The 57,581-nt window shown below is 45.0% G+C and overlaps 1 protein-coding gene across 4 annotated transcripts; it reads left to right on the top strand.

The window, feature by feature from the left end:
- Positions 1–4,653: 4,653 nt before the first annotated feature.
- Positions 4,654–52,863, top strand: luzp1 (leucine zipper protein 1). 4 transcript variants are annotated; one of them, XM_010879642.5, is made up of 7 exons: positions 4,654–4,970; positions 20,828–20,938; positions 22,101–22,192; positions 22,348–22,473; positions 36,277–39,493; positions 46,370–46,642; positions 46,950–52,863. In XM_010879642.5, the coding sequence occupies exons 5-6, from the start codon at positions 36,518–36,520 to the stop codon at positions 46,607–46,609; spliced, it is 3,216 nt and encodes a 1,071-aa protein (XP_010877944.2). In that variant the 5' UTR covers positions 4,654–4,970; positions 20,828–20,938; positions 22,101–22,192; positions 22,348–22,473; positions 36,277–36,517; the 3' UTR covers positions 46,610–46,642; positions 46,950–52,863. The 4 variants fall into 4 exon arrangements, with proteins under 4 accessions (XP_010877944.2, XP_010877943.2, XP_019909757.2 ...); XM_010879641.5 differs by lacking the exon at positions 22,348–22,473; XM_010879640.5 differs by lacking the exons at positions 22,101–22,192; positions 22,348–22,473 and having other exon boundaries at positions 4,655–4,970.
- Positions 52,864–57,581: the final 4,718 nt, after the last annotated feature.

Here is a 57,581-nt window from a genome sequence, read left to right as displayed (position 1 = left end):
TCTGGGGCTCCATGCAAGAGCCCCAGCTCCATTTCATTCATTAAAATGCAAATCAATTTATAACATTTTTGACAGTGAACAACAACAATCACAGTTACAAGTAAGCAAGGGAAAGGATGCAGGTATTACTGTAGTTTCATTATCCTGATACATTATTAAGTTGTACATATATTTTGCCGCTAATATAGCAAAACTGGGTTTTTCTCCAAGAATAATTTGCATTTTCTGAGTTTCTGCTGTCCTTTCAAAGTCCTTTGAATTTTGTTTAAAACTTTTGGGGAAGATATTAATTGTATATCTGCATAGTTTTTGCAGTGTAGGAGAAAATGTTGCTCTGTCTCTACCACTGTCTCTGGGCAGATGGAGCACAACCTGTTCTCTCTGGGTAGCCAGATCTGTCTGTGATTACCTGTTTCTGTGGTCAGGTTGTGCTCACTGAGTCTGTACGTAGTTAGTGTTTTTCTAAGGTTTCTATCAGTCACAGTACAGTGGTCAGATAGTATGCTGTTGTATACTGTATATTTAGGGCGAAATAGCATTGAAGTTTGCTTAGATTTTTTTGTGGAGTTTTTCCAATAGGTGATACAATTTTCCTTTTGTTTTGTAATAATTTGATTGGGCCAGATTGAGTGCTGTCCTGATGTTTTATTGGGTCGGTATTGGTTTGTGAACTTTTTAGAATCAGCTGGCTGAGGGGGCTCTTCTCTAAGTTTTCCTGGCCTTGGAGGGCTTTGTTGTGGTAGGTGTGGGGGTGGCTTGTTTTTAAATGATTATAAGATTTGGTGGCTCTTTGGATATTAATCAGAAGGGGGAATAGACTCTGTACACCAGCGTAGTGAGGAACTTCCACTTTTGTCTAGAAGTCGGTATTGCAGTTTCCGGTTTACTTACTAATACTCATCCGCATTAGTAAACACCTAAACTCACAACAAGATGAGTGATGCTGTTGTACTGGGAAAATAAATAAATAAATATACTGTACGTGACTCATTTAAGTTTCAAGGTACAAGTGGGGCATCATTTTAATCAAGAGAATGTCCTCTTTTTAATAAAAAATGGCTTGCGCCATTCAATGACTTCAAACGCTAGACTAGAAATAGTCAGAAAAGGCGATTTTTTTTATATACTTCCACGTAATGCAGGTTCAAGCGCAATTAATACCATATAGGACCAGATGTTTACTTCCTATGCCAGTTGTTATTTTTCAGTTTCGTTGTGAAATTAGGTAACAGTAGTAAAATAAAAGAGGACACCTGTTTTGGTGCTTTTTTCAGGCTATGGAATTTTAAGCTTCATTCAGGTTAGGCTGAACGAAGGTTCGTTTCAATTCACTTGCTATGGGGACGCGCTAGCGTTCCAGCTCAGCCTGCGTTCTTTTGCCGTTTTTGAGGCTAGGGTGAATTTTTATGCGTTCTATTGTCCTGCCTAATACTACACTGAAAAGCAACACTTCGCTAACTAGCTTAGCCGATAGCCGGCCGGCACACCACAGTAAACTACTTACCCTCATTGTTGTGCAGATAACTTGATACGTAGAGTTTGAATCCCTTGTTCTGCTTGCTTGTGGGAGCAGGGGACCAGGCATCAACAATTTGATGGACATCACTAATGCTTATTTTAGGCAGGTCTTGGAGACATCTACCAAAAACTGAAATTTTGGCCGACGTGGGTGATCGCCTTAAGTAAACCGGAAAATTATATGCCGACATCTGGCTAAAGCGGAAGTTCGTCCATACACTTGTGCACAGAGCCTACTGGCCTAGCTCTGATCTGCATGCATTGTTTGGAGTTTTTCTCTGGACTCTCAGGAAGCTCGTACATAGTTCTGCATGTAGGCTTTCAATTGGGTGTTTGTCCCATTTATCAAATTCTTGTTTTGTAAGGGGGCCCCACACTTCACTGCCATATAGTGCAATTGTTTCAATTATAGATTTGAATATTTTGAGCCAGATCTTAATTGTCATTTGATGGCATGAAAATTACAGGTGGAGCACATTTTTTGTCCCAAATATGTGTAAATGTGTGTTCTACTAAGTTCTCTGTTCTACTAAGAAAGTACATCTCTTTTCTTGACATCTGGATCTTTTTTGAAATATCATAAACTTTGTCTTTTCTAGATTGACTGTCAGTGCCTAGGTCTGGCAGAACTGATGCAGTGTATCTCTCTCACCCTCTCCTTCACCCCCTCTCTCATCCTCACCCTCTCCTTCATCCCCCCTTTCATCCTCACCCTCTCCTTTATCCCCCTCTCTCATCCTCACCTTCACCTTCACCCCCTCTCTCATCCTCACCCTCTCCTTCATCCCCCTCTCTCATCCTCACCTTCTCCTTCATCCCCCTCTCTCATCCTCACCCTCTCCTTCATCCCCCTCTCTCATCCTCACCCTCTCCTTCATCCCCCTCTCTCATCCTCACCTTCACCTTCACCCCCTCTCTCATCCTCACCCTCTCCTTCATCCCCCTCTCTCATCCTCACCTTCTCCTTCATCCCCCTCTCTCATCCTCACCCTCTCCTTCATCCCCCTCTCTCATCCTCACCCTCTCCTTCATCCCCCTCTCTCATCCTCACCCTCTCCTTCACCCCCCTCTCTCATCCTCACCCTCTCCTTCACCCCCCCTCATCCTCACCCTCTCCTTCATCCCCCCCTCTCATCCTCACCCTCTCCTTCATCCCCCCCTCTCATCCTCACCCTCTCCTTCACCCCCCCCCCTCTCATCCTCACCATCTCCTTCATCCCTCCCCCCTCACTCTCACCATTTCACTGATTCTCCTTCCCTCTCTCCATCTCTTTCTCTCCCTCTCTCACCCTCTCCCTTGTCTCTCTTTCTCTCATCCTCTCCTCTCTCTCATCCCCTCTGTCTTTTTCATCTCCTCCGCTCTGTCTTTCTCTCTTCCTCTCCTACTATTCTCTTCCTCTCTACTCCTCTTTTCTATCTCCATCTCTCCTCGTGTCTCCTGTGGGCATTGTTTTTGCCTCTCCATCCAGGGTATACCAGGATACCACCAGGATATTTATAGCCCTCTCTGAATACAATGCATTTCAGTGCCAGTAGATTTCTATGGATATGCCCTATTTGATGCTTTTTAAATGCACCCACTGCAGAACATACAACATACAGTAAGGCACAACGCAAAACAACAAGCACACACAAAAAACACATGATAACCTATGTACGAACACACACACACACACACTCACATAAACACTGATGAGGATGGTTGTCTTGCCTAGGCTGACTTTGCTCATCCAAAAACCTGTAATGATTGTATTTCATTTCCCATTGATTTATTTTTGTTTAATGCTCTTCCCTTCTTTTATTTTAAGATGAATAATTTGTACCTGCTTTTCACAGCTGTGAAAATGTCATGGTGTCCTCCTCTAACCTGAGGAAATGCTTGTGCATCTCCCAATGATGGTTGGTTTATTTGAACATCTTTGTATGTACATGCAGTCCTCCATGAAATGTGATGTCATACAATGTGTAGTAATTTTATATAATCTACATTAGCTATTCAGGGTGCTAATTTCAGCTGGCTGAAAATTTGTACTGCTGAATAGGCTATAGATACTAAATTCAGATGGAAGCTGAGACCCCACAGGTAAATGGCTTTATCTAATACTTAATAAAATGTTTCAGTACGAGTTTCAGTCCCAACAACCAAACGGTAATTCTGGTTAATGAAAAGCCAGCTAATATATGCGGCCAGAGCATGAGCGAAAAGGTCGCGGGAGTAGAATAACGCTTATTGCCGGCCTACAGGTGCATGTCTTGTTTGGCTCCTATATCGTCACATGATTGCAGTGAGAGCCCGATGCACTTTGACCTCGCTCTGCTGGGTGGTGACTGTTGTATCTTTGGTGAGGACAGTTGGAATACGCTTTTTTGGTCTATGTTACTGAGCAAACCATTGCTGAGATCAACACGGTAGACCCAATAGCAAATGCGGCTTGATGGATTTTGCCTCAGCACATTCAAATGTATTTCAATATAAAATTATGCGAACACAAGTGTACAAATGGGGGATGGTCCTGTTGCAGCTTTATCCATCGTTGCCTTCAGTACGGTGATCCAGCGGTCATAAACGAATAGCCTAGTTATAACCCAGAATGGGTTTGAATGCAGTCCACAGCTTTTTTGGCAGAACTTTCCTCTAATTTCTATAAAATAGTGCAACCTCATTCGTGGTTTTTGGCTGGACATTGTACTCCCCTCCAACCATGTAGGTTCTGGCTGAGCCAGCGGTGTTATGAGTAGCCTAGTGCTTGGCAAGATAAAGTTTGCATCCGAGGACACGTCTCAACTTTTAAGTCCCCCAAATCGCTGTGAGGGTGTTCCGCAATAAACCAAGAGCATAATCGTGAATATCACAAACTAAAACGATCTAATGGTAAATAATTATAAAGTACGAATAAAAAAAAGATTTCACTCTGACGTATTTAAACATTTAGACATGTGTATAACGTGGCGTGGCTGTCAGAAGCATATCTAGTCAGATTTTGGTTGCTATAGTTTTTACGTAGTTACTGCGGATTGCCTTTGCAGGGCAGTATGCATGGATTGTGTTCTTTTCCCACTGAATTTGGCATGTTTCACTTCTTATTCATCGGTTCGGCTAGACTCTAGAAGAGGCGGGACTCTATGGGAAAGGCGTTTTTGCTGCGGTCAGACCCATTCTGGTCACACACAAGAGGCGGGTCCTCCGGCTCAAAGGAAAACCCACCTTTTTCATTGTTAGGAACACGGTGGAATGTGATGGTTTGATCCAACAAAAGCACACGGAGGGGAATAGAAGGAAGAACCAACGAAGGCACTTCTGGGGGGAAAAAAAAACCTATCCGGTTGTTGAGCCACAAAAATCTGTGGAAGAGCAGTGTTCGGCGGTTCCCAACTACTCATTTTGTCTTAACTAACTCTTCGACACCATCTGAATGCATTTGGAGACTATCGCAGATGTTTCTCATGGCAAGGTAGGTGAACTTGTTTGGATAAATGTAAAACTAGGAAACATGTGTAACGGTGCTACGGTAACTTCCTGAGTTCAATACGGGCGGACTCCGAACTGCGGCAAGTTTTCACCCCTCCTCCCCTGCTTTGCTGTACTGCAGCCACAGCCAAAAGGAAGCCTTCGTGAAACACCGGACTGCGTCTAAAAACCTGGGCCACGTTCAGTAGGCAATCGGGTTGTTGAATGTTGCAGAAAAAGTCTCACGAATAGAACTGACGTGTTTGCTTATTCTTCAATTCTAATAACACGTCTGTATGATAATGTGTTCAGAAGCACGTATCCACATTTTTATATACCAACTTTCTACGACGATGTATTCCGTGACCAGGTGGTTAAAATTGTGTTACAGTTAAGTTTTCCTCGTCTAAGCGTAGGCCTACGTAGATTAATGTAGCCTACATTCAATAGTCATATCAACCTTTGGATGGAATGTTGATCAAGAACGTAAACGATTTCCTCCAGAACATTATAGGCTGTCATGCAGCTATAATTTCTCCGTTTCTCCAGTAGCCAAAAATTGTTATTTTTTAAATCGAAAAATTCAACTGTTCTCTTTTTCAGTCAGCTAAACGTTGAGTCCACGATCACTTTAAGGGCAGTATTGCGACCAAAGATTAAGCCTAGTCCAGAACTAAAAAGCAAGCTCAAAGTTTCAATTTAGCTCAGTTTTTCTTTTTTTAGTCCCTTACTATTTTTTCTTCGTGAAACCTGCCCTGAATGTTTAGTTCCTAACAGAACGTAAAGAAGACAGGTTTTTTTTTTGTCAGGTCGACTGTTAAGGTTAAGAAATAACATTGGTCTAAACAAGATGGTAGTAGAAAAACATTTGTACGCTGGCACAGCTAAAAAGCTGTGTTGACAGCCGTGTTTGTGATGTTCTTCAATTTGACCTCTGAAGGTAAACTGTCAATGTATTTGTTTCTGTGCTCAAGCTGTTGTACAGCAGGGAACCGCCAGCCTTTTCATGTCATCCAACAAATGTAAACATCGGGAGGTGCATGAAGCGTTGACACTTGGATTTGATGTGGTGCTTTGGTCAGACGACTTGGTAATAGTTATGTGAACACTCACGTACATCGGTGTTGGGGGTGGTGCGGAAATTTGAATGCATGAGCAGAAAATCCCTCCATACTTAAAATATGTTGTTGGGCAGTGGGCCTATGGTTGTACTGGTCCTGAAAACGTGTTGATTTAGTCTTGAGAGGGCAGCAGGCGATGTATGTCAATGATATGGAATTCTGTGTGGAAAAGAGGTCCTCCAAATGTTTTTCCCAATTCACTAAACACTTGCGCAATGGCTCTGCTTGGAATTTGAGGTAATAATAGCTACCCTTTGAGGAACATTAGGAAAAACAATTACTTGGCTCACAATGTTTCTGTGAAGAATGATATTAGTAAGAAATAATAGCATTTCTAGAAAATGTAGCAGTCAGTTTAGCTCAGGATTTTAATTATTTGTGTGATGTTTTTATTGGATTGATATTCGCTCATATTTATAAAGTGTCAACTCAGCAACTTGTTGTAAACTTAGTGTGTATCCAAAGAAATTAAGTGCGTACAGACACACACACACACACACACACAGCTGCAGTGCATAGCAGCAGCCAGGGAAACAGCGATCTGGCAGGTGGGGCCTGTAAAAAGAAAGCCAGAGAGAAAAATAGAAGGGACCTGCCTTGACCTGTTTCAGACATGAAGGCAAGTCTCTGATTGCTTTCCAGTACGTCCGTGAGCATAGCTACTAGCTCAGCTACTGCTTCCAGCCCGTCTGATGGCAGCAGTACAACTACAGATATGTTGGTCTGGGAGACCAGCTGCGCTTGTCAGATGTTCACCATAAGGGGTGTGGGGGGGGGGGGGGGGTTGTGTCCTTATTGACGGCCCGTGTTTCACCGGTGTCAGTGTTGTCCACACTGCCTCATGCCTGGTGTACCTTAGAGCCGAATGACAAGGTCGATGTGTTTGCCGTGTCAGAACCGTGCAGTGCCAAACAGAGCGAGCGTCCCTTGAACTGCAAACCCTTTACAAGCGGCCTTGTTCCCCCTCTGGTTGGGCTGTGAATGCTGGTCTGCTGTAGGTCTCCTGTGTTTTTCCTCTAGGACCTGGCCATTCTGCCTGTCAGCTTATTGGCTTGCATTTATGTGACCTTAAGACAAGTCAATGATGATGATTGAAATACAGCCGGCAGAGGAGTGCCTGTGAACTTCGTCTTTATGAAATTGACTTTTTATGATGAAGAGAGACAGCATGTAAGAGAGAGGGCATAGTTTGTTCAGTAGCAAAGTATGTCACACTGTGAGTTATAATCTCCGCCCCTCTTCTCTCTTTATGGTCTAGGCTCACACATGATTGGTTTTCCACTCCATGGAAACATGCTGTGAAATGGCATCTCCGCTGCCATTGGCTGAAGCTGAAGCGCAGTCTTTGTGGGTGCCCAATAAGTGTAATTATCTGACTTAAGAGGAGGACCCAAGGATTACGGAGTGGCTAAATGAGTAGTCTGGGGATTGAATTGAAAATTGCGGTTTTTCTGCGTTGCCACTACTCGGACCACTGGGCATGTTGAGGAGAAAATCCCCAGGCGTTGGTCAATAAAATGTTGGGGGTGGTACACGTCTAAGTGTGTATGTTAGAGCAGTCCTCTCTCCCCCAGGATGTTACCCCTCCCTGGACGGGCAGTCAGGGATGCCGGTGGTGAGGTTCCAGGTTTCTCTGAAAAAGACCTCTCTGAAATAGCCCTGGTGAGTCATATTGAGTTTAGAGAAGCGCACAGCCCACATTTTATTGAGATTATCTAATAATGGCCTCAGTATCCAGGACCGGGCCTCCTGTTGACACTACACAGACGCTGCTCGCGCATCAGCAAGGGAATGGATTAGTTCCTTTAGAGAGAGAGATTGAGAGAGAAAGAGAGAGAGAGAGAGTGTGTGTTAAGGACGGTTATAAATGCCTCTACAGTCTTTTTACATTGGTGTTGCCTATTGGGTGTGTTTTGGTGCTTTTCACCTAATACAGGGTGGGTGACGCGGCCGGTCTCTCCGGTGGGTGGGTGGGTGGGTGATGCGGCCGGTCTCTCCGGTGGGTGGGTGATGCGGCCGGTCTCTCCGGTGGGTGGGTGATGCGGCCGGTCTCTCCGGTGGGTGGTTGACTGGGCCGGTCTCTCCGGTAGGTGGGTGGGTGATGCGGCCGGTCTCTCCGGTGGGTAGGTGAATGACGGGGCCGGTCTCTCCGGTGGGTAGGTGAATGACGGGGCCGGTCTCTCCGGTGGGTAGGTGAATGACGCGGCCGGTCTCTCCGGTGGGTGGTTGACTGGGCCAGTCTCTCCGGTGGGTGGTTGACTGGGCCGGTCTCTCCGGTGGGTGGTTGACTGGGCCGGTCTCTCCGGTGGTTAGGTGGGTGACGCGGCCAGTCTCTCCGGTGGGTGGGTGGGTGACGCGGCCGGTCTCTCTGGTGGGTGGGTGACGCGGCCAGTCTCTCCGGTGGGTGGGTGGGTGACAGTGATTTCAGCAGGTGTCTGTTATGTCAGCTGGAGTTTAAACCACTTGCGTTCTGTCTGCGTTCTTGCAGCACAGTGGATCTGTCGTCAGATCCTAGACTGTGAGGGTTCTCAGTTCACAACGCTGCTTAGTCACTGGTTACATAACAGGCTCTGATCTCCATGGATCAATCTGTTGTCCAAATACTCCTCTTGACTAGAGTAATGCTGATTGGAGTCAGGCTGAAGTGCTATGCGTGTGTCTGTTAATTTAGTCTTTTAAACATCTATTTGAGTATGCTGTGCAGTGGGATGGTGTGTGTTTCTTTGTGTATTTGGGCAATACATCGAAAGGCGCAGCACGAGCTCAGTGAGCAGCGAGATTGGGTCAACGCTGCAGTGTGTCCTTGTCGCATTGACTTAGGCCTTGTTTGTGTCAAAGCCTGCAAAATTGGCAGCTTGTTATTAGATGCTTCGATTGGACTTGGCAAACCTCTCTGTGGGCCTGTTGATGAGGGAATTGAGGCTCACCCAAGCAGCAGCGTGTTCTGGGTACCGGGGAAAGGCTCTTTGTGGAGCTACAACAGCAATGTTCCTTTGGTGGTCCACTTGGATGAAGCACATGGCTTTGTGACTGACTTTCAGACTGTTCTCATTAACCAGGACCAGCTTGTTGAAACTCTGTTTCCCACCTTCAGTTTTTCTGTCTCTCTCTCTGTCTGTCTCTCTGTCTGTCTCTCTGTCTCTCAGCCGTTACATGGAAATATATGACACGACTTGCTGAACCTCAACCATAGAAAAATGCTATAAAATAATAGCATCTGTAGACCAGAAAGGCCCCATCGGCCAAGAAGAAGAAACCAATTTGGACCCTTAATAATATTGATTGTCAATTTGCAGCAACTGCTGGCAGGGACATTTTTAAATGTGTGTGAGATGGTTTTTAGTTCTGAGTATTGGCTGATTATTGGACAAGGAATGATGCCTTGGTTTGTGAGTGGGTGTCCTTAAAGCGGGCTGAAAATGTGTTGTGTCTCACAGCCCGAAGATCACGAGCAGCCAGCAACTTGGTCTGACACCTTGATCAATAAACCTGTTTCTCAATCAGTCCCTGTTATTGGAATTCTACTGGATGAGAACTAACACACGTCAAGTTCCTTTATAAAGCCCACACGTGCGTCTCCCTGTGTGTTGGTAAAATTAGCCTCCCGGTATGTTACAAAGCTTTAAGAAATCATTGGAGATCCAACTTGTGAGACCATAAAAACATAATTTTCACACGCTGCACCTTTTAGCGTTTCCATTTTCCAACCCACACGGCTCTGCCCCCAGGAAAAACCTTTGCTTGGCCTCTGAGTTGTATTGTGAGTTGATGTGAACTTCCATGCTTTTGACAGTCCATTAGATTAGTGTGCTAGAGGATGGCATAGCAGATGTGAAGGGTTGCATTTGAGTTGGTCAAAACAGACTGTAAAATATAACCTTCTGGATGGTTTACCTGTGGTGATTTGGTTCACCCTTGGAAAAGTTGTCGTGTGTGTGTGTGTGGGTGTGGTGTGGTGTGGTGTGGTGGCTAATGTGATCCTACATTCACTTATTTTGTTCCTCTACCTCCTTATTTCATTTTATTAAGCTTTATTTTATTGTTCTTCTTTAACATAATTAATAGGTCAGAGTTGACTGAAACTAGAACTTCCCTCATTCATCACTCATCCAAACTGATCTTTTGGCTGCTAGGCTAACCGCTATCATAAATTGTTGGGGATTAACCCCAATGTTCTCATACATCAGACATCCAAAACACCTTGTTGCCCCAGGAATTCATGCTATCCTCCATTATTTCCCCAGTAAACCAACTTGTACCGAAGAAAATAATATTCGTAAAGGGCAAAAACATTTTCATCTGGTCTTCATTTAGCCTGCTCAGCCATTCTGTGTCTTTATCGGAAGTTGAGATTGTTTTTGTGAATGTTTCTGCTGCATCAGAAAACAGTTCCTGCTTAGTTACAAAGGGACTTACACGTGTTTGATGTTTGTCTCTTTGATCAACCTTATTTAGTTCCCTTGCTGTTACCTGCTCTCATGCTTTCTGTCTGTTCTTGTCACTTACATTGATTAAGCCCACATGAACACCGTTCACTGCCAAGACTTGAAGATGGCAGGTCTTCTCACGTTTAATCGTAAGCCCAGTAAGCCTTCACCCCTCTGAATTTTCATGAACAATGGCTCTGGACCACTTTCGAGAAAGTCGTCACTCCATGTTAAGTGCTTCTTCAACCAGTAATGGGCTGTTTTGGACGGTTGTGCCTTTGAGCCCAGAAGCATCTTTTACAGGACTGTACCAATACTGCACGCCCACACTGACGGGTTTTGTGGCACCTCTACAAAACCTAAGGAACGGTGACATGCAACACTTGAAAGAGAAGATGGAAAGCACTCCAGTGGTGCGGCGGTCTGAGGCATAGCGTTTGGACGGTGGCATAGCGAGGGATGAGGAAGTTAACTTGGATGAGAAAAGTTAAGACACGTCCCAGAAATTCCTTGGCGACATCATTTTCTTTTGTGTGTGTTCCTTGAGTCTTCTGGGCAGGCCAATATTCCCCAGTCTGGTCTCCAACTGATTCTTATCTGCGGTTCCCTAACGAGGAGTTCTCGGCTGATCTCCTCCCTCCTCCTCCTCCAGACCGGTCCAGGGGTATTTTTGGAAGTTAATGAAAAGAGAAATCTGAACTGCTTACCCATAAAAGGGATGTCTGGGTCAGGTGTGTGTGTGTGTGTGTGTGTGTGTGTGTGTGTGTGTGTGTGTGTTACTAGTGTTGAAAACTCTGGAATGTTGTAGGGTTGGTGGGCTGGAAAGGGGTGGGGTGGGGTGGGGTCTGTAAGGGGTCTTAGAGGGGAAAATGTGTGCATTTTTTACATTTTTCAGAAGCCATTCCAGTCTGGTTCAAGGTGCATTCTTCATTAAGAGAAATAGTGAGTGTGGAAGGTGGACCAGAGGTCTGTGAACATGCCTCTAATTTACAACTGACACATTTTCACATGGTATCTGCCTGGATTTTGCTTTCCAGATGGGTTAAACATATAGAGCATAGAATAGAATAGAATGGTTAGAACAATTCACGGAAAATTACTTTAACAGGACAGTTCCAATCTACAGTTCATACTATGACTTGCTTTTGAATGCTTACCGAAGAAGCTGAGTAACAAACGGCTACTCAGTGACACATGGCCCAGTATCTCTAAAGTATTTAAAGCTCCTTTACAGTTCGTAACTGTTGAACCATTTTAACTTTTACTGGCGTTTAACTCTTGCTCACGTTGACTAATAAGTCTCTTCCAAATCCTATACCATGGTTTTTGACTGTTCCCAAGCATATCTTAACATTTTGCAGGATTTTATTAGTTAGTTTTATTTTCAGTTGCCTTTTCAGTCGAGTCAGTCCTATGCGCTTTTGGTTTTTGTTCGGCTGTGGTTGGCAAAAACCTGGTGAAGTCCCGCCTCAGATCGACAGGACCCAGCAAGTTCATCCGGGGGTGTTTGGGCTTTTAGTCGCCGTAGTTGCCAGTTTGTTGCTGCTGTTGTAGCTTGGAGAAGACGTTGACTGCAGATGTGAGGGTTGCTGAGTTTGCTAGAGGCGCCATTTCGTACTTGAGCTTCGAAGTGTGTGAGGGCAGCGTGACAGGAGATGAATGGCAAAAAGATGTGGATAAAATAAGGTGTCATTTTTCCATTCCTGGCAGCTCCTCACGAACACTTTCCAAGCCTTGCTGCTATGTTTTGTGTTGCATTTCTCCGGCAGCTGGGGGGGGGGGGGGGGGGGGTTTGCTTGCTTTACCCCTAAATCAATCATGAGCTGTAATTAGCCTTTTTGGCATCAGAGAGCGTGCTTGGGCATCTGGGCTACGACCTGGGACACCTAGCAACCAACCTACGTAATTTTCTTTCCTCCAGAGCGAGAAATCAAGCTCCTCCTGCTATTGAACCCCCGAGATAGAATGTGGTCATTATGTTTCCATAAGGTAGGGCAACCAAAGCACCGGGCAACCGAAGCGCCGGGCATAAATCTGCTTTGAACCTGACTGTCCCAGCCATGCGCCCACTCAGCCCTCTGGCTCTCTCCGTCATCAGCCGAAAGAGTTGAGGGAAAGGGAGGGAGAGGTTAGAGTGCAGCTGGATGTGAATGAGTCCTCGCTGAGTGATGTCACTCAGCCCCTGAGATAACAACCGTGGCCTCCGTCCAGCCTTGGGATCCAGGAGGGAAGGGTTGGGTGGATGGGGGGGGGGGGGGTTTGAACGTCGGATGTGTTTTATGACCCTGTTGGCTTTCATTGCCGTGGCAACAACCCTGCATGTTTCCCACATTCTGCTGTGTGCGCGCACACACGTTACACTTATTGGTCTTGCGTGTGAAAAGACAGGGAATGCTCCAGGAGGGAGGCTTATGGCCTTTTCACATTTACTACAGATATCAGGACAAAGCCTCTTATTATTATTATTTTTTATGGAAAATACCTGGTATCATAACATGTAAGTATGTGTTCGAATTCACATTTTATCCGTGTCTTAACTTTCGTTGTGGTCGATTAATTAGACATTCTTGGTCTCCTGTAAGAAAAGGCTATGAATTTATTTCTTATTTTCAACCTTCCTTGCCAAGGTCTTCACCTGTAGTGTTCGAAGAAGACAGAAAGGGATTGGAAACTATTTCTCCATGCCGAATCTCTTCCGGTCCTTTAGAATAATTTGTCCATGCTTGCGGACTCCCACCTTCAGCTCACCCCACAGGTTTTCATTGTTGTCTAGGTCAGGGGAGTTTGATGGCAATTCCAAACACTTGATTCTTTGGTTAGTGGTCCATTTTTATAAAGCACATTGAATTGCCTACTTGTTTTTATTCTGCTGTATTTTTATATTGTTCTTTTTCTTTGTAAAGCAAAGCTTGAATTTTGCTATATAATTGAGATTGGCTCTGTAGGAATGCTTTTGAATATTGTCCTACTGGAAGGTCCAAGAACGACCCAGTTTTAGCCCCTTGGTAGAGGCAGACAGATTCTGGTCTTTGTACTATTGTACGTGATCATTCTGACCATTAACCCAGATCCATTCAAAATTCAAATGATATATATAGCAAATTTCAGGCACTGATGTCTTGAGACTTCCCAGTGGCTTGATGCCATGCAGGTGGTGCTAAATGGTAGTTTTAGATACATTGTGACTCCAAGACTTGGCAAACATCTGCAGTTCCCCAACAGTGGTCCTTGGGGGTTGGGGAAACTAGATGTACTTGTTTACGTTCAGGCAGGTTCATCAGGTGATTTTTGTCTTTGCTTCCCTGTCAATTGCAACGACCCTGCAACAAATCTTACATAGTTTAGACTAATTCCGACAACTGAATGTAAGTATGATCAGGCTGGCATGGCTGAGCTGTTTGCTTTGACATAACAATTACCAATTTCATACCATCGCTGTAGGGCTGCATGATTAATCGAATTATAATGTACATTTCAATATCGACAAGTGCAATACCCAGCCTTGTGATATTTGGCTCCAAACTAATATGAATGAGGTGTGCTTTATGCGACGCGACGGGTGCGCATTGTATGACCATAATAGTGTTCTTGCAGGTGCTGTAGGTATTTTTGTAGATTACTTAAATACCTGGACCCATTTAAAAAAAAATACTTGATGTCACACACAACAACAGGGTTATTCTTGTTATATGGTTATTTCAGCTTCAATGTCTGTGCCTAAAAACCTACTTAATATGGGAGGAAATATACCTCAAGGGTTAAGAAATTTTACAAATGCATGTTTTGATCCAGGCTACTCCTTCAAATTGTTAATGAGTGTAGAATAAAAAAAATAAACTGAACCTTAACTCGATATTTAACCATTTTAATAGCACATTATGTAGGCTATTATCTCCTATTAAGTGATATTATCTACACTTTACACCAATGTTTGCTAATCATAACCATAATTGCAATATTTGTCAAAGAAATGGTGATGACGTTTTTGACCGGCACCGGGCAGCCATACACCCTGTCGGCATTGTGCCAACTTGTGGTTGGTGTTTGGGCACAACTACACACTCGTGCTCACGCATGTACAGTCCCAATGGTCGAAGCGTTTGTCACTGACGTGCAAAAGAGACCTCTGGTCCCCACATGACCTCCGCTGCTAAAATGAAGGTTAAATATGAATTAGGTGTGGGTCCAACGGTTGTATTGCGCTGAACTGTGCACATCATTTTTAAGATGTCTACAAAACTCACAAATCCAGACACATTTTTTCACTTTTCCCACTGACTTGCAGCAGACGTGAGCAATGTTTGGGACATGAAATCGCAATCAAATCACAGTATTAAGTTGCTATATATATTATAGATTTGTATTGTGAAATCCCTGGCAATTCCCACTCCTAATTTCTTCAACTGTCAGTATGGATTATCTGGAACTATGTCTGAAACAGTCCTGCTTTACTCTTATCGATGTGAAAGGGGGAGAGGCTGTCAAACTATTGTGAAAAGACTGAGACACTAAATGAATTCAGCCTGTATCCAATTACTGCTTTTCTTTTGGTGTGACAATACTGCTATGTTTGAACTGGGGCTTGCTTAGCCATCTTAAGATGCTGATGTTTGAGCCTTGTTAGCTATCAGAAGTTAGCAATGAACCCCCTCCCAACTTCAGCAGATTGTTTTTCGTCAGGAAAATCAGGATGATTTCTTATAAATATACCAGATTTGAGGGTGAGGAATGTTATGATGCTACAGCGACCAAGTCTTCCCACCACCAACAGCTCCCAGCCCAACTTCAAGTCTACTCCTGCATTTTATTCAGATGCCAGGGAAATTAATTACTACTTGTCTTTTATGTTTTCCATACAGACACGCAAATGTGTTTGGATTAAGGCTTCCTTCAATGGCGTGCCAGCACGGGACGTTGACAGCCAAACTGTTTTTCGCTGTGGTGTTCTCCCCCAGGGTTATTTTCGAGCAGATCCAGTGCGTTCTCCAACGGCGCTACGAGTAGGGCCAGCGCGTAACCACGTGCCAACCCGTTGCTTTAGGAGCTCATGTGAGCCGTCTCATGGAGCAAAGTGGCTGTAAAAATAGAGACGCTCGGTGAACCGCACGTTTTTAGCTTTGCTCGGTTTTAATGAAGGATTTTGAAGCCGCTGGCTGCTCTTCAGGTCGCTGCATCTGGTCTGACTGGATCCAAGCGTTGGGGACAGAAATGGGTCCGCCATCACGATTCAGACCCCCTCTCTTGAACATCCCTGCTGTGAGTGTGTTGGCTTTGGCTCAGTCTGGTAACGGGGTCTGCTGAGGTGAGCCGCACTGCTCATATCCGAGTCGTCAACATGTCTTTATCTGGAGCCCCACCCCCCCTCCATTCCTATTGGTAGCTCAGTCACAGAAGTTCCTTATTAGCTTAGAAAATATCCTACATTTTGTGTTTTTCCCTTTAGTCTTCTCATGCATGGTTTGGATGAAATTCGGGTTGTCGCCATTCCCTGTATGGTGGCCAACTGTCATCGCCGCACCAGGCGATTAACCCCGTGTAGTTATTATGGTTTTATTGGACCTGCAGCGCGCATACGACCATAATAGGACATGTTGAGGAACTTCCTCGTCTGGCATTCCTGCCTCTCTCTCCCTGCTTCTGTAACATGGGCCTTCCTTTGTCCTGAGTAATAAGGGTACAGGAAGGCCTGATTCCTGCAGTAGCTCGCTCCAGCCCCGCAGGAATCCTTAAAACACTCCCAGACCTGACTAGCTCATTTGTGTTCTAGAATACCAGGCATTTTTATGGTCCAACATGTTTTTTGTTTTTTTCGTCTCCATTTATTTTCTAGCTAGGCTGGCCTGCCTCCTCTCTGGTGTGAACTGAACAATGCTTTGTCACGGTTTTACTCGTTGGGTTCGGTCTCTTGATCGTGCCACAGTTTGCTCTTTAATTTTCACAGTGCGGTGTGCTGCCTCCAGATCCCTCCCTTGTGATGTCAGGCACTTTGCTCCGCCATTGGCCTTGATGACTGATAAACGAGCCCCCGGGCCCCAGATGTGAGTGTCCCCTCCCTGGTCGAACAAGGTTGCGCTGTGGTGCTGCCAGTGGCCAAGAAAATATTTTGCCCACCCACTTGGACTCTTTGTACCTCCCTTTTTCTTGATTCTTTACTGTTCCACCCCCCCCCCCCCAAGTTAAGGTCCTGTTTTATCTTTTCCCACTCTGAGCTGTAGGTCTATGGGGCGCCTGCCAAACACAGAAGCCCGTGGGTCAACAGACCCTATAAGGAAGAAATGCAAATCAATTCAGAATAGTTGGCCGAGTCTAAGAATTAACTTTTTACATTTTTTAATTTTAATTAGTCCCCCTAATGATTAGGTTTTTACTGTGAGTATTTTGAAATGAGTCAGAGCAGCGGTAGGCCTTCGTAACTGCTGTCTGTGATGAGGAAATTGAGTGTCAAGTGCCCTACATTAATTAGTGTTTTGCCCTCTAACCTCTGACAGGCAGCGGGTAACAAAAGCCGTTTGAAGACAGAAATTACCTCAAGGCACTTGTCGTCTTGGGACAACCGATTACAACGGCATAACCCATTATAACGAGTTGTTCAGGTTCTGAGTGAAAGGAGAGTGCTTGCGGCAGGGCATCTGTTGGTTCTGTCAAGACATTCAGGCATTAGTGTCTACCTTCGCTCACTGGAATGTGAACACATGGGGGAAGGGATACCGCCGCCCGCTACTAAGAGATCAATTTGATGTTCCATTCTTTTTCGTGTTGGTCTTGACTTCTCTCCTTTCGTGCCTCTCCCCTTCCCAGCTTCGTTCCCCTCAGGGCATCCTGTCCGGCATGTTTAATTTTGGCATTCCTTTCCTTCGCTTGCAGACAAAACAACCCGAGAACTCTCAAAGCGAACAACCCCCCCCCCCCCCCCCCCTCCGCCCCCATGCTCTCACACACACACACACACACACACACACACACACACACACTAATCACTTGCAGGAACTGGGCTTCCATGCAGACTTTCTCCGGCTTAGCCCGGCTGCAAAAGAAAGTTGTCTGTAATTCACATCCTTGAATTAAGGGCATTATAATGTGAATAACGACGAAATGCCAGCCACGATGTTGTGACGTTGTGCTGACGGGATGATGTGTGTGACCCTGTTCATATACGCCCCCGATTCACTGTGGTCTGTATCCCATCGCTGACATCTCTCTGCTGGGGGCGTTGCATAACATGCCCTGACTGGCGCGTGCAAGGCAACGTAAAGGAGAATTTTACTGGTTTTCCACTCTGTTTATGCCTTCTCACCCCTATAGGGGTCTGTGAGCCAAGATGACACCCTTATCTGTGATTTTTTTTGTTTTTTTTAACAGCTAATGCAAAGTTTAGGTAAGTATGGACGTCTTGGGAATAGAAGAGGATAGTGCTTTTGTCACTTTCTTTGTTTTCTCTGACCACTGCGAGGTAGTGCCAACACTTCCGATTTTCTATGTGACTTGTTTTTAAGAATATTTCTGATTAAAGTAGTTTTCATTTACGAGCCCCTTGAGGTGGTAAGACTGACGACCTACTGTGGTTATGAGGTCTGCTTTACACTTTCTGACAAACTCCTCCCTGGACAAGGTTTTTAATGGCTGTTTAAAGACAACTGAATCATGGATTTCAGTTTCTCCTCACCTATAGACTAGTTTCATTTGTCACCAGGCAATAAGAAAAAAAAAAAAAATGAAATTATCATAATTATTTTGTACCTATGATGGGGTGATTTTCTTTGGAAAATCTCCATCAGTAAGTGAAAGGGGGTACTCATACAGAAAGATCCTATGATATCAGCAGTCTAGAATGTCTTTGGGTTTAAACTAAACTGGTACAAAGTGGCAGAATGAGTGTCAGAGGAATTATATGGGCTACCAATAGGACTCTTTTTAAAACTGCCTCAGAAGATCAAATCATTGTTTCAAGAGGACTTGGGCCAGAAGTATTCAGTTAGATGGGCATTCAATCTCTACAAGGTTCTTCTTTTCACTAGAACTTTTAAATAAACCCCCCAAAAATGATACAATTGCCAAACAGATTCATAAAGTAGTTTAAGTTTCTCACACACTTCAAACTAATTCCGTCATTGACTCTTCAGCCGAATGGGAAAGGGCAATGTGATTGCACGTCCACATCCATCAAATCTCAATTCACTTAGATTTGAATCTCACCGGATGAAGCATCTGAGCCACCAAAAGGGGAGCCTCCATCTTGCCAACTGTCGGTGTATGGCCAAAAAGAAGGCTATATCATGTCATACTCGTTTTGACTAGACATCGTCAGACAAACAATGCCTCACGGAGTCACTGTTAAGTAAATGGTTGATACTTTTAATATATTTGCTTGGCTTGGCGAGTTGGTACAAGTTAAATGTGCCTCTTCAGGCAAAACTTGGGACATGTCAAAGGGTTAAGCTGGTTTGGTCGGTTAGAAAGTGTGTGCGCCTTGCTCTGTATTTGACTTGTGTCAGATGCCAAATGTTCATGTAAGTTTAACTTAAGGAAGCTCAGTCTTGTTTCGAAAAGGTCTGTGGTTTAATCACAGGTAGCTTTCAGGAACTCGGTGTACTACCTGAAGTTTGCTTTCCGCAGGTGGTCATGGTTAAAATTGTTATGCAAGCCTTGTACTAAAACTCCCTGCTATTCCTCTGACCTACAGGGGGATGAATTCCTTTCTTTGCATGTAGGAGATGAACGCTGATACCCCTTTTTGAGAAAGATGTGGCCAATGTTCAGTTTACTATTGGTTTTAAATTATTTGGAATCCCCACACAGAGCCAAGAAAATACCACTTAAGAATGTTTGGAGCTTGAAGATGATGATGATGAGTCGCCATGTCATGTGAGCCCGTTCGCTTCTTTATATGGTCATAAAACAGACGGCCTGTCCTTTTTTGTCACCGGTTTTTTTTTTGTCTCTGAGATATCCGTATGGACGTGCCAACAGACTGGGAGACATTTCATTGTGGTAACAGGATATTCTATTGTCAAAACCCACTTCAGCTGTGGAAAAAACACCATTACAGGAGAACTTTTAAGTGGTCTTGCTATGGCCTGCTCTCAGACAAACAGCCAACCCGGTGGGATCATGGTGTGTTTTACTAGGTACTTTGTGACAAACTAGAGTCACTGACTAATGTACTGCTGTTGTGTGTTTTTAACCGTGTCTTCAGTGTGTATGAACGGGACGTGAGTCAGCAAGTCTTGCCTGGAGCCCTGACTGAGCCGCTGGGAGACCCTGTTAACCCACATGACTTCCTGGTTTGAGGAGCAGTGTGGTGGTGCTGGTGCTGGTGGTGGGTGACTTTGCACTGATCCCTGATAGGAAGGCTTGTTGTGATTTTCAACTCTCTTGAACCTGTTGGGGTTGGACTGGGCTGTACATACAACTAGATATTAAAAACGATTACTTCAGTTTTCCCGTGTGTTCCCTGTGTTCTCACTTTTCATGTACTTTTATCGTGTTGCGGTCGCCCTGTCTTGCCTCACCAACGTATACATTCTACCTGTATTTCTTATGTTTGAGGGCATTTCAGATTTTTTTTAAAATATTTTTTTCCTGCTATATTTATTCTTTACTGAACAGGCAAGATAGATTTATTATTTTTTACTGAAAGAGATGTGGGCTGGATTCAAACCTGTGCAGCAGCAGAACATGTGCAGCGGAGGCAGCAGCTTTAGACCGCTTGATCGGCCTTGGTCACGGAATTCTCCCTCGCTGCCTCTTTAAATTCCAGACCAGGCGTGTAGTATCAATGGTGGATTATTTGTGCTTAATGAAACATTAAATGCCTCTGCACAAAATCAGAAATGAAACGGCCTGAGCTTCTGTGGCAGCCCATGAGAGGGCAGAATGGAATGAAGGGAGCAGTGTGTCGTGTTGGGCCGGCCAAAAACGTCTTGTCTAGTCATGCCTGAGGCAACTGTAGAGCAACGAAATGTGGCACCCGTCTGACCACCGTCACTGTCCTCAGAATGTCTCCTCTTCCACGGGAGGCATTGTTGGGTGACTACCCATGGGTGTGCCAGACTCCCATAATGAAACGCTGCCATGTTCTGTGGAACACTGAACAACATCTATTACTGTAGAGCAGGAGGACGGTTGTTGCTGTCAATCGTCCCCGTAACAATGCCCCCAGATAATTAAACTTAATTCAATTCTTCACATTTCTACTGTAGGCTAGTTATCGCAATCTTCTCGCGAATCACTGCGACAAGTGGCCTTTATTTGGCGTTAACAGTTTGATTGTTATGGGCGTGTGTTCTAACCATGTTCTCTGTGTTCTAACCCAGGTCATAAACCTCGTCATTGGAGCTCAGTAGTGTGGTCCATTGTGAGGTCAAACGGGAAACATCTACCGGACCAGCTGCTTAGCAACCAATAGAAGAGGATGTATCCATAGAGTAAGTAACTGTGTGTCTGTTTGCTTACAGTATCTGTATCCTGGTATTTGTATTTGTTCAGTCAGTGTATTGTCACGTGTGTGTGTGTGTGTGTGTGTGTGTGTGCTCTGTTTCATTGAGTTGTGTGCACTGGATGTTGAGCTTGTATTTGTGCGTGCGTGCGACATTGGCAGTGCGTTGTAACTAGTGCCTGGGCTCCCGTACACCTTGCCCATATGTGAACTCCCGTTCCGTGGTTGGCCCCCAGTGTTTCAGTCCAGCTGCTCAGTGAGAATAGGAAACGCTGTGAGAATGTGGCAGGAATGTTCCGGATTCCAAGGCTGCTCCTTTTACCTCTGAACCCTTTGTGAGCCTGTTTCCTGGTGGCTTGGGCAGTGTTGTACTAAAGCCGGCGCCTCACTTCCTTCCCTGTACCCTTGGTTCACTAAGGAGTGGCAAGCACACACACGCATACACACCGTTTGTTTGTATTGTTTATTGGGGTAGAAATGAAAACATGGTGACTGGACGATGGTGCTTGAGGACACCGTCTGTATTGGAGCTAAAGCTGAAAATATGCATGGAGGAGAGTGTTTTCATTTGATGTGGTAGCTACTGGTGCTTTGGCCTAGTGCCTTAGGCTGACTCTGAATGCACTGCGTAAGGTGACAGCTCAAACATAGTGGACACCACAGATAAGTCTTTAACACACTCTGTAGGATGAAACCTTGAGTCCTGTTCTCCTCTTGACTCTAAATAGTCATGGGCCATTCCTCAGTTGGTTTCCACTGGGTTATTCCTGTGTGTGACCTCTCATTTGATGGCATTGATTATACATGTGCACATTTCACAGGAGTGAACAGGGCTTCCCTTTTGGGGAAGAGCTGCTCCTTGGTTTCTGTGTCGTTGAGCAGTTCAAACAAACACTTGTAGTGGTTTCCTTCAAACCACAACCCTGCATCCACAATTACGGTGGTTGTTGTTCAGGCAATCCAGAAAGGGTCCTTCTAGATCACTGGGCTAGAGCACGATCTAATTGTTTGCTCTGTTGCAAACATTACTTGATGTTTATGAAATGTTGATGGAGCGTTAGGACATTTTAGTTCGCATACAAAGGAGTTGGCGTTCAGGTGTGTGCTTTGTAGCAACTTTTTCCTAACAACAGACAAAACCTTTGTTTCAGAACAACCTGGAGAATGACTCCATGTCATCTGTTAACTGAAGAACAAACACGGCGATCGTAAACATTGACTCTGAGTGTTACACAACTTTATGGTATGAAAATGTGAAGTGTTCATTTGGACTCTGTTTGACTTCCTTATATGACATCAATGTGTTTTTTCATAGTAATCCCTGTTGTTTCATCATTCAGAATCCATTTGATTAACTGCATGTACTTTACTCAGACAACCACATTTTTCTTTCAAAAGGTTCCCAATTAGCAGGAGGCACCTTTATATTGTAAACGGTGCAGAAGTCCATAACCCAGGCCCAGTGATGTGGAGACTGAACTGTGACGTTCTTTCCAGAAATTATTTCCAGCACTGCCTCCTCGTGTAGGTGCTTATCAGGTCCATAATCTGCCAGTTTCAACCAGTATATGGGTCAGAGTGGGAGGAGTTAAATACTGCTGCATTATGGGGGAGGGGAAGGAACGGGGGAGTGAGGCTGGTGTGACGTAATTTCCCCTGGCTACAAGCTGGATGTAACCCCATCCAGTACCCAGAAACCACTGCAGCTCTTCCTTAACATTATCTCTCTCTCTCTCTCTCTCTCTCTCTCTCTCTCTCTCTCTCTCTCTCTCTCTCTCTCTCTCTCTTATCCTGTGTGTCTCTCTCTCTCTCTTATCCTGTGTGTCTCTCTCTCTCTCTTATCCTGTGTGTCTCTCTCTCTCTCTTATCCTGTGTGTCTCTCTCTCTCTCTCTCTTATCCTGTGTGTCTCTCTCTCTCTCTCTCTCTTATCCTGTGTGTCTCTCTCTCTCTCTCTTATCCTGTGTGTCTCTCTCTCTCTCTCTTATCCTGTGTGTCTCTCTCTCTCTCTCTTATCCTGTGTGTCTCTCTCTCTCTCTCTTATCCTGTGTGTCTCTCTCTCTCTCTCTTATCCTGTGTGTGTCTCTCTCTCTCTCTCTTATCCTGTGTGTGTCTCTCTCTCTCTCTTATCCTGTGTCTCTCTCTCTCTCTCTCTCTCTCTCTTATCCTGTCTCTCTCTCTCTCTCTCTCTCTTATCCTGTCTCTCTCTCTCTCTCTCTCTCTTATCCTGTCTCTCTCTCTTATCCTGTCTCTCTCTCTTATCCTGTCTCTCTCTCTCTCTCTCTCTCTCTCTTATCCTGTCTCTCTCTCTCTCTCTCTCTCTCTCTCTTATCCTGTCTCTCTCTCTCTCTCTCTCTCTCTCTCTTATCCTGTCTCTCTCTCTCTCTCTTATCCTGTCTCTCTCTCTCTCTCTCTCTCTCTCTTATCCTGTCTCTCTCTCTCTCTCTCTCTCTCTTATCCTGTCTCTCTCTCTCTCTCTCTCTCTCTTATCCTGTCTCTCTCTCTCTCTCTCTCTCTCTTATCCTGTCTCTCTCTCTCTCTCTCTCTCTCTCTCTCTCTCTCTTATCCTGTGTCTCTCTCTCTCTCTCTCTCTCTCTCTCTCTCTCTCTCTCTCTCTCTCTCTCTTATCCTGTGTCTCTCTCTCTCTCTCTCTTATCCTGTGTCTCTCTCTCTCTCTCTCTCTCTCCTCGCTCTTTCTCTCAGTTTCTCTCTCTCTCTCTCTCTCTCTCTCTCTCTCTCTCTCTCTGTTTCTCCCTTCCTCTCTCGCTCTCTCTCCTCGCTCTCTCTCCTCGCTCTCTCTCAGTTTCTCCCTCTGTCGTGTGATGATGAATGCTGCATTCCTCCTGCAGTGTTCTGGTCTGGCGGAGCTGTGCTCAGCATTCTGTGGGCCCCCCCCCCTCCACAGGAGACGCAGTGAATGTGAAGCTCCCACAGTGCCGCCTTGTAGCCGCAGCAGTTATCTGATGCCAGCTCTCTGCTGCCAGCTCTCTGCTGCGCCAACCAGCAACAAGCCGGCTTCCCGACAAGAGATGGAGCATTTGAAGCACACTGGGGGCATCGCTCTCCTTTCTAGTCCCACTCACTCACCTCCTGATAACTAGCAGGAGCGCTTGTTGCGCTCTACCTGACACGTGCGCGTGCATACAGATATACACCCACCAGCGCTCCCTGTCATATCCCAATGTTTCACAAACTGCCCAACAATCTCAACCGTTTTCCTGGTAGCCTCTCTATTTTAATCTGTGCTGTAACCTTGAGCTGCTGGTCTAGTTATTGAAGCCTGTTGGACCTCTACTGTACATTAGCCCGCCCTCCCGTAATGCGTCGCGGCTCATTTGTTATGATTGTGTGTGTGTGTGTGTGTGTGTGTGTGTGTGCCCGGTACGATAAGAATAAATTATTCTTCACAGATGCGAGGCAACAAAAATATGAAATGCGTTCGATGTGGTCGGCAAGCGTTACTCGATGGGGAAAATGACCTGACTCATGAGTGAAGACATTGCATTTAATCACTTACCCACTGTCATCCTCCTCCATATCTACAGACAGCATATTGACCATAGATGCGCCTCTAGGGCGTGAGTCCGTGAGTCAACCTGGGTGTGGACAGTACCAGGAGAAAAAAGCTGGTTGAGTGGTCCATCCATCTAAATGGCCCTCATATCCCTGTGGGCTAGTTACTGTGGTGGGGCTAGAGGAAGGAGAAGGAGGTTGGAGTTTAAAGATGTTCATGGATGGTAGTGCTTAGAAAGGGGAGCATCGTCTTACTGTTTTAGATCTAGAATATCGATCCACCATTTTAAGGAATTAGTTTGACTGGGAAAGAGGGCATTAATATCAGTTTTACTCTTGAGTTACTGTGCGCTGCAGTAGTTCCTGTCAACTCTGGAGTTGCCATCTAGTCTTTTATGTGGAAATGCTTGTGTAGCTGCTTCATTATAATGTATTTGTGCTACATTATAATGTATTTGTGCTTCATCCTGTGGAGAATATTCAGGGTTGTGACTTTCTAGTCTCATACCAAGTCAGAATTGCCATTTTTCTGTTTCATTAGCATGCCTGATCGACTGTTAATGTGTTAATGGTTGTCAGGCTGTGCGTGGGAGGTAGGGTCTGAGCTGTAGTTTTGAAGGAGGGAAAGAGGAAGTGCTCCTGGTGTCCCTTCCTCCATAAACCGTTTGTTTGCCAAAGTTCTTCAGTGTGCTGCCAGTTGGCAAATATGTGTTTTTGTCTCTCTATCTCACTCGCACGCACTGTTTTACTTTGTAGGGACCCCAAACTTTTATTACCACTCAGAATTATTTTTACTCTAACATCGACACACAAGTCAGCTTACAAGTGTCCAAAAATAAATACAAACTTGGTAACAAACTGTTTGCCAAATGTTTCTCTGTTCTGAATTATGTCACGTTTAATTCCACATTCTCCACAGCAGATTTGCGAGTCACCAATTGAGACATGTCCTGCATAGCAAATCTCACCAAGCCGTTCCGCTTCACATTGCTCATTCAACCAGGAAGTACTGGCTGACAAACAAGCTCTGGAGGAGTGCGTGTTCTCCAGGTCTAAAACCATTGATTGAGCATGCAGGTGCCAAACCTACCACTAGGAGGCACCAGAGCCTGAAAAGACAAGGCACTCCATCCAACATCAACCCTGGGGGCGGATCTGAGACAATTTGCCCCACCCTCCACCGGGAAACCGTAACCAGGATTAAAAAAACGGAGGACGTTATTGGCCACCAGTCTGCAGTTGGTCTTGATTATCTCTCCTGCGGAGAGCCTCTCGCCTCCACCAGGATGGCACGGTGCACGTGAAACGTTCTGGTCACACACCCTAGCAAAACGGCATCGTGTGATAGTGTTTCTCATTGGACGATGTCCAGACGGTTCCTTCCTTCTCTGGTCCGTTTGGCGCCTAATGAACAAAGCCCTGCTGATCTCCACAGCCCCCCCCCCGCCCCTCCCGTTTGTGTTTGAACAGCACGTTCGTTGTTTGCCCTGCCAAGCAGTCAGCAATCAGTCTGCGAATTAATGGACTGTCATGAGGAGAATATGTTTTAGGTGTTGGAGGTATTGACCTGTGTGTGTGTGGTGTGTGTGTGTGTGTGTGTGTGTGTGTGTGTGTGTGTGTGTGTGTGTGTGTGTGTGTGTGTGTGTGTGTGTGTGTGTGTGTGTGTGTGTGTGTGTGTGTGTGTGTGTGTGTGTGTTGACTTCACCTGTTGGTTATGGTGGACATGTGCAATCGGCCCTTCAGCTGGCTTACTATTGATGAACATGAAATCCATAGAATTAGGAATGAGAATGGGTCTCTTCCTCTGAGTCTGTCTGCTGCTTCTGCTCTGTTTTCCCTTTAACTGCACTGGATGATGTCGTGAGGGAGGTGTAGGGTGAAACACTTCCTCTACGTGTTACTTTTACAACTTATTAATACACACACACACACACACACACACACACTAGTAGATAATACACATGCTCTGCATTCCCGACGTGTCCTAAAATGGTGTCATCCTGTGTAAGTTTGTCACTGCCGTTATGACAGCAGGTAGTCACACAGGTGTTTTCCAGTGTAGGGCAGTGATCCATCAGCCCTGATATTAATCATCTTTACACTTCCTCCCTGTTAATCAGTGGCTGTGACCTCAGCCTGACTCCCGCCCACATACGAATGCCAACATGTGGTCTGTCTGACTCCACCGTGGCCTAAGAACAACAGCCTGGTGTTCGTTTGGTGTCTGCGTGTCACGACTTAATCCTTCCAATGCCGGACAGTTGTTTTTTTTTTACGTGGGTAACAACAAGGTTCTGTCTTGACCTACTTACTGTTTACAATGTCCATGACACTCATGAGCTGAATCTCCAGTCGCTGTAGTCCTGGTTGGTTTTTCAGCCCAGTTCTCTCAGACACGCCGTTTTTACCAAGTGCCTCTGCCGACATTCTGAGATGTTTTGATTGGGAGCTGAGAGGCACTGAGGGGAGAATCGGCGGCGATTGTTGAGTCGCTGTAAACACACGACGTCAGAGTCTGCAGACATCACAGCTACATCGGGCCGCAGATTGCCTCGGATGTTCTCCATCTGCTGCCACTGGTGTGCCAGAAGGTGGGTTGGGGGGGTTGTCAGTGATTTGTCTGGATTTTACTTCGCCCCAGCCCCCTGCTCCATCAAGGAGTCTGTCTGTGAGCTTTGCCAGACCTCCATATATCTGTCTGTGAGGACTACTGTTGCCAGGGGTTTAGCTAGCAACAGGGTGGTGTTTTGGTGCCGTGTTTTGACGGAGGCCACGTACTTTCTCATTGCTGCAGGCCTCTGGAGTTGTACTGGTTCTGTGTAAAGACACGTCCTCCATCGTGCTGGACATTTCAGGAGGAAGTCCTCTGTCGTGTGAAGGCTGACGAGAACCCACCCCTCATTTCAGCGCTTATGTTCATCCACTCTGTTGTCTTCTCGCCTGTGTTGTCAGTAATAATGGGTCATATTTGACGTCATGAGACACTGGCCAGTTAAATATACTCCTTTCCTGTTATGTCCTTCCTGATGATTCCAATCCACAAAAAGAACTGTATACACTTTTTATTTAGCTCTCTGTCTCTTTTTCTGTCTCTTTCTGTCTCCCTTTCAGGTTTGCTGGATGTAAGTGGACCCTGAGTGGGTCCGGGTCAAGGACAGAGCAGGAAGGGTTCTGGGTTTTTTGGGTGGTATTGGAGCGGAGGTGGGGAGGACAGGAGGGGAAATAAATGGGCCCCAGGGAAAATAGTTTTGGTCCCTGTTCATTATGGCCTTGTAAGGACTTCACCACTCGGTTCTGGCAGGTCCTGAGTAGAACTATGAAAGACTGTGAAAGTCAAATGATACCAACGCAATAATACCAGCATTCTTCTAGTTTTCTTTCTGTCCTTCTCCATCTGTCTCTGTCACCCCCTTCCCTTTTACTAACACACACACACACAGTGTAGCCTACAAACACGTCAGGGCAAGCAGACGTGGATCTCACACACACCTGCACGTGGGCGCACATGCACATTGAACCAACGATCTATTGTAATTAATAGAATAGGCTTTTCCCTAACCCAAACCCTAACCGTTAATCCAAACCTCCCCGTTTAACCCTAAATCTAAACACTAACACCTAACCCTAATTGTACCCGTAACCTCTAAGCCTGTACTTTTCTTTCTTGTTTGTAAGGAGAGGCTAAATGTTCTCACTTTGCCAAATTTTCCATGGTCTGTACTTGGTACTTTTGGTCCTTACAAGTATTGTAAAACAAATAGACATTCATCTGATGTACACACACACACACACACACACACACAGCTGGTTGAAAAAGTGGGTGGAGCTGACTGGGTCCATGGAGACACTCACCCACACTGTGTCAGACTGTTGCAGCTGATTATAACTACTGTGATTTACACTGGTCTTCCGGTACCATGTGCATATTTATTACTATATAATAACCTCTTTCTTTCCTCCATTCTGTCCCTCTTTCTCTTCTGTACTTGGGAAGACGTACGCTTCGGCTTTGACTTGACACAAAATGTTTCTTGAAGAGGTAGCTAGACGGGACCGGTTTCTTCTTAGAAAGTCCAAATTTAAATCAGGATTATGTTGAATAGTTGCAATTCAAGAATCGAGCGCACACTAAAAATGAGACTCTGAGGGACAGTGTACTTATTACGGCATGAGGGGGGTGTGGTATAAAATGCTTACTAACGCAATTGGAACAGTGCAAACATTTTTAAGGGGTCCCACCTCCTCAGTATATGGACTCCCACCGGGTCCCACCGGGTAATTAAAAATTCTGGATTTTAGCCACCAGTGTGTTCTGTCAAATATGCCTTTATGAAGAAGAATTCTTCATTTTGTGTGTTTCTCCTATTTTATGATTCGTTGTTGGTTTGTAGCATAGTTGGTTTGTTTGTCAATCCTGTTATGATAACGTGAGCAAATCAATAAAAATAATCTTTAAAGGGACCCAAACACTCTGCAACATTACAGCTCAGTGTTGACTTGACATTTCCATCCTTCGTACAGCTGTTATCAGGAACATGGAAAGTGAACACAGTCAGTAATAAAGTTTCTTGATTGTTACCTTCTGTCCTTCATTCCTTCAAGGGACAGAAAAACACTGAGAGACCAAAATGCCACAGAGACCTAACAGAAAACATACATTGAGATGCCTCTGTAGCTAGTATTGTCATCCCAGAAGGAGCATCAGCTGTGTGAACCCTGGCTACAGTAGAACTTAAACTGCTGAAAACTCTTTACTAAATGATTAAGATGTTGTTCGTTCAATTAATAAACATTTTATCATATATTTTTCCACTATACGTGCAAGGTGTCTTGGCTCGTGTTTTGCACGTCCAGGCAGGTTCCTGAGATGCCTTCAAGTAAAGAGAAAAAAAAAAAGACAAGTTAATCTCCTTTTCTAATTTGTAGCAGATGTCTATTTGACATGTTTCCTGAGTACAGACGTATTTTAAAAAAGTTTTAAACACATTTGTTTTACCATTGTATGAGTTGCATCATCTACAGCTCCGGAAAAAATTAAGAGACGACTGCACCTTTCTTTCCTTTCCAAAAAAAGTAGAAAAGGCATGTTTTGAGTGAGGATCAGAAGCATTCAATTTGCAGTAATTTGAACCCTTCTGTTCCTCACTCAGAACCTTCCTTTTCAACTTTTTTGGAAAGGAATGAAAAAGGTGCAGTGGTCTAAATTTTTTCCAGAGCTGTATATACAGATGTGCTCAAAGGTTTGCATACCCTTGGACAATTGGTAATATATGTACCATTTGCAAAGAAAATATATATTTTATTTCTTATGGGATTCACATTCAACTGTAAGTCATCACAGAATGGTATAATCATAAAACAAAACATGGTTACAAAGAAAAAAAATGAGGCCCCAAATTCTTGCAGGTGGTATAGCTGCCCATTCAACTTAGCAAATACCTCCAGGTCATGCAAAGTCTTTGGTCGTCTTGCAAGAACCGCATATTTGAGATCTCTCCAGAGTAGCTCGATGATATTAAGGTCAGGAGACTGTGATGGCCACTCCAGAACCTTCACCTTTTTCTGCTGTAACCACTGGAGCGTCAACTTGGCCTTGTGCTTAGGGTCATTGTCGTGCTGGAAAGTCCAAGAGCGTCCCATGCGCAGCTTTCGTGCAGAAGAATGCAAATTCTCTGCCAGTATTTACTGATAACATGCTGCGTTTATCTTGCCATTAATTTTCACAAGATTCCCTGTGCCTTTAGAGCTCACACAACCCTATAACATCAGTAAGCCACCACCATGCTTCACAGTGGGGATGGTATTCTGTTCACTATAGGCCTTGTTGACCCCTTTCCAAACATAGTGCTTATGGTTATGACCATAAAGCTCAATTTTGGTGTTGTCACTCCAAATTACAGGGTGCCAGAAGCTGTGAGGCGTGTCAAGGTGTTGTCGGCCATATTGTAACTGGGCTTTATTGTGGCATTGGCGCAGTAAAGGCTTTTTTCTAGCAACTCGACCATGCAGCTCATTTTTGTTTCCTCGTATTGTGCTCCTTGAAACAACCGCACAGTCTTTTTCCAGAGCGGCCTGTATTTCTCCTGAGGTTACCTGTGGGTTTTTCTTTGTATCCCGAACAATTCTTCTGGCAGTTTTGGATGAAATCTTTCTTGGTCTACCTGACCTTGGCTTGGTATCAAGAGATCCCAGAATTTTCCACTTCTTAAGTGATTGAACAGAACTGACTGGCATTTGAAAGGCTTTTTATGTCCTATTCCAGCTTTATAAAGTTCCATTATCTTGTTACGCTGGTCTTTTGGCAGTTCTTTTCTGCTACCCATGGTTCAGTATCTAGCCTGGTCAGTGCATCCATGTGAGAGCTAACAAATTCATTGACTATTGACTATACACAGACACCAATAGCAATTTCAAAAGCCACAGGTGTGGGCAATTCACATTTAATTACAACTTTCACCTGTGTGTGTCACCTTGTGTGTCTGTAACAAGGCCAAACATTCAAGAGTATTTAAACTTTTGATCAGGGCCATTTGGGTGATTTCTGTTATCATTATGATTTGAAAAGGAAGCAAACAACTGTGAAAATAAATGGCTTGATCACTGTCCTTAAATAGTTTAGAGTTTTTCTTTTTTGTATGATCAGTCCAAAATCTAATTTCACTTTCTGCCAGGATATGCAGACTTATGAGCACAACTGTAGCTGTTGGCCACTATTACTCTCAAGTAGTAAAGCCTTTTAAAGTTTTATGCACAGCTACAGGCCACGGTTCTAATGAAACATCAAACTTCCTACCATTACTTTTTTGAAAATGTTTCCAAAAAGCAAGAAAAAAGAAAGCTAGAAGCAGTGACTTGACAGCACAGGAAACAACCAAACCGAACATTATGGGATGGTTTTCCCCTTTTCTTGGAAAAAAAAAAAACTGCAGCACTAGCATCAGGTTGCCCCCATCTTGTGGCTTCCGCTAGCCTGCCAGGATCCAGCAGAGCAACTGACGATGGCCAAGAGTCCCATACTTCCAGCCTTTTGTTCATTCGCTTCTATTACACCGACCGACGACCTCGTGAAGATGAGGCCGGAAGATGAGGTTGTGAAGATGAGCATCAATCCAGCCTGCTGTTAACGAAACAGCAAGCTGGATTGACTGTTAAACGAATAGTACGACAAGAACCAGAGGCTGGTCTCCCAAAGGCGCATCAAGTGCAGGGGAGCGTTTTCACTTCTTCCCTCGTTCACGGAGGGAACAGAATGTCCTGGGAGCTGCAGGCAGGAAGAGAGTGGCCCTAATGACATGGTGCATGATTGCAACCCTTGTACGCCGCTGCCCAGTGCTTCACCTCAGCAGTGGCTGACGGCGTGTTCACTTCCAAAACACTCTGGCATCGTTGGCGTCGGCACCGTCTGTTCTTCTCTCTCTTTCATCCAGTCACTCTCTCGGTCTCCATCCTCATCTTTATGATGGCCTCTCACTCTTCCATGTCATCTTTTCTCTGTTTTATTCCTTACTCCTCCCGGCTGAAGTCTTCAGTGAGACTTTTTCTTTCTCATGTCTTTCCGACCTACTCGATCGCTGATTGGAGCTTTTCAACCAGGGAATTTCAATCCTTTCATTTTATTTGAACCGGAATGGCTTTTCTTTTTTCCTCATGCCAGTTTCTCTGTGTCCTTGTGCTCTCGCCCAGCCTCCTCATTTGTCTCCATGACTGTAGTCACAGTTACAAAGCGACTGACAGCTTAAGTAACACACTTCCTCTCTGGAAAAGGGGAACTTTTCCCAGCCTTGTCCACGCTCCCTAGTACCATGAAGGCAGTGCTGGGTCTGGGCGTGTAGATTAGTTCTTTTAAAGAAGGATGGATGTACTTGTGGATACGCTGACAAGAATGAATCGATTGGAGCTGTCGCTCTGACGTCTGCCAGTGGATTCTCGTTCTGAACAGCCCTGTGAGGACTGTGGCTGTGTTAAGGGGGTGTCTGTTGCCTGGCGTGTTCTGCTTGGGCACCGTTCAGTTTGCCTCAGGAGGTCCCCGCTTCTCACCTCACATCACTCCCCCACCTTCTAAACCTGTTCTGGCCCTGGCAACTCCACACCTTAGCCGTTGTGCAATAACTACGAAGACTCGTTGTGAAAATATCGAGCGGTCGTTCAGAAAGCTTGAGATTTGGCACAGTGTGATGGGTTGGGCATCTAGAGGAGAAAATGGGGTGTAGCTCATCTCATTCCTCGTGGGCACCCAGGTGTGTATTGTGCCGTTTTGTCCTTTTAGGTATTTTCCGAGACTCATTCCTTCACCCGTCCGTTGAGTTGGCACGAAGACGGCTAATGAGGCCATAGCTCAGATAAGCCCAGGTATGTTGATTGCCTTGGCAGAGTTGCTTTGCACGCACTGCTGGTCCTTAAGTGTTCTGCTGGCACGGTTCGCGTGCATGTCTCAAGGGGGTGGAGGGCAGGGATTGACCTGGCTACGCAGTTTGGGGGGCAACTGCCAAGACCGGACTTTGACCCGCCGGGACCATTTGGACCAGGTCTGGACCCAGATAAGACCTTGTTCGGCTGTTCTGACCCGAGAGAGTTGACTTTGAGAGACTCTTAAGACACAATGGCATGATGTGAATACCAGGCTTTACAGGCCACATCTGAATGATGTTACAGAAAGTGGTTGCATTTTGAGAGGTGTTTTGGCCCGAGGCTGGACAGACCATTATTGGAACCTGAGCAAAAACATTGTGCGTTCTTTTAAATTCAAAAGCAAAAATAAAACGTAGACTCCCAGAAACCCCACCAGACGTCATGAACGTGAAGAATGGAGTGCTGTAGCTAAACGCTTTGATTGTAAAATGTGCTGTTTTATTACATAATTATTGCCATATTTGCGCTCCCCTGCATCTCCCCGGAGTCATGCTGAACACGTCATTTAATGAATTCTGGTTGTTTGAGCGTTACTCAGAAAAACGAATATAAATTAAACGGGCCCTAATAATAGTTTTACCTTGCAGTGTGCATTGACATGTATGAAAAACTATTGGAAGGATTCAAGTAAGCCTGAGCGTATTACTTGTGTGTGTGTGTGTGTGTGTGTATATACACACACACACACACACACACACACACACACACACACACACACGATTTAGGATTACACTTTGACAGCTAGTTTGTTGGATGAAAGGCAGTATTAGTCGGTCTTTCACTCAATCCCTTTAGCCTGTTTTTACGTACGAACAAGTTCAGCTCATTATTTTGACGTTTTGATTTCCTTCTGGCTGTGCTTTTAGAACAGGGTAGCAGTGATGAGGACAGTAGGGGTGGTATGGGTGAGGTTTGGTGCCTTTTCTTCGGTCGTTAAATGATGTGTGCCAGTGGGATGCCTGGTTCAATATTGCTAGTGTGGGGTCGGGGCTGTAGACCAGCACCTAAATCATTCATGAAGGGCAAGCTTGAACCATTCTATTCACATGAAACATGCTGACAGGATGACTCTGTGTGAATGTCCAAGGTCTCCATCAGCAGAGGCCGGCGGTCCACTAGGGTTTTTGCTGGACCGCGTAAGCAGAACTAGCCAAGAAGAGCGAATGTCTCTTACAGAGAGTGTGACTGACTGACTGACTACCCCTTGTTACCCCTAGCATAGTGGTTAGAGACATGGACGGTCACGTAGGCAACCAGGGTTCAGCAATTCAACTGTCATTGTCTTCTAAAGAAACTAACCAGCCATGGACCGATGTGTGTCATTGTTTTCAGTATAGGTACCTTATAGCTATTAGCAAGCCATCTACAGTAATCTCTTTTCTAATTTAAGTGTTGAATGTAGTGTATTGATCCTGTTATACCTGTTGTTGATTTGGATGTTAACTATTGTAGGGAACTAGTTTTGAGAACCCTGGAGTTTCGACTATTTGGTTTGACAATGCAAGAAGTGAACAGACGCCACATGTCTACACACGTATAACATGCCACAACACTCACTGTTTAAATAGCGTAGTGGTTAAAGACACAGTCTGTCACATAGTAAACTGCGGATCAAATCCAAGCTGGGCAACAACATTCATCCTTTCTAATCGTGGGCTGGCAGAACTAGGCTTGCCTGGTTCCTTTTCTTGTTCCCTGATACATGGTCCATATGTGGTGAGGAGCCTGCTGGTATTCCCTGGTCTGAATGTGAGATATGTGCTGCTCTTATCCACTTGATAACACCTGCAGTAGTAAACCCTGTTTATGTCCTAATCATTTTATTTATTTAACTTTTTTTTTTATTTAGCAAGGCAAGAAAAACGTATTTCCAATAACAGCATGCTGAGAGAAAGAAACAACTGCAAACATTTTACGAAAAGAAAATGCTCTGAGAATTCTTCAGATTGAAGCTGTGGGGGAACCACTGAGTTCATCAAGGGTAGATGTCCACGGGTGTTTTAAAGAACTCATAATTGTTCCTCCAAAAACAACTTCAAGAACCTAACCTCTCAGAAATCAACCCTGAAAGTTATTCAATGGGTTCTTCAAGGAACCGGTAAACCAATCACAGACATTAGTAAGAAGGTCCCGGATTTTTCGTTGAGCGTGAAAATGGCGACACAAGTATCTAGATGAAATTATAGAGGAGGGTTTCACTGAACCATGTCACGTTTGTTTTAGAAATGTAACGAGAATAGAAATCTCAAGAATAAGAACATGTACTTTTAATGCATTCGACACAAACTCTGCAAGGGCGCCAAATTGGGATGACTCATCTAAAATGGTTGAGAGGTTCCTGTTGCTTCATCTATGTTTATGTTGATTTAGACATGTGGCGCCTAGGACAGAGCTTTGGGGTACTCCCTTCCATAGTCGCGGGAAGTAGGGGTGCTAAGGATCCAGCAACCCTCCGTTGTTGCCTTAGCACCCCCTGACGAGGTTCTGATTCAGACGCGCTGTCTAGCCGGGGCCAGGGCACTGCACCAAAAAAATGCTTAACCAAATCATAAATTGGTTATGCTTTCACCAGTTCAATAAAATCTTCAGCACAACATTGCTTGGTTTCAAGGGCAAAGGTGCTGCAGTTTGTGATTGCGACAGGGCCACAGACATGTTGTAATTCCCTCTGTATGCCACTGTTGTCAAGGTGACCGCCATCTGAGGGGAGGCTCATGTTATTGTGACATGCCACTGTCAGCGATGACATGAGAAATAAAGACATCCTGGGATGTTGGGGGGAGGCAGCAGGAGACAAGGTGGGGGAGGGGTCTCCAGGGGTCACATGAGAATCTCCAGCATTTTTACCCTGCTACAATTATTCCTCTTAATCTTCTGGTAACTGTATACATTTGATTATACAAGCACCTTGCGTGCGCTGAATGACAAAGCTCCTCTTTCTTCCAGCATTGTTGCTTGTCCAGAACCAGCTCTTCTCATGGTTTGTGTTGCAGTAACCAGGCGGAACTGTGACATCACATGCTGAGTGTGCAGATCTGTTAGGCTGTGCAATCAATCACAGCCGAAACAGCATCTCTCCCTCTCTGACGGACTCATCTCAAATCTGTCTCTCTTTCTCCTCGGTTTCTCCTTTCTGTTTTTCTTTTTCCACTGTCATTGGAACTCGATACACCGTAACAAACTACTCAGTTATACTGCAGTGGGTGCCAGGCCTGCTAATGAATGTGGCAAATGGCAGAAATAAAACATATTGCAGTAATTATTATTATTATAATTTTTTCTTTCTCTCTGCTATTTTTGAATGGTTAATTTCAGGTTTGCTTATACCATTAATCACTTTTACAACATGGTGGTCATTGAGTAATACTTTGAATGATTCTTACTCTGTTCTTTTTTTTTTCTTTCAGATGATTGACACCCATGCTGACCATCAAGTTGAGGGAAATTCAACTTGAACCGACACCCAACCAAATAAAAAGGACACTACTTTACGGGGAACGGGTAAAGGAACTGGACTCAACCCCACATCACAGACTTGTGACTCAACATTTTAAACAGTGAAGTAGGACTGCCACACAAATGTGGACCTCCCAAAAAATTATAAAATAATTTTCACTTTGAGCCAAGAAGACAACGTCAATCTCTGCGATGTCAGAAAACAAGGAGATCACAAGTCGCCAACTACAGCATAAGTTGCAAAGCCTGGGGCGGCGGCTGGACGAGCTGGAAGAAGCCACCAAGAAGCTCCAGAAGTCAGAAGATGAGCTGCTGGACCTGCAGGACAAGATCATCCAGGCGGAGGGAAGCAACTCCTCCATGCTGGGCGATGTGGAGGCGCTGCGCAAACGCCTGCTAAAGATAGAAGGCAAAGATGAGGAGGTGTGCAAGGCAGAGGACCTCTGTCGTACGGTGCGGGAGAAACTGGAGGAGGAAGAGAGCCTGACCAAGGACCTCAAGTCTGAGATTGAGCGTCTGCAAAGGAGGATGGCTGAGCTTGAAAAGCTGGAAGAGGCATTTGGCAAGAGCAAGTCAGACTGCAGCCAACTGAACCTAAGTCTCAATGAGGAGAAAAACCTGACCCGGAAGCTTTCATCTGAGCTGGAGGCCTTAAAGGCCCGAGTGAAGGAAGTGGATGCTTCAGAAATGAAGCTGGACCGGGCTGAGAAGTTGCTAACAGGAGAGCTTGAGAAGCTCAAGGGCCTCACTCAGACTTTTGTGAATGAGAGGAAGAGGCTCCTGGAGAAGCAAAGGGAGGATGAGAAGCTGATCCTAAAACTGACAGAAAAGTTGGAGCGTCAGAAGAATAAGATTGGCCCGGTAGATTCCAGTCGCACAGACTTGAGGGATCTCCGCATCGAAGACGACCCCTCATCCGGCCTGAGGAGCAAGCTGGGGCGCAAGAAGAGCTTGGACTACCTGAAAGTAGGTGATGAACTTGGACTAAGGTATAAGTCAGAGAATGAGAAGAACAGCCTTGATGGCCAAGAAGACAACAAAGTCAAGGAACTCACCCAGGAGGTGGAAAGGCTGAAGAACCGGCTGAAGCAACTGGAGCTGGTGGAGGAGGATCTCAAGAATACAGAGTCCAAGAACGGAGAGCTGCAGGAAAAGTTCCATCAGGAGAGATCCCGTAGCAGAGCACTCAATGATCAGGTTGAGCAGCTCAGAATGCAACTGTGCAGCAGCAGTGGTCACGGCAATGGAGGGCCTAGCAGTCAAGCAAAGGTCCTTGAGAATGGGAAGGCAGAGAATGAAGAGATAAATGTCCGTGGTGGGTTTAGGCAGGAAAAACCCAAGTATAAGACTACCGCCGAGCCAACCACCCCCAAGTACAAGAGCAGAGAGCTGTCCCCGCAGAACAAGAGGGAGACCAGGCTGAGGAGCAAAACCTCAGATGAAAGCTCTCCAAAGTCAGTCAGGAGGGCAGTCAGTCCCGCACTCAAGAACAGGAGGACACCCAAGACTGGAGCCCTGATTGCATCTGACAATGGAGTGAAAGAAATGGGTACAGGGCCAGAGGAGAAGGCAACAAGGGGAGCCTCCCATAGCCCTGTTAGCACAGCTTTGAGTGAAAACAAAAAGATATCGGTTCTTAGTCGCTACCCTCCAGCAGCCAATGACCAGAGGCCATTAAAGACATCTCAGAAACCAAGTGAGAATGAAAGCAAAAAGACAAGAGTTGACGCGTTTTCTAGATTGTATGTTGGTAGCGACAGTGAGTCAAACAATTCTGATGTGATGCCTGAAAGCTTGTGCAAGAGCAACAGGGCCTCCCCACCTGAAAAGGATGTGTCTGCATCTGACCCAGAGTCTGTTGATCAGGTGGAAGAGACTCTACCACACCTCTCTAAAGCCAATGGGTCGTACACTGCCTACAAAACCCAGGTGTCCCCGCAGGTCAGTGATCACGGTTCCGAGGGTCACTCCTCTGCCTCTGAAACCGAATCCACCGGATCGAGGCCCTCAGAACCGGAGCCTGTGCCTGAGGTGGCCACACAGAGCAGCAGAGCCTCCACCCCACCCAAGTACTCCAGATACTCTCGCATGAAGGACTCTCAGTGGGAGGGCTCCTCCTGCAGGAGCTCAATTGATGAGGAGCAGCACAGGCTGCTGGCTGCAGAAGGCGGATCCCTGGAGCTTCACAGAGTGTGCAGCCCACGGGAGGCCCGGATGTCTAAGGCAGTCATCAAACCAGCCATTGTGGAGATCGACAGGAAGGAAGTCATGATGTCAGGAGGAGCAGAGCTCCTCACCTCCAATGGCAAGCCCAAAATATCCACCAAACCTGTCATCACCAGCAAGATGACCAGCAGCATCACCATCTACCCCAACGATCCCAGCTCTTCTAGGACCAGCAGCCGCAGTAGCAGCGTATCCAGCGAGCCCCCAATCAAAGAACGCCACACGTCCACCAGCAACATTGTCATTGGCGCCAGTGAACACAGAGGGAGCATCTCCATCCCTTACGAGTTTTCTATTCCCAAGAGCGAGATCACACTCCGGCCTTTTGCGGATGGCCCTGTTGACTCTGATCAATCGGGGGTCCAGGGTTTGGACCGCGTGGAGGCGCAACTTCGCTCCCAAAACAGCTCCAGCCTCCCGTCACCGTTAACCACCTCTGACTTCAACGACACTGAGTCAGGTTTCGAGAGCAGCAGCAGCAGCACGACCATCACCAGCTGGAGCAACCATCCCCATGGCCACCGACCCTCCCAGGATGACAGCCTTGCAGAGATGAGAAACGTGACCGTGCGGAGCACCTGGAGGAACAGGGGGGCGGCATCGATGGACGAAACTGGCCGTGGGCTCAGGATGGACGGGGTAGGCTCTGAAGACGAGGCGGAGTCGGCCACCACATGGAGGGCGTACCGTGCCACCACCGTACTGGACACGGAGGAGATGGTGAACGCCACGGGTGCAGCCACGTCACGGTCGGCCAAGCCATCTCCAGCGGAGATGTACATGCGGAGGATCAACAATAGCATGGCGACCGCCAGGGACATCGCTGAGCCAGTGCATCAGAGCAAGAGCTCTCTGACGCCCACCGAGGGAGGTCTGCAGAGGTGTATTCCACACGAGCCAGTCACTTCTCAGGAGCTTGTGCCCTGGCGGACCAAACCCATGGTGAGTACGACTTCTGTACTGTATACACACAGTCTGTCAGAGAAGTACATCCAGACATTGCTGAAGCCCCATACTTGCATGCTAAACAGGAGGAATCATTCTGCTGAGGGTTCTTAAATTACTCACAAAATTACTCACGAAACATTAGGTATTTTTCTTCAGAATTTCAGAGTATACAACAGATTTTTGGCAGTGTTTGGAAATAGGCTAATACTTACCCAGGATAGAGAGGGAAAAAAACTTTTAAATCATACTTCCACCATCTGCTTACAGTAGCCTTTGAGCCTGTTGAATATCTGGTTATTGATACTTGGCAAGGGAACGTACAGAGATATTTTGCTCTATTAATATCATTTAAGTCTCCATGCAGTACTGCTCAACATAAATTTTTTCATTGCATTTTCACTTAGGACTTCTAAGCTTTGTCTAGAACCATTACATCTGGAGCTTGGACAAGAGGACTGATCGTGTCTAAGCCTCAAACAAGTGTATTTGTAGTAATTTATTTTCTGAAAGAACGGTGAATGGGATGTTTTCATTCTGTTTTTACTGTAACTAAATCTCTGAACATGATAGGCACCAAACAACCTTTAGTCTGGCATCTGGGTGCATATTGCAAAGTATCAAATATCTCTCTTGTACTTTGCCAGTACCAATACAGTATACTCTGCTGTATATAATGAGTTCCTACCTCTGCAAACTTTGGGAAATATACTGCTGAAAACACCACGTATAGCTTTCTGGAGTGTCCACTTTGCATCAGGGTTTCAATGCAATTTTTCACCGACACCAGGCACTAAAACATCAAGCTTAGCACAGCAGTTCTCTGAGCCTGATTCCTGGTGCCGAAGTAAGCACAAAGAGAAAAGGGTGGGACAAAGCAAAGAGAAGGATGGAAATGAAAAGTCTTCAACAGGGGTGGAAAAAAAGGTTACAAAAACCTCAAGGGGAAAAAATAGCTTGCTTGTATTTTTTCCATGCCAGAGCTTACCAACTGCACTGCCAAGCTGGTGTGCTATTCCGGACATAATTGAAGATGTGCATTGTTCAAAGGCTCACCTCCATGTACTTGGCCATCAGTCGACTCGATTTCCCACAGTATAGTGCAGACAAGTCTTTCCAACATTTCTCTATTGGAATTCAGTAAAATCCTGTGGTTTCAGATCTTGAGCTTGGTATTAATATTGGCATGAAATCTGGCTGGTTTTTGTGAGAGAAGATCTTGTCAGCGTGGCCATTTTGACAGGGACACTTGGTCTCGTGTCAGTGCGGCCATTTTGACAGGGACACTTGGTCTCGTGTCAGCGCGGCCATTTTGACAGGGACACTTGGTCTCGTGTCAGCGCGGCCATTTTGACAGGGACACTTGGTCTCGTGTCAGCGCGGCCGTTTTGACAGGGACACTTGGTCTCGTGTCAGCGCGGCCGTTTTGACAGGGACACTTGGTCTCGTGTCAGCGCGGCCGTTTTGACAGGGACACTTGGTCTCGTGTCAGCGCGGCCGTTTTGACAGGGACACTTGGTCTCGTGTCAGCACGGCCATTTTGACAGGGACACTTGGTCATTCCTCTGATAGTTTCACACATTCAATTGTTACTTGTTCACATGTACTGGCACAAACTGAGTCACTCTGACTTATACTTGCTTGAGGACAAATGTGCCTGCTTTTGATTTATTTATTGGGTGCTTGCTTTCTGACCATTTTATTTGTTGGTGTGTGGTATTCATTCTTGATTGTTTATACAGGGCATAATGCCAGTTGCATTTTCTGTGAATAAATAAAGGTAAATACTGACCCACTGGCTGTGATAGCATCTTCATTTATCACACTGACAAATTAGCAAAGCGGATGGGAGTCTATAGTTTTCCCTGCAGATAAACTGGACATGACAGAGACAACTCCTCCCACAGCTTATTAGGAGGGGATTAGGTGTCGCAAATCCCTGGGGTCATGTCCAGTCAGAGGTCAAGGTCCCAGTTATTAACATGGCTGGGGTCATGTCCAGTCAGAGGTCAAGGTCCCCGGCTTTGTTAAAAACAGGGTCATGTCCAGTCAGAGGTCAAGGTCCCCAGCTTTGTTAAAAACAGCGTCATGTCCAGTCAGAGGTCAAGGTCCCAGTCATTAACAAAGCTGCAGATGGGTCATTTGTCACTGCCAGTTGTGTTGTGCCGATGGGTCCTTTTTGAGGCTCGCCTGCCACCATTGTCAGAGTCACAACAAAGACCCTGAGCCCCCCACCAAAACCTTTCATCTCCAGTCGAGCTAGCCATTAAATAAATAACATGACAGCAACCCTGCCTTCAGATGTATAATTACTGTCATTTTCTACTTTATAATGTTCCCTTACAACCCCCAACCCCCCCCCCCGTCAACCATCAATAGCCTTAATTAAATCAACCCAACACCCCTCCCTCACCGCACCACCCAAGAGGCCATGTCAGCATCCCATATTGTGTTCCGTCTCAGTTATCTGTCCTAGTCTCTTGGCTGTGCCCACAGGTTTGCACAGTATAGATGAGGCTCCCAGCTCCGATCCGTACCAAAGCGATTGCCACTAATTTAGTGGAGGAAAAGGGGGAGACGTGTCAGGGTCGTTTCCTCAAGTCTAATTCCAGGACGGGGGACTTCACCTTGTCCAGTTCATTATTCGTATTCCCTCCGTTCCCCTGTCCATTACTCACGCCAGGCATGTCGTGCTAGAATGGCCTCTTTCCGTGCAAGCCACTGGTTGCTGAAGTGCAAAACCAGCTGTCCGCTGATGAACTGTCTAATTTGTTGTTATTTTTTTGCGCTCCGACCACTCCGTGTGCTTGGACGCCGTACCGCTGGGAATGTGATCATAAATCCACAGTTCTTGTTTCCAAGATGCCGTTCTTTTGTTAACTTCACTAAATACAGTTGCGGTGTCTCATTTCAGTTGTGTGTAGTGATGGCCAGTCGAGGCTTCATTACCGTTCTTCTAGCAGCAGGATATAATGCTATCAGCGCTAACTTAGATTTAATATTTCAAAATAAAAGCCATTGTTGAAACATATAACGATATACAGTTAATCTTGTCTGTCAATCTGTCATTTTATGTTTAATGTCCGTTCCAGCGTTGTACTTTTCTGTCCTTTTTTACAGACTAGATTAACTATATTGCCTTATATATTTCAATTATGGCTTTTATTGTGATTAAAAAAAAATCTTAGTGCTGCCAGCATCGTATCCTGCTGCTAAAATAATGCTAATGAAGCCTTGTTTGCCCATCACTAGTTGTGTGTATCTCTTGTCTGTTACTGAAGGGCAACGGTGTGGACATGCAGAGACAAATTATCTTTGTGCAGAGACAAAGATCAGCATGGTGACGAATAGGGCTGCAACAACTAATTGGTAAAATCACTAACCAGAATGAAAATGATGGGAAAGTCAATATTGGTCAGTTAGACCTAAGTGAGATGCAGCAAAGCGGAAAGCATTGGAAGATGGAGAATTGCACTGCTCAGCACCGTAATGTAGTAAACGTCGTCCTTTCTTAGAAGTCCATATTAGTTTGGCACCATTGAATGAATTGCGTGTTGAAGTGAATCATCTCAGATGCACTTGACATAATGTTCGTGGTAGCACCTCTGAACCGATGGATGAGAGTCGATGTCAAAACGAATCCTCGGTAATGGGTTGTGGAGTAGTGCGTTAGCGTAACATTTGCAGTAACACCACAAGCGTACCACGTAACAGCTGGTATGTATCGTGTCATAAAATCATTGAACGGACTGCAACCCCGGTCAAACTCGGTTCATTGAAATATAAGGATGTTTTTTGTGTTTAATTCAGGCTGAACTTCAGCTATTTTTAACCTTACCTGTTATGTCTTATGCAATTCTGGGCACATTCCATGGCGTTGAAACATACCATGTAATGGTATTTTAGTGGGCTATTTTAAATTGTTTTCTTTCGTGTACCTTATTCATCAAAACAGTTTAGAATAGTGCCTTTCAAAGGAAAATAAAACCGCTTTGTTAAGCATCTGTTGCTTTATGCACATTGTTAAACAATTATCTATTTGTTTTATTGCAGTTATTTCAATGTAATTTTTTGTAACTTTATTTGATAGGTTTGTGTTATCAGGGTTGTGACAGTATATCCAGTTCCTAATCCCATCATTAATCCCATGATTTTGTGTACCCAAGTTGATCTTAACTTCGAGTCTATTTACTTGCTCCTGTTAAGTTAGCCTGGCTAGCCCCCAAAAATGTACTTACATTGTATACAAATGAGAGCAGTAACTGGCTGCACACAGCCTCACTAATTCTGAATTTGCCCTTTCACGTACCGACAGAGCATCAGGGTTTTTCCCCAGCCCAGTGTAAAACGAAGAGACCTCAGATGGTATGTGAATGGGCCGTGAACCTATGATTGGCTTTGAACCATTGGTCGATCTGGCTGATAGAGATATGAAAACATCCTTTGTGCGATTCAGTCTGACCCAGTGGCAACAAGTTGAAATGCTAGGGTCATTCCGGTGGGTTTATGTCGTGTTGACCTAAAAAGCCTGGAAAAACAATCTGTGCTGGAGTTGAACTTGGACGATTCACTTGAGTGATTGAGAAATGGGTTCCACTAGTTATGTTGGAGCTATAAACGGCTACCCTGGACAAAGAGCACAAAATTGTCAAACGTTTAAAACTAGATTGAATTAAAGGGAAAGTTCACCCCAGTTACAAAATGACATGTTTGTGTCCCTGTAAGCAGTCAGTGGACAAGGTATGACTACAATATTTGCTTTCAATTTAATTGAAACAAAATTGCCCTGTTTTTATCCCCTCCCAATTTAAAAATGTCCAATTCACTTATAAGCCATTCAGTTCCTTTGCCTCCATGCAATAACTCCCAGCAAACTCCCAGTTTGGTAAAATCCAAGATAGAGATGTCTTACCAAGCACATCTGCTTCTTATCACACTGCTCACGCAACCAGGAAGTACCCTCCAGGAAGTACCCTCCAAGCACCTACAAGCTTCCAGGGGAATCACTGGGAAACCACCATGACTAAAGGTCACACATGCCTGACCTTCCACAAGGAGTCACTGTAGTGCCAAGGTGCAGGCCAGCCTCTGTTCTACTGTTTCTGCATCCGTTTTCCAAGCTCCGGGACGGCATCGTAATTTTGCAGCAAGGTTTTGAACTCGAAGTTGCTAGCTGTATTGCAAGGCAATGTTGGTATATGAGAAGGTGATGGGATGTATGCCATAAAATGCTAAATCGTAAGTATTTGGATGGAGCGCCTGAGAAAATAAACCAAACTGTCAGTTGCTGAAAAAATCTGTCCATGTGCTGTGTACAGTTTAAGTAATATTTAATGTTGTGACTGGGGGGAGCTATCCCTTTAAGTCTTCTCTAAAACATATTACCTTGGGTGTAATGAGCTTTGTCTGCTTGGAGACCAGCTTTGGCGCAGTTTGCATTCTGCAGGCTACATAAGTCATGGACACTGGAAATGTGAACAGGACTGGACAGATTTAATGTTGAAGCAATGGACAGTATTGCAAGGCTCATCATGCACGGAGCACTGGTTGTTGTCCTGGAGGTCAACTGTTTCTGTGGTAATAGTTGGCTGGGATTCTGCCATGTGAGAGGGAGACATTGTCATGACTATGGCCTGTTTTTAGAACTGAGTGGATTTCTGAGGCTTTATCAAAATTCTCATTATTACTCAAGAAAACCAAAATATACTTTTCGCCCCATATCAGGTAAGGGATTAGCAAATATTTTCGTAAGGAGACATACTTCCCTTGCACAACTAATTAAACAAATTATTTCTCCTTATCTGATAACAAACTAAGCCCAGATTTGATGTACTGTTAGATCCTTCTACAGAATAACATGCCCCAATCATAACGCATTTGAGTGAAGTGTGAACAAAACTGGTTTGTGAGGACGGCCTCTGCATTTGGCTTTCTTAATACATTTCCTCTGCTCATGTGTCAGATCAAATTGCCTAATATTTGTCAGGGTATGACATACCTCCAGGAGAAATTCTTATGATAACATTTAGTGATGGGAAAATGTCCCTAGTACCTCACACAGATGAAATACAAGTAAAATGTTCTTTCAATGTTTTTTTTTGCATATTAGGCCACTAACCAGAAGACTAGGCTTGAGTTATACTTATCCTGAATCTTTTTCATACACACAGTAATGTCAAGTGCTGGAAAATTGCTCAGAAAAGAGTGATGTGGTTTAGTGTTGACAAAACAAAAACAATTGTTCTTCTGGTTTTTACAGCCTTATTTACATATGGTTGCACTCAAAATACAACATTACCCAACCATTTAGTGGTGATGCTGTATTCAATGCAGAATGTGCTCCAGTCATTTCCCCTCTCTGGGGGTGAATAAAACAGGAAGTTTCCATGTTAGGTCTGCCCTGTCCATTCTCCTGCCCCTCGCGTCGTAACCGGCTTCCTGTCTGCCTGCCTGTCATCCCCGAGAGATGCGGACAGCACGCATTAAGGATCATTAGCCTGGTTCTGCTGTGCTGCGCGATGGGATTCCAGCGGCCTGTCACTAATTACAGTCCTGCAGCCTTTTTTTAAACTGAAATCATAGGCCTTCACTTCCAGCCGTTTAGGAGCTGCACTGTCATCACTAATTTTCATAGAGCAAGGTCATTGAGATTGTGCGAAGGTACACCAGTTTGTTTTATAGGGGGAGCCAATTTGCTGGTCGAGCCACATATAAATCCCTTGCTGGGTTATCTTGTTTTTGGTCTGAGGATTTTTCTCCCCCTCGTTTTGTGGCGAAATCCAGACGCCAAACATGCCAGGATTTCACTTCTTCGACACAAGCTGTTAAGTTAATGACCTCTCTAAGTGTTTGTTTCTGTTTTGCTGCGACTAGGCTGCTGATGGCATCGACCCTGGCCCTGGGTCATGGAGGACGAAGCCGGCGCCCAGTGACCAGGGTCCCTGTGAGAGGGTGAAAGCTCGGGTCTCCAGGCCTGACCTTGGGGCCACCAGAGGAACGGGGACCAGGACTTCCAGACCAGAGCTGTGGTCCGGCAGGGGTCAAGCTGGCCGGGCAGAAGCCGTGGCCGGGCGTGGCAGTCGACCGTGGAGCAGTCGTCATACAGACAACTAAACCGGCCAACCATCTCCGCTTCCTAGTATCTAGGTAGGAGCATTCTCTCTGGCCTAATGTTGCTAATTGAGAAAATATTTTTTTTAATAAAAGTGTGTAACATAGTTTACAGATGATGTCTGATAGCTGTATACAGGTTAATACTAGATGGTGTTATTGTGACCTGGGTACATTTTGTTGTGGTGTGAATACTTTTAGACCCGGTGAGTGAATCCGGACCGAACCGGTTGAGACAGCTTTGACTGCACTTCTTAATTTAATCAGAGAGAGTGCTACTTTAATTATTTCTAATGAAGTCAGTCAGCCCAGCAAGTGTCTGACATCTTTTCTTTTTTTCCAGAGACCTCCAACCCCCGTCCCACAGGCAGTGGCAGCCATCCAAGTCCCCGTGTGGCGTGGACCCGTGCTTACCAGAGTGCCAAAAACAAGATGTCCGCCCTGTAAAGTCTCCTGCCACACCTACTGACCACTTCAATTGTATTATACCATGCCCATATAATATACAGTACGGTTCTGGAGCACACCCCCCCCCCCCCCACACCCCACCCCACCGCCAGCCACCTCTTCCGCTTCGTCTCTACCTGATGTATCGTGATGTATTCCTTAGACAAGGGAGAGAGGCTAACTCAGGGGACTGGACCTCGAGGTGTGTCTCAGTGGCGGTCGTGTTGAGGGATTTGGAGTGGACACTTTCTCGACTGCGGTAGCCAACTTGGCACTTAGGAGCTTCCCAGAGAGGCCCCTCAGAGCTGCCTTGAGCGTGTGACCAGGAGCGAATTTCTATTTTTAATTAAAATGTTCCTTTTAGTCCATGTGTTTGTGTCATACTGACAGCCATTGCGTTTCTTTTTGCATGGTTTTATTTTGCACATCGCACACATGCCTGTTTACACAGACATAATGGCCTTTTTTAGCCTACGTATATTCCCATTGAATAAAGAATGTTATATTATGCCTTAAAGAGGACAGTCAGGGTTTGAGGAGGTTTGCATGTTTCTGTGTGCTGTATAAGAGGAGCATTTTGGAGTTGCTTGTCTCCTGTGTCCCAGCATGCTCTCTGCTTCAAAATATACAAAAACTGGTTCTTGGTTCACAATTATGTTGTTATATGCTTCACACACTATCCTCTTCAACATTAGTCCCTACACATTAAGAAAGATCAATTTTGGTTCTCGGTAATTCGCTCCTGGTTGCTCACCACCAACACACCCAAACTCCCTCCTCTCCTGAACTCTGCAGTTGTTGGAGTCAAATGGTCTGTTGGGAGAAACAGGTCTGTGCTCAATGATAGAATGTTTTAGCCAGGGAGACATGCCTTTTTTTTTTGTCATCTGGAACAGGCTTTCTGTCCCAGGGTGCCTGTGTTCCTGGACCGGAGACTGAACTGTGACTAAAACTGGAACTGCTTTTCTGGATCTGTAATTCAGTTCTGCAGTATGGCCAATCAGACACAGGAACAAGTTGGGCGGCAGCTAGCCTATTGGTTGGAGTATTGAGCCAGAATCCAAAAGGTAGCCGGTTCGAATCCTGAAACTGACAAGGAGGCACTTAACCCCAATCACTCATGTAAACGGCTCTGGATTACAGCGTCTGTTGAATGACAAACATTTAAACATTGGGCTTGCATTGTCCAGGCGCCACAACAGTCAGCCGACACACCTGACTGGGTTCGCCGTGCGAATCGTCTCAAATTCCACCGACTTATGGTTTTCTATAGAAGTGTGATTTTGTTGTGATTTTGAAACTGGACTTTTCATTGTTGGATAAGGGGGGGTTCTGTCACTCGAGCCAGAAATGCATGGAGTTGCCATAGTAAAGCAAACTCTCTGTCAGGTGGATCGACATCATCTCATAGGGAGGTTCTATTAACTCCTACCATACACAACAGTACTCATTCAAGCAATAATCTGTGATCTCTGGGCTCCAGACTCTAGTAGGAAAGGCTCCATATTGCTTCAGGAATGGCAGCTAAACCTGAGAATGGCCTTTGTTTGTTGGCTTGGCTGTCTTTATAAAGCAAAAGGGCAAAATCATCTTCCCCTCGGATCCTATTGGAGACTCACTGTGTAATTTCTCCGTGCCGTGACTAGGGAGTTAGGTACTGAATGGGGTAGCTCCTGGTGGCGATGGGGTTCGTATCACTTCGCCACCGGCTTGTCCACTGGCTAGCTCTCTTGGAGGTGTCGCCAGTCAGATCGGCTATTTTTAAACAAAGACATAGGAGGAATTTAGACTTGATTGTGGTCTGTCAGTGTCATCTAGCCTTACCGGTGTCATACCAGCCAGCCCACTGTTTAGCTCTCATATTTATTAGTTATTTACTACAAAATGTGTATACCTATATTTAATATTTTGCTGTTTGGTTGTGAGGACCTAGCATTCTCTGTCCTTGATTATGGGAAATGGAAGAAGTCATCACACACAGAGAACACCCAATGAATCATCTCTTAACCTCGAAATCACCCCCATGTGTTCTTTAATCCGTTCAGAAATGGTAGGTGCAAGCCTCCTGCCAGTTCCGCAAGACTATCTACATTCTGAGTAGTTACTCGCTGGCTTTCTTTCTAAAAGAAGTATTTCCACTTCCTGTCAGTAACGACTGCTCCTTACCTAAACATACTGGTGCCTTGAGAGAGTGGGATATATTGACAATAGTACATTATATTGGTTTGTCTGCTGGTTATTGTGAGTAAATATATATGTTATTTTTACATTTTTAAAGTATTTTCTGTAGAAGACTTGTGGGCTTCAATTGAAGAAAAGTGCAAGACCCTGGAAAAATATTTTGAATTGAATAGTTTTTTGGTTTGGTTTTAGAAAAGAAAATCTTTAAAGGACCCAATACAGAATGTTTACTGCCCAACATGATCTGCCCTTTCAAATTTGCCTGTCAGAAGTATTCTGGTCTGGAATCATAAAGCATTAGTGGTGCCCCTCACATGGTATGTGTTTAGTCCAAGCACGCACACACACAATGCTTGATGCTATTCAGAATGCCGGCTCTGATGTGCCAAGGGACACGTGATGACTTGGCCTCTTCAGAAGGCCTCTGTTGTCGACCAGTGCTACTCTGTAACCAGGATGGCAACTGCCACCCAGCCGCTCGTTCCAAATTCATGTTTCCGACCTCATCGCATCTTTCCTGCGTTATTTCTCAGAACGTCAGAGTGGTCCCTTTGTCCCCCCCTCTCCTTTAAGAATGCCTTGATTCTTAAGCACCGTGATTCTTAAGCACCGTGATTCTTAAGCACAGTGATATGCATTGCTAGTTCCCAAGAGCAGTTTTACAGGCTGCCAATGTTTGCCGGCAAACGCTGATTTACCACCCCTTGGATAGCTGAAATGTCAAATGTCAAGGCTGGAGCTAATCGTGTCTTTCCCTCAGACTTTGGGGGGGCATAAATATTCTGGCGATTTGGGCGGCAGCCGGCACTATCCCCAAAACGGAGGCCGTAAAACAGTGTCTGGTTGAACTAGGCCGCCTCAACGTGTGTGCCAAAATCCACGCACTAGTGGTGGTCATCCAGGGGCAATGATGTTTGACGCTTTCATAAAAGCATCTGAGCAGACACTCGTTGTGGTAGTCGGTTGTCAGCTGGTAAAGTTACAGCCCCGTCAATGTTCGGAGTTTAAAGGTCGAAGTTAAGCCAGGCTCCGTTCTGCCCACAGACCATCACCATATATCATTGAACACTAGAGGCCTAGCCAGAACCCCCCCCCCTCCCCCCCCGGGGGGTCCCGGGGTGACAGCAACTGTCGGAAGCCATAGCTCCGAGGGTCGTCGTGGAGACAGGCTTCAAAGAAAGGGGCTTTTTAAAGGGGAACTCCATCCCCCACAAATCTTCTTCTTACCCACAGGGCTCCTATGTACACTAACACTGTAATGTGATGTCACCCGTATGGTCTTCGGTTCTTGGCCCGGCCCATTTGTCCAGGGGTCCGCCGGAAGGAATTCACCTGATTTGCCGTGTGACACAGGGATACGCCTTTTGCACCCCCTGTTGTCGGGTTTTCACATATTCAACCCCCTAACCCCCAGTTGAAGGAGTTTAGAGGGTTAAAGAGCCAATAGAATGTCCCTCTTTGGTATAATGGGTTTCACAGATCATTACATTAAGGAAAGGATGGCTACTATATGGAGATTCAGATTAGGCATGATAGATACAGCTGAAGGTTGGAGAGAGACAAGTTCATCGGTGGAAGAAGCTCTGCCATTATAAGATCAGGTCTAAACAATTATCGCATACATTGGGGTGTATTAACATCCAGTGTTTGCGAGGCGTTGTTGTTTTTCCGCCCTCACAAAGAAGCAGAGGGAGTACAGCAGAGCCAGAAAGAGGACCGGAGTGGTGTCACTTTGTAAGGCGAGTGTTCATGGTGTCACTGGACGTCAGAAACTGCAATCTGCACTTAACCAGCACTTAAGGCCCAACATATGTAAACCCCCTTCTTGTCAATAGTTGCTTTTGCGTTTGTCAGTGATTATTTTTCTTCCCTGAATGGATGGTAATCAAAGGTGTGTGTGTGTCTGTCTGTGTTTGTGTGTGTAAAAATTTTTTTTTTGTGGCCTGTCACGTTTCTTGTACAGATTATCATAGTGATTTGCTTTCCTATAATTGTGTTCTATAATTTTGTGAGGCTTGGCACTCGATCATATCTGTGTCTCTCCATTCTATCATTGTGCCAAATCATTCCACAGTATTTCCAGTTTACAGCCATTAGACCGTTAGACAGCACAAGTGTTTACCAGGATGGAGAACTGTCTCTTTAAGTATGAGTACTGAAATATAGGGAACATTTCAATTTGAGGGTTTTTTTTTTTTTGTTAGTTTTGTAATACTAAATATCTTATTTTGGATAGATATTATTTAAGAGAATCGTGTAATTTTGTAAAGTGGGCCTTATTGAAATATTTAGTGTTTGTCCTCTGAGTTTTTTTGGCCGAATATGCATCTTTCTCATTAATGCACTCCTGGAGAGTACTGTTTTGTTGTTTTAATGCGAGGGATGTCTCAGAGACCTTGAGCTATGACGTGAGATGGCGTGCTTACGGATACATGACAGGTAGCCAGCCTTGGGTCCTAGTTTAGAAATGATCTGAGTGGTGTCGCCATCTTAAGTCAGTCGCCATGTGGCTTCATTTTGTATTAGCCGGGCGGGAATCCTTTTTTTTTGGGTCCTCTTCAACTCCGTAGTCCCTCGCGTAAATTCAGGGTTTGTTCATCTTGAATGCTGTATGCAAGTGCTGCCAAAGACAGATACTATGGTGTTGACCGGCACGCTTACACACGAACATTAACAAACACACATACTTTATAAACACACACCTACTCATACCTTGATGTACAGACACACGTAGAGGAGTTACTGACTGTACAATCAGCCAAGGGAGTTGGAAGTCAAGTTGTTTTATATTGTGGTGTGTTCAGACCTGCATAGAAATGTCTGCTCAACAGGGTAGGCGGAGCTGACAGTTGTAACAGAGAGAAATGTGTAAGTTATGAAATCAAAAGGGTTATTACGGGCTGTTCCCAGCTTCCCTCTGTGTCAGTGACACACTGCTAATTGTGCAGGATGCTTTTTCTGTCCTAGTCGCATCCATTCGTGCATGTTTAACCTTACTGCGCTCTTCATGTAGGTCTCTTGGAGCTGCCAACTGTACAGCGGACTATGTATTCCAATAAAATGAAAAAGCTACTTGTTTGTAACAGTGTTTTTTTTTTTTACTAAACTTTTTTTCACGGTTTTCCTGTTTCTTTGTCTTCTTTCCTAACAGCGGCACACCTCTGCGTGTGTGCACGGTGATATGAAAGCAACACTTCCATTGCTTTTGTATCACCTTGCAATTGACGCTTGGCTAGAAAGGCTTTTGACGCCGTACAAGATAAGCAAAATAGCAGACAAATTGGCCAGTTGCGTCAGGCAAGTGGCGGAAACCGCAGGGCCCTGCGGAATTCCCCGTCAGCACACCTTTCTCTTAAACTGCACAGCCAGGCAGCGAGGAGCGCTCCGGGAATGTTCCCCCGACGGTATTAACAGACGGCGAGTCTGCTCACTGGGTTATTGAGTTCTTCGGGCACTTGGGTTTTTAACAGACGTTCAGACCGATGACTTGGCCTGGATCACACTCAAATGACTGCATTTTACACTGGTCATGATTGAATACATTATCTTCGGGTTTGTCCGAATGGTTGTGGACAGAGGCGTTGCTATGGTCACAATACATTCGGGCCTTAGCCCCCCCCCCCCCCCGGGAAAGACAGCACAGGGTTTTGAATGTACACAAGGAACATTTCTATGTGCACGCTAGCGGCCTACACGTCTACATTGTCATAAGGTGCGATTGGATTTATAGATGATTAGATCAGGGGCTCTTTCTTTTATTTTTGATCAATTTCAGGACCCCCAGGCCTAACGACGCCACTGGTTGTGGAGACTCTTATATACAGTGGATATAAAAAGTCTACACAGCCCTGTTAAAATGCCTGGTTCTTGTGATGTAAAAGAATGAGACAAAGATAAATCATGTCAGAACTTTTTCCACTTTTAATGTGACCTATAATGTGAACAATTCAATTGAAAGACAAACGGAAATCTTCGAGAGGGAAAATGAAAAATAAAAACCTTACAATAACCTGGGTGCATTGGTTTTTTAGGGGTTACATCAGAGTTGTCGGACCGTCAGTAAATCAGGGGGGGTCTGGGACAGCAAGGTGTGCCGTTGGGGGCACTTCAGGACTGGAGTTGGGAGTGACGGTCCCAGGCAAAACGTCATCGATGTGACTTCATACAAAGAAAAATAACTCTTTCAACCACCCCAAACTTAAATCCTGAGGGAGGCCACGCAGTACTTTTCCGAATGATTTTCCATAATGATTAATGGCGTGTAAGTGGTTCAAGGAGCATTGAGCTTACTTTGCTTTTGCGACCTGTTAGGGCCTGCGTTTTGCAGTGATGCGCACATCTCTGTCAATGTAGTTAAAGATAACGACATAGCTGACTTGGTTCTGGGACGTGTGAAGGGAGTCCTGACTCTGTGGACCATTAAGATCCCACGGGGTGTTATCCCATGGGGTGTTATCCCTGGTGTTGTGGCTAAATGTCTCGGGTTTCGTGACATCATCCTTGGCTTCCAATTGGCTCCTTCATCCCTAATCCTGATACATTTTCACTACAGGTCCTTAAATGAACAGATAATGCAGGTCGCCCTGGTTTCGAGTTTCCGCTAAATTAATAAAATGTAAATAGGCTTCTATTATTTATTAAATAAAACTATGTACATGACACTTTTTAAATGTGATTTTTTAACAAAGTAATTTACTAGTAAAAGGGAAAAGGGTAGAAGCTGAACGGTTCTATACAACATCAATATAGACCAAAATAAGAATTTAAACGATGGTAGAGACCAGTGCAGAAAAACAGACAGGCATTACTAAAACAACCGAAATGCACCCTGGGGGATATTTTGTCCTAATGATTATTGAAACGTCTGTCACGTCGTAGTGTGTCTGGGACTGGGTGCATCTCCACCAACCTGCGCCGTCTGCTCCGTGAGTCACACTGCTGTTGGTGGAGATCCGTTCATACACGCCTCTGTCTCAAAGCCATGAACAACATCCACATGCTGAGACACACAGTTCACATGCCATGTAATGTAAGTTATGTGTCATTGTGAGTGTGTGTGTGTGTGTTCCCGTTTTACTAGTCAGGACATTTTGGTTCTCACTTTAACCAGAAGCTTTATGTGGCTTGGTTATGTTTAGGCATAAAGGGTTAGGTTTAGGGGTGAGGGTTAGGTGAACGTTATGCATAAAGGTTGGGTTATTGAGGTCAAGGTTTTGGTTGGGAGTAGGTACAGAATTGTCAGTCCTCAATGTGTGTGTGTGTTGCTAATAACAGAAAGCCTATTAGGTAGCCACTACTATCCTTAGCCTCATGGTAAACCACACATGGAAATAACCCAGCGCCTACACAGAGGAGGACTCTTTAGGGAACATTTAAAATGAGTCGCTATAGTTCAGACAAGCCTCTGTGCTGTGGTCTTACTCCCAAGGAAAACCCCAACGCTAATTCAGGAGTGGTGGTACTGAGCTATGTTCCCAAAACCCAGACTGTCCACTGCAATTCCTACACTGATCTATCAAACCACCACAGGAACATCAGCGGCCAAAGGGTGTGGAGGCTACCTCACACACAGGGTCTAAGGTCGGGAAGATCAGGGCATGGACAGGGATTCCCTGGGGTCTGTTATAATGGACACCCCCAACGGACCAGCTGTGGATTTGTGTTTTAAGACCCATTTAATTTGCCACATAATAATGATAGTTTATTGCGTTTGTAAAGCGCTTTTTCATTATAGAGGAAGAATCTCAAAGTGCACGGGAGGTTTTAGTTCTTATAAAAACGCTCCACGCCACTCCTAAACATCTAAAACTAGGTTAACGTTTTAGGTTTATTGTAATGGATCCGTAGATTCGCAAATCACCAGCACACAGCATTTACGAAACAAACCCATTTTAAAGAATATCTGTTCCTGACGTATGTTGGTGGCCCCCTGGTTCCGTCCATGCAGATCACCACTGGGGAACCAGAGTTTAATGCCTGCATCTCACCTTTCACCTCTGTATCTTCACATAGACTTCCCATTCCTAGCCCCTTTCAATTGCCAATTAAAACCTCGACAAAAATAATAATATACAGGTAAGGGGTGTCCACTCCTTAAAAAACTAAAAAATCTATATAGGTGCTGGTTATAATTAGAATATCATCAAAAAGTTGATTTATTTCAGTAATTCCATTCAAAAAGTGAAACTTTAATTTATACATTCATTCCACACAGACTGATATATTTCAAGTGTTTATTTCTACAAATTTTTATGATTATAACTGACAACTAATGAAAACCCCAAATTCAGTATCTCAGAAAATGTGAATATTATGAAAAGGTTAAATATTGAAGACACCTGGTGCCGCACTCTAATCAGCTAATCAACTCAAAACACCTGCAAAGGCCTTTAAATGGTCTCTCAGTCTAGTTCTGTAGGCTACACAATCATGGGGAAGACTGCTGACTTGACAGCTGTCCAAAAGACGACCATTGACACCTTGCACAAGGAGGTCAAGACACAAAAGGTTATAACTAAAAAGGCTGGCTGTTCACAGAGCTCTGTGTCCAAGCACATTAATAGAGGGGAAGGGAAGGAAAAGATGTGGTAGAAAAAAGTGTACAAGCAATAGGGATAACCGCACCCTGGAGAGGATTTGTGAAAAAAAAACTATTCAAAAATGTGGGGGAGATTCACAAAGAGTGGACTGCAGCTGGAGTCAGAGAACCACCACGTACAGACGTATGCAAGACATGGGTTTCAGCTGTCGCATTCCTTCTGTCAAGCCACTCTTGAACAAGACACAGCGTCAGAAGCGTCTCGCCTGGGCTAAAGACAAAAATGACTGGACTGCTGCTGAGTTATGTTCTCTGATTAAAGTAAATTTAGCATTTCCTTTGGAAATCAAGGTTCCAGAGGCTGGAGGAAGAGAGAAGAGGCACAGAATCCACGTTGCATGAAGTCCAGTGTAAAGTTTCCACAGTCAGTGATGGTTTGGGGTGCCATGTCATCTGCTGGTGTTGGTCCACTGTGTTTTCTGAGGTCCAAGGTCAACGCAGCCGTCTACCAGGAAGTTTTAGGGCACTTCTTGCTGCCTGCTGCTGACCAACTTTATGGAGATGCAGATTTCATTTTCCAACAGGACTTGGCACCTGCATACAGTGCCAAAGCTACCAGTACCTGGTTTAAGGACCATGGTATCCCTGTTCTTAATTGGCCAGCAAACTCGCCTGACCTTAACTCCATAGAAAATCTATGGGGTATTGTGAAGAGGAAGAAACGATACGCCAGACCCAACAATACAGAAGAGCTGAAGGCCATTATCAGAGCAACCTGGGCTCTCATAACACCTGAGCAGTGCCACAGACTGATCGACTCCATGCCACACCGCATTGCTGCAGTAATTCAGGAAAAAGGAGCCCCAACTAAGTATTGAGTGCTGTACATACTTTTCATGTTCATACTTTTCAGTTGGCTCTAAAGATGCTTTTTTGTATTGGTCTTAAGTACTGAATTTGGGATTTTCATTAGTTGTCAGTTATAATCATCACAATTAAATGAAATAAACATTTGAAATACATCAGTCTGTGTGTAATGAATGAACATAATATACAAGTTCCACTTTTTGAATGGAATTACTGAAATAAATCAACTTTTTGATGATATTCTAATTTTATGACCAGCACCTGTATATCCAATCCCAGTGATTGACCACCCCAGCACTAAACCTCAACCTCACCGGTCCAGTGCCTCAAGTGGTTATGAAAAGGTGGCTAATCCAGGATCAGGGAGAGTTTACTGGGACTTGGTGTGTGGTCAGTGGTCAGCAAATGAGTCATTGACCACTTTCTCCACTCACAACCACAGGGGTTTAGTTAGCTGGACATGAAACAGCCTTTGATGTTGCAGAAGTATAGGGACGTTTATAGCACACAGAAAACACAAGGTGTTGCTAAATGTCCACATACAGTCACGATGGAAGAATCTCATAAAATGATGTCAGGAATGTGACTGCAGGTCCACTCGTTTCAGTGTTCTCGCTAGATGCTGATGCAGACCAGTGTCAAATCAGGATTCGACCGCTGTACAAGCGGTCTCCTTCAAAAGATATTAGTTGGTCCAGAAAAGAACAGCAGATACAGTGCTTATGTCCAAGTTAAGGAAAACCTAACTGCATCACCACTGGTTCCAGTGCAAGTCAGTGCTGCACAGTCCCTTCAAGCAGTTAGCAGACAGACAGGAATCTCATTAGTAGTGTTGAGTACAGCATATTACTGGAATCTCATTGGTGGTGTTGAGTACAGCATATTACTGGAATCTTATTGGTGGTGTGGAGTACAGCATATTACTGGAATCTCATTTGTGGT

Source organism: Esox lucius, chromosome 15 (assembly GCF_011004845.1).
Source record: "Esox lucius isolate fEsoLuc1 chromosome 15, fEsoLuc1.pri, whole genome shotgun sequence".
In the NCBI taxonomy this organism is placed as follows: Eukaryota; Metazoa; Chordata; class Actinopteri; order Esociformes; family Esocidae; genus Esox; species Esox lucius.
This window is presented reverse-complemented; position numbering and strand designations above follow the sequence as displayed.

Excerpts from the sequence above, each read along its gene's own strand:
- luzp1 (XM_010879641.5), top strand. The coding sequence starts at position 36,518 with ATGTCAGAAAACAAGGAGATCACAAGTCGCCAACTACAGCATAAGTTG. Across the intron at positions 39,494-46,369 it reads CCTGGCGGACCAAACCCATG|GCTGCTGATGGCATCGACCC; the intron begins GTGAGTACGACT and ends TGCTGCGACTAG.